Source organism: Theobroma cacao, chromosome 9 (assembly GCF_053813885.1).
Source record: "Theobroma cacao isolate CCN51 chromosome 9, ASM5381388v1, whole genome shotgun sequence".
Classification (NCBI taxonomy): Eukaryota; Viridiplantae; Streptophyta; class Magnoliopsida; order Malvales; family Malvaceae; genus Theobroma; species Theobroma cacao.
This window is the reverse complement of record NC_142647.1, coordinates 41,302,131-41,374,219: the sequence shown is the minus strand read 5'-3', so window position 1 is coordinate 41,374,219 and position 72,089 is coordinate 41,302,131. Positions and strand designations below refer to the sequence as shown.

General features: G+C 31.6%; 5 protein-coding genes, 1 non-coding gene and 1 pseudogene across 7 annotated transcripts; 2 read left to right on the top strand and 5 right to left on the bottom strand.

Moving 5' to 3' along the window:
- Window positions 1-3,383: 3,383 nt before the first annotated feature.
- LOC18589867 (NAD(P)-binding Rossmann-fold superfamily protein) lies at window positions 3,384-9,419 on the top strand. 2 transcript variants are annotated; one of them, XM_088809847.1, is made up of 6 exons: window positions 3,384-3,603; window positions 4,742-4,911; window positions 5,841-6,032; window positions 7,186-7,348; window positions 8,502-8,688; window positions 9,061-9,419. In XM_088809847.1, exons 1-6 carry the CDS (start codon window positions 3,483-3,485, stop codon window positions 9,092-9,094), a joined length of 867 nt encoding a protein of 288 aa, XP_088665973.1. In that variant the 5' UTR covers window positions 3,384-3,482; the 3' UTR covers window positions 9,095-9,419. The 2 variants fall into 2 exon arrangements, with proteins under 2 accessions (XP_088665973.1, XP_007015091.3); XM_007015029.3 differs by having other exon boundaries at window positions 3,393-3,603; window positions 9,024-9,419.
- A 1,831-nt stretch (window positions 9,420-11,250) lies between these two features.
- Window positions 11,251-12,498, top strand: LOC18589866 (protein ATAF2-like). Its single transcript, XM_018126885.2, has 3 exons — window positions 11,251-11,566; window positions 11,641-11,921; window positions 12,010-12,498. The coding sequence occupies exons 1-3, from the start codon at window positions 11,251-11,253 to the stop codon at window positions 12,496-12,498; spliced, it is 1,086 nt and encodes a 361-aa protein (XP_017982374.2).
- A 13,342-nt stretch (window positions 12,499-25,840) lies between these two features.
- Window positions 25,841-26,487, bottom strand: LOC18589865 (agamous-like MADS-box protein AGL62). Its single transcript, XM_007015027.3, has one exon. The coding sequence runs from the start codon at window positions 26,485-26,487 to the stop codon at window positions 25,843-25,845; it is 645 nt and encodes a 214-aa protein (XP_007015089.3). The 3' UTR covers window positions 25,841-25,842.
- Window positions 26,488-42,193: 15,706 nt separating this feature from the next.
- TRNAV-CAC (transfer RNA valine (anticodon CAC)) lies at window positions 42,194-42,267 on the bottom strand. The gene has a single exon. It is a non-coding gene; the product is annotated as a tRNA-Val (tRNA).
- Window positions 42,268-42,988: 721 nt separating this feature from the next.
- Window positions 42,989-47,588, bottom strand: LOC18589862 (myosin-like protein). Its single transcript, XM_018126709.2, has 5 exons — window positions 46,992-47,588; window positions 45,956-46,255; window positions 45,566-45,745; window positions 44,402-44,620; window positions 42,989-43,773 (listed from the first exon to the last, which is right to left on the bottom strand). Exons 1-5 carry the CDS (start codon window positions 47,451-47,453, stop codon window positions 43,363-43,365), a joined length of 1,572 nt encoding a protein of 523 aa, XP_017982198.2. The 5' UTR covers window positions 47,454-47,588; the 3' UTR covers window positions 42,989-43,362.
- A 17,439-nt stretch (window positions 47,589-65,027) lies between these two features.
- On the bottom strand, window positions 65,028-67,349 carry LOC148760975 (uncharacterized). Its single transcript, XM_088810129.1, has 2 exons — window positions 66,573-67,349; window positions 65,028-65,468 (listed from the first exon to the last, which is right to left on the bottom strand). The coding sequence occupies exons 1-2, from the start codon at window positions 67,221-67,223 to the stop codon at window positions 65,310-65,312; spliced, it is 810 nt and encodes a 269-aa protein (XP_088666255.1). The 5' UTR covers window positions 67,224-67,349; the 3' UTR covers window positions 65,028-65,309.
- Window positions 67,350-71,409: 4,060 nt separating this feature from the next.
- Window positions 71,410-72,089, bottom strand: part of LOC108663941 (uncharacterized) — a 7,428-nt pseudogene continuing 6,748 nt past the window's right edge.

The following is a 72,089-nucleotide window of genomic DNA, read 5'->3' as shown; positions in this document are numbered from 1 at the left end:
TATCAATTTTTTTATTACAAATGTAATGCCAAATGATATAATATTTGCAACCAACTTTTTGTTGTAATTCTCATGTTTACTTAATTTTGACTTAAATATAACATGTTTGGTTGGGGGATGGTTAGCATGGTTGGTTGGGAGAATGAAATAGCCATTCTTCCTTATTTTTAATCATTCTTTTTAACACTTTATTTGGTTGGAAGGAATGACCATTGGCCAAAGAGATGAGGAAATAGCTAATGTCAAGGTCTGAGGGAATAGCTAATGCCAAGGTCTCTGATATTGGCTATTCCAAGAGGCAAGGAACAGAGTAAAAATATTAATGGACAAAAATGTCTTTCACTAATTTGAAGAATTATCATACTATATAATTTATATTTTATTTATTTTTTACAATTTCTTTCTCTCTTTACCAACTACCTCTCTCCTTCTCTCACTAAATTAAAATAAATTTAAAGTAAAAAGGTTTAAGTTTTAATTATACATTACAAAAGTTGATATTTTAAACTTTAAAATTAATTTAAAATTTTAATTATAAAATTTTTTATATTTTAATATTTAAAAATACAGAATAAAATAATAAAATTAATGTTTTAATTATAAATATTTTAATTTAAAAATTAAACATTACAATAAATAATATTTTTGTCATTTATAACTTATTTTTTAATTATTCCTAAAACTATTCCTACCAACCAAATATTAGAATAATTCATAATAGTAATTTTTGTTCTATTCTATTCTAATGAATGAAATTATATAATACTTATTCATTTTTTATTTTATTCTTACGGAATGATTATTCCATTCCTATTTTATTCCTTCCTACAAATCAAACACACTCTTAGTGTTATTAATTATTTAAAACTTTTTATGTATTTTTTGACTCAATCATTATATGTGTACAATTAGATTCACTTAAATAAAATTCAAAACTAATAATGAGGAAGCAGCTTGAATATTGGTGATTTTTTCAAAGTAGGGCTTATTTAATTTTTATATATCTGAACGGTTTGGTTTTTGGTGTATTTGAAAAGAGCAGAAGAGAATTGAACATTAAATCTTAATTAATGCTCTCAAGGAAGGATAATAACAATTAGGTCAAGTAGCCTAAGTCGCTTCTGGCCAAACGAATTTGCAACACTTGCACACAACACTCTATGTTGACTTTAATTCTGATCTTTTTTATATATTGAAAACGGAAGATTTGCATTTAACTCTTTGAATAAGGAAAAACATATACTCACCATTGAATCAAGTATTGAGATGTTTTAATTTTGAAATTAAACACAATTTTGTTGTCAATATCAAATGTTGAGATGTTCCATTTAAACTTATAGCTAAATGGAGTGGTGTTGCGTAATTTATACCCACCATTAAAGTCAATTTTTGGTATTAATAACAATAAATGTTGGTTGTGACAATTTTAAGTTATTGTTAAGTTCACTAATAATTGATCATGTACCAAATCAAAAGTTATTATCAAAATATGCCCACCCATAGTCAACCACTAATTAATCAACATATTTGTGATGATTGTGTCTAAAGAAATATAATTAACATTTGATGGTAATCACTTTTCTGATTACTTTAGCCTAATGGCCAGACCTACTCACCTTTACCTTTTGTCTCTTTTGAGGGTGGTGAAGACTTAATCCTATTCTTCACCTGCCTAATAATTACCCCTCAACTCAACAAATCTCATCAAAATTTTCATACATAGCTATTGGTGGCACAACTTTCTTTTGTTAAGTACCAAATTAATTATTCATAACAATGAGGTGAATCACCCAATCTCCATATGGCAAATTATAGTTTTTGTTTTCTTGTATTCATAACAATGCTCCATATGGCATATTGTAGTTCCATCTTGGGGAGGTAGTTTTCCCACAAATCAAAGTATAATAATTAGTCTTATAGGCCTTGGAAAGAATTGTTTTACATTTTTAGGAGGGACAGAAGGTATTTTGCAAGGAACAAGGGTAATTTCACTCAAACTTAGCTAATGCCAATGGATTTTTTTTTTCTTATCTTTATAGATGCCAATCAAAGGAAAGGGAATAAGACTTTAGAATAAGGCTATGAATACATATAAGACATAACGCTTCTATCCGTAGGATTTCAGTATTTTTAACTATCAATTGAAGGTATTTTAGTTTTTTTACAAGATAAAATTTACAATTTAACTCTTTATAAGAATGGAAATTATTCACATATTACTAATTGAGAAAACAAAAATCATAATGCATCATGTGAGAAAAGTTAAAATTACAATGTGTGTAAACGAAGTTTACCCGTAAAAATATTATATATAGATATCAAAATCAAATCAAAAAGCAATTTAGAGAAGGTATTGTGTTATCGACCAATTGTTTAATAGTTGATCAAATAGTTGAATCATATGTTTATTTTTTATTGAAATATGTTTATATAATATGTAATTATATATTTAAATTAAAATATTTTAAAGATGGCTTGATGGTTATAAAGGCCGATGTCTTCCTTGTTATCAAAATTTAAATCCTATTAATGAAATTTCAATAACTTTAATTAAATATAAGTTTTTTTTAAGATGAATGAAATCGTCTCAAAACCGGTTTAAACATATGAAAAGTACCGATTTAATCCAAAACAAAAACCATAAGTTTGACCAAATTTGATCCGATCTTTTGCTTATTCGGTCCAATATAAAAACTGGACAGACCATGATAGGTTAGTATAATAAGTTTGATCATCGGCCCAGTCCGATTTTAGTAACTATATTCTTACATTTTCTTTTCTATTTTTTGGTGAAAATGGAACTCAATATTAACATTGGCAACATTTCCTTCTTCATTTGGTCCGTACATGCTGTTTTGGGTATTTACGAATTTATTTTATTAAAAAAAATATGTTATTGTTTCAAAATGACGTAATCTGTAAAATTATGTATGGTGTTAAATTTTCGATCATATAAGATCACTTAATAGAAGCCTTTCTCTTCCTTTCATTTATTTTTTGTATAATTTTGCTTATTGTGTTTTCTAGAATTTGTCAATTTCGTTCAATAAAATAATTATTAGCTAAAAAACTGTTCTATGATATTGAGATTTCTTTTATATATGCATATCTATAGAAAAAATATATAATTTGAATATCATAATACGTTTTACTTAATATTTAATATAAATTATTATATTATATACTAATAGGCATGTGATGGAGTTTAAAAACTCAATGCTTAACGTATATAAGATAAATTTTTCATATTTAATTGTTTGAAGCTCTTAAATAAAGAAACAAAAAAAAAAAAAGGCCTTGAAGAAAATTGTGGCCATTGGGATTGGCCTATTGCAGTAATAAACGGGCTAAGCAACGAGGTTCCTTGTTAAATATAGCGCAAACGTAACTGTCAAAGAAAGCAAACACAGAAAAAAAGAAAAAAAGAAGCTGAAATTCCCAGCCACAAAGAGTGCAAAACCAAACAAAAAAAGATAAGAAATATGAGCATCGGGGTAGGAAAAACCGTGTGTGTAACTGGAGCCTCTGGTTACATTGCGTCATGCCTTGTTAAGCTTCTTCTCCTCCGTGGTTACACTGTCAAAGCCTCTGTTCGTGACCCAAGTCAGTTTTTGTTTTTTTTTTTTTCATTCTTTTTTTCTTGTTTCCATGATCCTTGCATCGTCATCGTCTGTTCGTGTCTTTCTGGGGTTTGCATCTATTTTTGTTCTTTTTTCCATTTTATTTTGTTAGTAACTGATTTGCTTTGTTCTATTTAGTTTGCTATGTTTTTATCGTCTTTCTTGGTTTTTTCTTTTTTTTTTTTTTTTGTGATTTGGACTTGTGCATGCAAAACAAGAAAATACCCATTTTTTCTATGCTCTGATTGCATCTTTTAATGAGGGTAGGATTGTTGGAGACAGTACATTAGATACTCAGGTTTCTACTAGATTTGAGGTGATTGAAATTTCATGTTATTTCTTATCATGAACATACGAGTCTAATATTTTCATTTTTAATACATTTCTCTGGTGCTGAAAGTTTTAGAATTTTCTCCATTAGAAAGATGGAAATGTGAGATGCTGGAAAGGCATAAAGTGAAAGGAAGAATTGTTCTTTTTTTTTTTTTTTTTTTGGCTAGGTAGTATGTTGGAAAGAATATTGAAAATGTTCTTTTCATCCATTGCTTGATAGAATTGGAAGGCTAAAGAAAGAGAATGAAAATTACATTATTTTACCATCATATATACCATTTTCAAACAGAGATATAATGACAATTTCTGAAAGAAAGTAGCATTGTAAATTTGTAACATTTACATAATGCACCTCCCCTTCTTTTTTTTTTTTTTTTTCCTAATTTGAGGGATTGATTTTATTAGTGTCGATAGAAAATTGTAATCACCACTATTTTCTTTCCTCTCACTTTTCTATCCTAACAACTATGATGAAAGATCATTTCTCTTTCCTTTTTCTTCCACCTAGCCCTTTCCATCTTCCAACTATTCTCCCCTACCAAGCAAAGCCTAATAAAAAAAATTTATATTTCAAACTAAGTTTAGAATTTAGAGAGATTATAATGCCATTAATTTGCAACTATTCAGCCATTTACTATTTAGAAGGAGATAAGCTCTTGTTTTTGGCATTGCAGTGTTATAGTAGGTGCATAATGATGGAGTAATTTTCTCTATTTTGTCCTTATAAGTGTTACCTAGCTGTTTCCCAAACTATTTCATAATTGTATTTAGTTATTGTTTCTCAATAGATGAGCCAAGAAAGACACAACACTTACTTGCACTTGAAGGTGCTGAGGACAGGCTGAAGTTGTTTAAAGCAACCCTATTGGAAGAAGGTTCCTATGATGCTGTTGTTGAAGGTTGTGAAGGCGTTTTTCACACAGCTTCTCCCTTTTATCATGATGTCACAGATCCACAGGTTGGTCTTGATTTCTTCATCTAGATAACCCCTGTGTTTTGGATGTATATAATATTTTATATTCAAAAACTACACAGTGATGGTCATAATTTTTGTTAAGTATTGTTTCATAAAAAAAGAAAAACAAAAATCCTCAAATTGCATGCTATTTTTGTATAACATCATCCATTTACTAAGCTGTTCATTATACACATTCTAGGTTTTTTAGTTTCAAATGTTAACAAAATGAAGTTGGATAATGCTAAGAGATTTATCAATCATATATGAGCTCTTATCAGTTCTTCAGTTTTATTCTTGAGGCTCACATTTGTGGGGAATGAACACCACTACCTAGCAGTCAATTTCTTTTCTTTGAACAGTTCAGATCCTTTTTGTTTTGGATATTTTAAGTGTTTTTATACCATTTTGATAATGATAATGACAAATTCTATTATTGATGAGGTTTTTGTATGTTAAGTAGCGAAACAAATTCATTAGAAGAGCATTTGACAGATTAAAGTTCTTATAAAATTGTTTTTTTTTATTAGTAGTCAGGATCTGAATCATAGATACTTAGTGAAAAAGAAGAACCATAGTTGGTGCTTTTGCATTGCTTATAACTAGAGAAGTATGCTAACATGTTTCTCATTCAGTCATTAGCCTTTGGATAGTAGATGAGTAATTGGAGGGAAACATTCTCCATACTTCTAAAGGTTAAGAGGTATTTGATATAAGATTTATGATGTACAATCATACATACTAGCCGAACCATGGTGGTCAGTGATGAGTGGTCACCTCCTCCAAGTATTTCAGTTTGTAATGTTGTAATATGAGTGTAGTCATTTGTTTTTTGAACACTAGTCTAGCCACCTGTTTTTTCTTATTTTGAGCTGTAACTTTGATATCTCTACATGATTAATAAGGTTTTAATTCTTCCTTTCTCATTTCAGGCAGAATTACTTGATCCTGCTGTGAAGGGCACCCTAAATGTTCTGAACTCATGTGCTAAGACCTCCTCCGTCAAACGAGTGGTCTTAACATCTTCTATGGCTGCGGTCGCATACAATGGAAAACCTCGAACTCCAGATGTTGTGGTTGATGAAACTTGGTTTACTGATCCAGATTACTGTAAGGGCTTAAAGGTGTGTATGTTTGCTATCATATCTGATGGCCTATCAGTGTTGTGTTTTATATGGAACTTCAACCTGTTATACAATAATTATCGAAAACTAAACAACAAAAAAGAAGATTGTATGTGGAGATTCAATTAAATGAAAGTATTTTAGCGCAAATATCATTGTTCATTATTGTGAAATTGTTAGGCCTACAAACACCCATAGTTTAGTTGTTTGAACAAATAAGGATAAGATCATCGCAAATGCAGATAACGCTCACAGTTTATTTTTATTGTTATGGTCATAGTTACAGTTGGATGGAGGGAACAATGTTACCAACCAATATCTTGATGCTTTAAAGTCCTGAGACGAAATTTATTCTCAGTTGTTTTCTGACTATTTTATCAGTGCTTGATGATAGTTCCAGTTTGTATCAAATGTGAACTTGAGCTAGCTGATCGACTCTGAAGCCTATCAATGCTTGTTTTGTTAACGCAGAATGGGTGCCAATCCCATAATTTCTATAAATTTCTAGTCATAGATGTTTGAATTTGAAATGATAAATTGGTCCAGCCTGCCAATCTAATCCTCTGAGTTATCATTCTGGTCTCCGAGCATCTGGAGATTAGGATATAAATTGCAAGAGACATATTCTCTCATAGGAACTGCTGTAGTTTTGAGGAATTGTAGCTTGGCTGGATTGTGAGTGGAAACTTTGACCCTTTTTCACTTAGTACAGACCACTTCTCTGTTAGAAGTTGGTTCTGTTTATCACCATATTCCATATTTTAGGATTCAGCCTGCAGACATTGCTCTAACAAGTTGTGAAAATTCTTCTGAACATATTTTATCATTTTGTGCAGCATGATGGGAGAAAGGCTTACTTATGTTCCCACTTTTATGTGCACATGCTATATAGGCTCTCTATGCATTTTCTTTACTCATTAAGTTTTTTGCTTCAATGCATCATCTTGCAAGCTAAGTTTAAGATTTCATCTTGCTAGTTGTTGTCATGCTATAATTTGCTTTCAATTTCTATGCTTGTGCACTATGCAATTTGTTCATGCTACAACCCTGATATTTAGTGCATCACTATGGATTTTTTCAGTTTATATTATATGTATAAGGGGATATTTATGCTGAAGTATACTCTTTTTAATTAATTAAATTTTTTATTCAGCTTTGGTATGTAGTCTCAAAAACCATGGCTGAGGATGCTGCCTGGAAATTTGCAAAAGAGAAGGGCATTGACATGGTTGCCATAAATCCTGCAATGGTGATCGGTCCTCTTTTACAGCCAACACTTAACACAAGTGCTGCAGCAGTTTTAAGCTTAATCAAAGGTAAATTTTGCCAGCGTACCATGTGCATTCTCAATTTAAACATTGCCATTTGCATCATATTTGGTGGTAAATAGTCTCTACCCCAGTGATTGAGAAAGTATAAAAATTACAATGACAGCTCTCTTTGATGATCTTCGGAAGATACACGTGTCAGCCTGTCTCTTTATAGGAATAATTGCTACCTTCCGTACCATTGCTGCTTCTTTTTGCTGGTCTTTCCTGTTGCCTTCTCTGTAAATGCCTTGATTTACTGAGGGGAAATGAAAAAGTCAAAAATAAGGAAATCCTAGTGCTACTGCTATATACAAATCAAGATATCTTTTAAGCATCTGCCTTTGTTGTTTCTCTGGAAAATACTTAATTAAAGGGCCCTTTTTAACTCCTCATGCCTGAAATTCCTGTATAAGTAAGGCCGTAGTATCCCAGAAACAAAAATGAGAATATCTTTCATCCAGTAACTTTTGTTATTATAATCATTTTAACTTCTAATCTTTTAATATGGTTATTGCTTGTTTCAACATAATTGCTACTCTTGCATGCCTTCTGAAAAGAATAGACAATGCTAGAGTGATTTTCCTTTTCTTTGTAGTTTATTTTTTGAAAATACTTGGAGGATTTAAGGCAATTAAGATTGACATATTTGTGAGAACAGGGAAGTTCATAGTTAGAGATTCTAGCTGGACGGTATTTAAATGCAATCAAAACAGATCTTAGAGATTATAGCTAGCTGGAGTGTCACATGAATAGAACATTGAAGGTATTCATTTCTGGTTTTTGTACAACACATTAATAAGTTTTCAGCAGCTTGTGGCCCATTATTGAGTGAAAGATGGCTCTGCCTCAATCTACTTGCTAATTTTATATGTTGCTTTATATATGTGATAAAGAAAAAGGGAAATTTTGGGGGGGTAGAAGCTGGTTTCTCATTTCTATAAGAGAACAATCAAGCTTTGGAGTCCTTGAGTGAAAGGCAACATGTGGGGAGCAATCATTTTCTTCTCGGTGACATCTGTGAAAGGCAACTCATCGCATTACTGGTTTGCAAAAATTTTAGTTGTGGACAAACGATGCATTAATTTTTAAGGATTTTGTTCAGCTAAATTACACCTGTTAGAATTATTTTTCTCTATTTCATCCTCTGGTTTTTCTGCAGGAGCACAGACTTTTCCCAATGCAACATTTGGTTGGGTTAATGTTAAAGATGTTGCAAATGCGCATATCCAGGCATTTGAGATTCCGTCAGCTAGTGGAAGATATTGTTTAGTCGAGAGAGTTGCACATTACTCAGAAATTGTGAAGGTCTTACAAGAGCTGTATCCTTCTTTCCAACTCCCGGAAAAGTAAGTTTTTGACTTGTAAATTTTAAAGCATACTACATCACTACCATCGGATGACTAGTTTGCTTTGTGCTTTTCTGTCTATATGGAGTCAATTTGTTACTTCCCTTTGTTTTAAGCCAAAAGGTTATCATGTTACACCATCTTTTATTATATGCTTCTGCATGCATTTCTTTGCCTATATCACTACCATTGTTACAGTATAGTTTAAGGGGTGTGACTTTAAAACCCGATTGTACTTTAACTAATCAAATCCAGTCATAGGAAGAAAATATGTCACAGGTCATTGTTGCATGCTGTATATACTTAAAGAGTGTCCTTTTCATAAATATTGGCAGATGTGCAGATGACAAGCCTTACGTGCCAACATATCAGGTGTCAAAGGAAAAAGCAAAATGTTTGGGTATAGACTTTATTCCTTTGGATGTGAGCCTAAAGGAAACAGTTGAAAGCTTGAAGGAAAAGGGCTTTGTCAATTTTTAAAGTCCTCCAGGTGATGAATAAAAGGTGGCGTTAGCAAGCTGTCGCTTGGCTGTTTCTGGTTTTGGAACTTATGGCCTCTTATTTTCTATTTGTCATTTTACTTGAGAGTGGAGATGTTTTGACTCAAATTCATTCCCCATCTCAAAATATGTTTTTGGTTCAGTGTTAATGCATATATCTTTGCTCCAAAAAACACAGCCAAAAGTTGGAATCTCTTTCCAAATTAAAATAATAAATGTCAATTTTCTTCATTACTTTATTAATAATGTTATAATCCAATCCAAGTTTAACTTAATTAGCTGTTGTTAATCTTTTTAGAAGGATTTTAAAAGCGTCCAGGTCTAACCTCCAATTCTCGCGCTTTCTTTTATGTGCCAAAAAGTTCTCGTAATGAACAGAAATCAAGAAAAGCTTTTTTTTTTTTTTTAAAAAAAAGGAAAGAACATATATAAATACGGATATAAAATTCTAATAACTTAGTGATATTTGCATTGGCAGAATTGTAATTTAATAAACCATATGGATTTCTTTTCCGAGGTCAAGTAGGCCTTTACCATTCTAAAAACTATGAAATCATTTTTGTTTTTTTTTTTGTACAACAAAAACGATGACCAATAAGAGAATGATGAAACAACTTAAATATTTCAAATGTGAAAATTATTGTACTTAAATATATATAAAATTAACATATTCATATATTTTACTAAAGTATGTATTTTCAATTTTTTTCAAAAAAGATACAAAATGAGTATTCTAGAGTACTTTTTTTAACTCATTAAATAGTGTATTGGTGCTATATAACAGACACTTGTTATTCATATTTGGTGCACACTTGTTATTTATAATTGGTAAACACTTGTTATTTATGTATGAAAAGGGATAATGACACATATTTGAACCACAAAACATTTAAAAAGTATAAAAGGAGTACAAGGTGTCGCCACTGAATAAACAATCCTTTCTTGTTCACACAATTTTTTTTTAACGAATTTTTTTTTAAGTTTTATAACTATGAAGATAAATTAATTTTATTGACACACATATATAATATAATAACAAAAAAACTTATAAAAACTATTGTGCTATATCCACCATAAAACCCCAATCTTGAAAAGGATTTTATATGTATCAATTATGACCAAAAAAAGTAAACACTTACGTATTTATATTGTAATCTTGAAAAGAATTTTATATGTATCAATTATGACTAGAAAAAGTAAATACCTACGTATTTATGCGATCCTTCCACAAAACACATCACAACTCCTTCTAGAGTCCATATCGCAAAATTAGAGAATCTTGTTGAAAGCCTTATTCAAGCTTCACAGCTTCATCCTAAATTTCTGCTTCAATGTCTATAAGACTGCCTTCCTATCAACTATTATTTCGGAGGTGGATGATAAACTATTATTTCGGAGGTGGATGATATTAATTAAGTGAAATAGTGAAATTCATTTTATTTTTTGGAAAGTAATTTCATTCATTTTATTCATAATATATCAAATATGTTTGAAATCGGAAGAGAAGAGGATTATATAGCTCAATAAAATGGGAAAGAAGAAAATTATATATATATATATATATATATATATATATATATATATATATATATAACTAATTTGAATTATGCTTTTTTTTAAAGAATTATCTAAATAAGTTAAGTTGATAATAACAATAAATTTTAAATTTTAAAAAATAAAATTCTTAAATTAACTATAAAGATATTTAAAGAAAAAGATAGATTGAGATATATATTTTGTGGGAAGTGATAGGCTTTTAAGATAAGGGAAAAAAAATCTCAATTAAGATTATGATTTAAGATTTTAAATTTAATAAAAAATAAAAAGTTTTGATTTTAAATCTTTTTAGTACGATAATGATATGATTTGATATGCTTTGAAAATCTTTTAAAACAAACAAAGATATTTCATTTTGAAATAATTAAACAAACTCTTATTTGTTAATCATTTATATGTTTGATTCTACTTAGAATTCTCCATCCAATTAACTTCTCATTGAAAGAAATTTTCCAACCTCTTGTCTTTTGAAGAAGAGTCCTCATTTATTAGCAGAGTACTGACTATGGAAACTGATGAGAAACCCAAGCCGACACTTCAATCTCTAGTTAGAAAACAACTGCGGCCCCTCAATGAATCCTCCAGTGATGCTTCTACAGTCGAGGTGCTAAAGAAAGAGGACTCAATCAAAGACAGTGAGGAGAATGGTGATGGCGGTGGTGATGAATACCTTGATTCATTTCCTCCAGGGTATCGATTCTGTCCTCTTGATGAAGAGCTTGTTCTTCATTACTTGAAGAAAAAAGTCAAGAATGAGCGCTTGCCTCACAACAGGATCGTGGAAGTTAACTTGTACCACCATAATCCTGAGACCCTTGCAGGTATTGTGAAATTAAATTTTTTTATTCATTTTTTTATTCTCTGGTCTTAATGAGGAATTTTGTTGGTTTAATAGAAAAATATAAGCAATATGGAGAAAAGGAATGGTACTTTTTCACTCCTAGAGACAAGAAATATCGAAACGGAACACGGCCTAATCGTGCTGCTGGTGATGGATATTGGAAGGCTACGGGTGCTGACAGGCAAGTCATATATAAAGGTCATACCGTTGGATTTAGAAAGGCATTGGTCTTTTACAAAGGAAAACCTCCAAAAGGTGACAAGACTAATTGGATCATGCATGAATATAGAGTCAATGATCCACCTCCATGCAAAAGGGTTTACAATGAAATGAGGGTAAATTTTTAAAAAAATTTTAATGGTAATTTGGGTTTTACTTATTTGATAGCTTACTGATTAATAAGCTTTATTTTATTTATTGCAGCTGGATGATTGGGTTTTATGTAGGATTTACAAAAAAGTTGATAAATCAATTAGTAGAACACGATCCAAAGAAGAAAATCAATCTCCATTGATTGACAATGAAGATACAAACGAGTTAATGAACATGGATTTTGATTATAATGGCGGTGTTGATTCGATGGATTATTCCAGTTTTTTGCATCAATCTCTCTCTGATGGATCTTACAACAATCTTCAGCCTGTAAGCGATCAGTTTCCAACATTGACACTCAGTTATGGGGCTCACTCAAAGATTGTTGATTCGCAATCTCTTAGGTCTCTTTCAATGAAATACCCCATCGACAAAGGAGGTCAAGATGACATTTGGAGTGTTGTCAATCTTGATTTTGCTTCACAGTTAGAGCTTTATGGTGTTAGTTGTGTTGAACCATTGATAAATTTAGATAATAATTTTTCAGTTGATGCTTCAAATTATTCTTCAGCCAATTCAAAAACCGATGGCACAGGTTGATTGATGTTTATATTTCACATTACAAAAATTGTTAGCTTAGGATTTAGTGAATTAGCTAACATAGAAGCTCCATTTTAGGTGTAGGCGAGGCAAGTTTGAAGGCTTCTGGTGAGTTTGAACGTATTTGGTATTATATATTATTGTTTCAGGTAACGTAATTTTAATGCATTTATGTTCTTTATCTTTATTTGAATAGTAATATTCATTTTTGTCAAGCTTTTCTTTTACATATTATATCATATTTATCATTATTGTTACATTATAGTTTTTAAAAGTATGTTGAAATTAACTATTATAAGGTCGATTATTAAATATGTTGTGCTCACAAATTAATTATACACATATAACCTTTTTTTATTTCTTATGACTTTTTAAATTTTTTTATTATTATTTAAATTTTTTAATATCTGCTTATTCTTATCCACATTTGATTTACGTAATATTTTGTAAAAGAAATTTCTAATTTTTCTTTTACTTTTTCATTATCTGAAATATTTAAATTTAGTGTATTTTTTTAGTGCATATAATTTTATCCAGCTTACCCTACCCTCATTCCCACATCGTAATTTATACTCTTTATCTCATTTTATTTGCCCCTTATTTATTTTTATGGTCAAATGAATTCAATTTTGATCCTTTTTTTTCAAAACATTATATAAAATTGCTTATTTACTTTTGTGGTTAAATAAATTCAATTTTGATGTTATTTTTCAAAACATTATATAAAATTAAAATCTCAAAAAGTATGTTTAAAAATTTGAAATTCAAAACTTACAAATTTTATTTTAAAAAATTTTATAAATTTATAATTTTATTAAAATAATGGTCAAAGTTGAATTTGTTTAACTAAAAAATGTTACTGGAAGTTTTAAAAATAATATGCGAAGAATTTAATTAATATATGCACGAAAGAATAGGAAGAAGTTTTGAGTTTTTGTCTTTCAATAAAATTATGTTTTCAAAAGGTTAATAGAAAAGTTCTATATCATATTGAATATAATATAAAACTTTTGAATTCTTGTCTTTCAAGAAAATTATGGTTTCCAAATGTCAAAGTTTAGTAAGAAATTTATGAAAAAGTTCTATATTATATTGTATATAACATAAAACTTTATATATGAGGATTTTATTTCCTTGAGAATATAACTGAAAGAAATTCTTATTGGTCTGCTCAAACTTCAATTTAAACAAAAATAGAATGTTTTGATTAACTTCATTTATTCAAAAAATTACAAATATAAATTAAAATGTTTAATTAAATATAAATTGTTCGTGAAAATAATAAGAGAAATTAATTACATTATCTAAATATTAATTTAATTTAATTTTAGGTGTAGACCTAGATCCAATTAGGAGTTTATTCTGAACGTATTTGGTCTTATATATTATTGTTTCATGTAACTTAATTTGAATCCATCTATGTGTATGCTTATCTTTATTTGAATATAAATATTCACCTTTGCTATGCTTTTCTTTTACATATTATTTCCGACTGGAGACACCCTTCTTAATAAATAAAATAAAATAAAATAAATACATTAAACCAAAATTAAAAAAAAAAAAGCTGGAAGCACGCTTGGCCTCCATTGTCAACAAAATACAGAGCATTGAATGCTCCTCAGGCAGTTGAGATTTGGAGTTATTTCCGGTGGATTTGTTTTTGACTTGAAGGTAACCCAGAATTCAGCTGAGAAGAGCATGATTGCCTTGGACAATTGGGTTCTATAAGAACCTTAAAACTCTGGTTCAAAGGGGATCTTGGAAGGACAAGAAACAACTCAAAAAACCCAATCTTTTCAAAACCAAAAAACCAGAGAAAATAAGTAACAAAATAAAGAGAAATCCCTAGTTTTCTAGCAAACCTCTACCTAGCCACAAGAGAAAAATAAAAAAAAAATAAAAAAATAAGAAAAAAAATAAAAAAATATGCCATTGAAAAATGAGTGAAGCAAGGTTTTTTTTAATTTGGTTTTTTTTTTTTGGAGGGTAAACATTGATTTTAGGGAGGGATTTTTGGCTTGGGTGGCCGGCAAATCAAAGGAGGGAGAGGTCTTTTTTTTGGGACAACCGGCGACAAAAAAGGGGAGGCTCGATTTTGGGTTGTGCGTCGTCGGTTTAAAGGAGAAAGAGAGAGAGAGTTGTGCGACGTCGGTCGAAGGGAAAGAGGGAGGAAGATTTGGGCGTCGGATAGGGAGAGTTTTTGGGCTTGGGTGCGTCGTCGGTAGGAGAGGAAAAAGGGGGTTACCGCCGGTTGGTTAGAAAGGCAAAGGAGGGAGGTTTTGAGTGAGGAAACAGAGCTGGTGAAAGAGCAGAGAAAAAGAGTTAGAGAAAAAAAGGTTAGCGGCAGAAGGGAAAGCGAAAGAAGAGAAAAAAGAAAATAAAAAATCAGCTTCGGAGGGCCTCTAAACGACGTCGTTCTTGAGTACCTGGGAGAGGCTGCTACCGGAGCTCCAAATTGGAGTGTTTTGGGAAGCACGGTGGGATGAGGACACGGGCTTGGGTGCTTCCAAACAAATCAATTATTTTGGGTTACTGTCCAAGCCCAAACAAGGGAAAATCCTTTCCCTTATTGTTTACATGGATATATTGACTGGCCCAATATTGAGTTGAGAAATATTGAAAGTTGAAAATAATTATAAATAGGATGATTTTTGCTAAATAGAGTATACATAAATAAAAAGTAAATCTATAAACAAAATATCTTGTGAGGATATATTTAGTTAAGGTAGGAATATATATAATAAATAAATAAACAAATACATGATTATAAATATAAAAATTATAAAAAAATGAAATGATTATTTTGAGTGATCCGACGATAGAATTCTATCTAAAAGGGACAAAAAGTTATTTTTTTCAGGTGAATTTCTTAAGAGCGGAGTTCGAGATGAATTTTCACCGAAACGTCAGGATAAATCCGAACTCTAAACTCTAATATGCATTAACTCAGATAATCATTTTGTTAATATTAGAAAAATAAATTTACATAATATTACATTTAGACTTAAACTAATATAGTTAGTTAATTAGTTTAAACAAACATCACTAACTAAAAAAAATTTAATCATTAAAATTAATTAATTGTTCATTTGATAAATTATATAGTTAAGTAAAAGATATTAATCCATAATGTTAATTAAAAGATATAGATTTAGATAGAAAGCAAAAAATGTATATAATAAAAAAATAATAATTAAAAAATAATAAAAAAGATAATAATAATGAATATATAAATAAGGTAATCGATCGTCCTAAACCATTAAACATATAGTTGCATGAATTACGAATCAACTAAATTAATTAATGCATTCATGTAGATATCATCATTTTATCCTATCATAGTATGCTACGTTTATTTTATTAATGGGCCGAGAATTTCGATGATGGGATTTCCTCGAAGAGCTCGTACAGACGAGTTCTTTTAGGGATATCCCTAGGTGAGGAAAACTTCGAGACTTCACCAAAGCGTTGGGATGGTTTACAAATGATTTTTTAATAAAAGATTATTGCTCTCATTATTTAAAATTGAATAAATCATGACATCATTTTACGACTGCATCATGTGCATCTATGAAATCGAATAAAAGATTCGATCTGCTAATATAATAAAAAATTAGCTAATAAACAAGGATTAAGGAAATATAGGAATAAAATCAATGGTAGGCTACAATAAGATAACATAGGATTAAATGATATCGTTCGTGGAACGGGCGCAACAGAGATGTTGATCCTTCTCCGTGCGTAACCACACTCACGAACCCATCTTTAAAAATCATAGATCAGTTCTCGTTCTTTTAACGGATCTAAAATTAATTTAGGATTTCGTCGATTAGAACTAAGTTACTAGGTGACCAATCGCACTTAGAAAAGATGATTGGTGGTGACTCCTAACTTGTTTTTTCACTATGTCTAGGGGTCAAGTTCTCGGACCCGCACGTTACGACACCTACCTCCTTTTTATTTTGAACAAATACATAAAAAAAAAAACAAATAAATTTTAATGTATGTAGCAAAGTTTTATAGTTGTTGCATTATTTTGTTGCATAACATATATAGCCATTCTTACATATAAATATTTTTAGTTTTGAAATAAATTATTAATTTTATTCTCAATTAACCAAATAAGTATGTTGACATTAATTATTATGTCATATAATTACTATTTATGTTGATAAAAAAAATACAATTAAAGAAAGGTCTTATTAAATATGTTATGCTCACATATCAGTTATAAACATAAATCTTTCTTTTATTTTCTATCACTCTTTTAATTTTTTGATAATTGCGTGTAACTTTGATTCCATATTTGATGTATGCAATATTTTGTAAAAGAAATTAATAATTTTTTTTAACAATTACATTATTTGAAATATTTAAATTTAATGCAAATTTTTACTGTATATAATTTTATGCAAAAGTTCACCTTACCCTAACCTTATTCCCTCTCCTCCAAAACTAAACTTATAATTTATACTCTCCCTATCTCATTTTATTTGTCCCTTATTGACTTTTATGGTCAAATAAATTCAATTTTGACTATTATTTTTAAAAATATTATATAAATTTAAAATCTCAAAACATATTTTAAAAGTTTGAAATTAAAAATTTAGAAATCTTATATAAAAAAATTTTATGAATTTATAATTTTATTAAAAATAATATTCAAAGTTGAATTTGTTTGACCAAAAATGTTATTGGGAGGTTTTGAAAATAATACCTGAAGAATTTGATTAATATATGCACTAAAGGAAAAGGAGAAATTTTTATGATGCGCTGATGTTTTGAGTTTTTGTCTTTCAATAAAATTATATTTTCAAAATGTCAGAATTTAGTAAGAAATTTATGAAAAATTTTTACTTGAGGATTTTAATATTGTATATAATATAAAACTTTGTACTTGAGGATTTTAATTCATCGAGAATATAACTTAAAAAAATTCTTATTGGTCAGCTCAAACTTCAATTTAAAAAGAATGGAATGTTTTAAATAACTTCACTTATTCAAAAAATTGAATATATAAATTAAAATGTTTAATTTAATTTAAATTGTTCTTGAAAATAATAAGAGGAATTAATTAAACATTATGTACATATTAATGTAATTTAATTTTAATTGTAGGCCTATATTCAATTAGGAGTTTATTATGAACGTATTTGGCATTATATATTATTCTTTCTTATAACTTAATTTGAATCCATCTATATGCCTTTGCTTATTTTTATTTGAAGATCAATATTCAATTTTACCAAGCTTTTTCTTTTGCATATTATTCTCTCTTATTCCCTCTCCTCCAAGGCTAAACTTTTATCTTGATCATAATTTATACTCTCTATCTCATTTTATTTTTTTTAAGGAAAAAACTTTTATTATATTCTTATAAGTTATAATACGAGGTATGCAAAGTCCCAATACATCATGAAATAACAAATCTTTAACATTCCTAGGAGGGCTAGTGTAGGTTACAAATTTCTCCTCAATTGAAAAACCATCATTAACCATGAAATCTGTAGCTCCATTCCCTTCCCTATAAACATGTCCTAGGACTACTGACCAGTGACGTTGTAGAAGATGATGAATAGCTGGGAGCAAATCTGAATTAGAGTAGGGATATGACAACGTAGACTTGATGGCTTGGACAACTATTTTATTGTCAATTTGCAAATCAACCTTTCTAAATCCCAAGTCCCGCGCTAGCAACAAGCCTTTATAGACACCCCATAATTCTGCCCTGTATGCCGTACATTTTCAAGTTTGAGGGAGAAGCCACCTTTCCAATTACCATGAGCATCTCGAATTATCCCTCTAGTAATTGCCTTATCTAATGAAGTCCGGAATGCACCGTCAGCATTAAGAGCGTTCCAGTTCGGATTGGGAATCTGCCATCCAATTAATCGCTCTTCACTAGCCAAAGAAACTGAACTATTATTCAGTACGTTAGCTGAACAGGCTGCATGCATGTCTATTGCCAACTATGCATTAGATTCAGATAACCTTCTATTGGAACCCACCTTTCTTCAAAGATGAAAGAGTTCCTCCAGTTCCGTATAAACCAACAAGTAACTCCAAATAAAATATTCCATGGTATATTATTTATCAGAATTTTGGTAGTATTCAAATTTAAAGGTAGCCAATCTAACAAAGGAGATTCGAAGAATGTACCTTGAAGATTCTGTGGTAGGCGTCTGGCCCAGAGTGAAGTAACTGAGGAACAATCTCGTAACACATGCAATGTTGACTCTGCATCCAATCGAGAGAATGAGCAAACAGGACCATGGGCAATATGTCTTCGAACCCGTTCTTTGTTTGTAAGTAGCTTTTCATGTAGGCAAAGAAAGAGAAACGTACGGATTCTTTCTGGACCATTCCATTTCCTAGCTATATTCCATAAACTAATACTATTATGATCGATCACATCTGCCAATCCCTCTTGGGGAGACATATGTCGAAGATACCGTAAATAAACCTGAAGAGGAAGGTATTCAGAAGGGCTTATCCGGTTCTAAAATGGATGTAAGAAGGAGGGTTTCGGTAAAAAGATTGAATTCTTCTATTGGTAGCAAATTAACCAGACGATTAAAATCCCCTTCACCATTCGAGAGGATGAATTCTCTAACCCTACTAGTGTCTTCCACCATTTTCCCTATCGTCCTTGCAGCGGAAGGTAAAGAGTAATCACAAAGCCATTTGTCAAACCAAAATCTCGTCGTAATTCCATCACCAATGGCCCTCCGAATATTGGTTTTAAATTTAATCCAAAGCTTACTGATAGATACCCAAAAAGCTGATGTCCCTGCTTTATGTATATTATCCGGGATTAAGGTCATTCCCAAATTGTATTTGTGCCTTACAACTTTCACCCATAAAGCATCAGTCTTAGAGACTAAGTTCCAACAAGCTTTTAGTAAAAATGTGTTTTTCATCTTTCTCATGCAACGTATACCCAATCCTTCCTCATTTTTGGGGCGACAAATGTCTTGCCATTTCATCGAATGAATTTTATGGGTAGTAGTATCACCACCCCAAAGAAAGTTGTGGCATAACTTCTCGATTTTTTTGCAGGTTCTTTCAGGAAGAGCAACTGTTTGCATGGCATAATACGGAACTGTTGAGAGCACCAACTTAACCAATGTGAGTCTACCCGCAAACGAGAGGGCAGAAGTTTTCCATGAACTCAGTCTACTACAAATCTTTTCTTCCAAGTATTTAAACAAGGAATATTCTTTTCGTCCATGTAGAAGTGGGACACCCAATTATTTTCCCAGATTATCTGAGTAAGTGAAACCTGAATAATCTGAGATGGCGTTAATAATCTCCAACTTGACATTTTTCGAACAGTAGAATGAAGACTTCTCCACACTTACCTTCTCACCAGAACATATGCAGAAATCATCTAATACGCCTTCAATTGAATCCATCTATGAAACTAAAGCTTCTGCAAATAAAATCAGATAATCTGCAAAGAATAAATGAGTTAAGGGAGGTACACTTCTACTCAATCGAATGGGCTTCCGTTGTTCTTGTGATATTGGTGCCCGGATACCATGAGCTAGCAGTTCCATACGAAGTAAAAAAAGATATGGAGACAATGGATCTCCTTGTCTAACCCCCCAGATGGAGAGAATTTATCAGAAAGTGAACCATTCCATAAAATATGTGAAGAACAACTTCTCCAACTCCGAATGATAATATCAATAATACACTCATGGATTTTAGCATCCAGCAATTGGAAGTAAGCTAATAGGGCGAAATTGGGAAACTCACTAAGCAGATTGAACTTTAGGGATTAAAGTAATAATGGATTTGCATTGCATCTCCCACCTCCACTCCATTGAACACTTATTGGATATATCAAATTAAATCATTTCCCACATTATTCCACTCAGACTGAAAAAATAAACTTTTATGATTAAATGAATTCAATTTTGACTATTATTTTTTAAAACACTAGACTATGGCCCGTGCGTTGCACACGGGCCTCTTTTTATCTGTTTTTTTCTTTCTCTTTTTACCTCTTTTTTTCTTTTCTTTTTCTCTTTTTTCTTATGCCCTCCACGTGGCTAGAGGAGAAAGCCTCTTTGGGGCTTCATTTTAAGTATGTTATAGATTATATAAAAATAAAATCTCAAAAAATTTGTTTAAATGTTTGAAGTTCAAAATTTACAAATCTTATTTTAAAAAATTTTATACATTTACATTTTATTAAAAATAATAGTCAAAGTTGAATTTATTTGACCAAAAAAATGTTCTAGGGAGGTTTTGAAAATAGTATATGAAGAATTTGAACAATTTATGCACGCAAGAATAGGGAGAAATTCTAATGATGCACTGATATTTTGAGTTTTTGTCTTTTAATAAAATTATGTTTTTAAAATGTCAAAATTTAGTAAAAAATTTATGGAAAAGTTTTATATAATATTGTATATAATATAAAATTTTGTATTTGAGGATTTTAATTCATCAAGAGTACAACTTACAAAAATTCTTATTGATCAGCTCAAACTTCAATTTAAACCAAAGATGAATGTTTTGAATAACTTCACTTATTTAAAAATTGTATATATAAATTAAAATGTTTAAGTTAATTTAAATTTTTTGTGAAAATAATAAGAGAAACTAATTAAACATTATGTACATACTAATTTAATTTTAGGTTTAGGCCTACATTCAATTAGAGTTTATTCTAAATGTATGTGGCATTATAGTATTGCTTCATGTAACTTAATTTGAATCCATCTATGTCTATGTTCATCTTTATTTGAAGATTAATATTCACTTTTGCCAAGCTTTTCATTTACATATTATGTCCTACATCTTTTACATTTTAAACAAATACATAACAAACAAATAAATTTTAATGTATGTAGCAAAGTTTTATACTTGTTTCATTATATTGTTGCATCATGCTTGTTGTATTATAATGTAGCCATTCTTACATTTGAATATTTTTAGTTTTGAAATAAATTAGTAATTGTTTTCTTAATTAATCAAATAAGTATTTTGACATTAATTATTATGTCATGTAATTACTATCTATGTTGATAAACAAAATACAATGTTAAAGAAAGGTTAATTATTAAATATGTTGTGCTCACATATTAGTTATATATACACATAAACCTTTCTTTTATTTCCTATCACTCTTTTAATTTTTTAATAATTGCGTTTAACTTTGATTCCACATCTGATGTATGCAATATTTGGTAAAAAAAATTCATAATTTATTTTTAACAATTGAATTATCTGAAATATTTAAATTTAATGTAGTTTTTTACTGTATATAATTTTATCCAAAAGTTCCCCTTACCGTACCCTCATTCCCTTTCCTCCAAGATTAAACTTTTAACTTCGAACATAATTTATACTCTCTCTATCTCATTTTATTTGTCCCTTATTAACTTTTATGGTCAAATAAATTCAATTTTGATCATTATTTTTCAAAACATTATATAAAATTAAAATTTTAAAAAATATGTTTAAAAGTTTAAAATTCAAAATTTACAAATCTAATTTTAAAATTTTTTATAAATTTATAATTTTATTAAAAATAATGGTCAAAGTTGAATTTGTTTGACTTTAAAAATGTTACTGAAAGGTTTTGAAAATAATATTCGAAGAATTTGATCAATATATGCATAAAAGAATAAGGAGAAATTTTAATAATACGTTGATCTTTTGAGTTCTTGTCTTTCAATAAATTATGTTTTCAAAATGTCAGAGTTTAATAAGAAATTTATGAAAAAGTTTTTTATAATATTGTATATAATATAAGACTTTGTATATGAGGATTTTAATTCACCGAGAATATAACTTAAAAAAATTCTTATTGGTTAGCTCAAACTTCAGTTTAAACAAAAATGAAAAATGTTTAATTTAATTTAAATTGTTCATAAAAATAATAAGAGAAATTAATTAAATATTATGTATATATATATATATTAATTTAATTTAATGTTAGCTGTAGACCAAGATTCAATTAGGAGTTAATTCTGAATGTATTTGGCATTATATATTATTGTTTCATTTAACTTAATTTGAATCTGTCTATGTCTATGCTTATATTTATTTGAAGATTAATATTCACTTTTGTCAAGCTTTTCTTCCACATATTATGTCCTACATCCTTTACATTTTGAACAAATACATAAATAAACGAATAAATTTTAATGTATGTAGCAAAGTTTTATACTTGTTGCATTATATTGTTGCATCATACTTGTTGCATTATAATGTAGCCATTCTTACATTTAAATAGTTTTAGTTTTTTAATAAATTATTAATTACCTTCTCAATTAACCAAATAATTATGTTGACATTAATTATTATGTAATATAATTACTATATATATTGATTAAAAAAAGATTCAACTAAAGAAAGGTTAATTATTAAATATGTTGTGCTCACATGTCAATTACATACATAAATCTTTCGTTTATTTTCTATCACCTTTTCAATTTTTAATAATTACATGTAACTTTGATTCCACATTTGATGTGTGCAATATTTTGTGAAAAAAAAAGATTATATTTTTAACAATTGTATTATTTGAATTATTTAAATTTAGTGCACTCTAGTTTTTACCCTACCCTCATTCCCTCTCCAAGACAAAACTTTTAACTTGATCATAATTTATTCTCTCTATCTCATTTTATTTATCTCTTATTGACTTTTAATGTCAAATAAATTTAATTTTACCATTATTTTTTAAAACATTATATAAAATTAAAATCTCAAAAAATATGTTTAAAAGTTTGAAATTCAAAATTTACAAATCTTACTTTAAAAAATTTTATAAATTTATACTTTTATTAAAAATAATGGTTAAAGTTGAATTTGTTTGAAAAATAAATGTTACTGTGAGGTTTAGAAAATAATACCTAAAGAATTTTTTATCAATATATGCACTAAAGAATATGGAGGAATTCTAAAACGATGCATTAATGATTTGGGTCGTTCAATAAAACTATGTTTTCAAATTGTCAGAGTAAGAAATTTATGGAAAATTTTTATATAATATTGTGTATAATATAAAACATTGGTAGTGTTTGGTATCAAGGTTGTACATCCACATTCTCTGTAATATATTTAATTAAATTGTATTACAGTATTTGTTTTAAAACAACTCAACATAATGTAAGATTGTAATGCAATTACATTACAACTAATTAATGTAATGTAATTACATTTAAAAACCAATACAATCTTAAATTACAACTTATTATGCAATGTTATCAAACTTAATTTGACATTTTTATCCTTTTTTGATTATTAAAATTCTAAAATTTAATTTTTATCACTTTAAAAAATTTTTAAAAAATTAGAATATTTTAAATATTTTAAATATAAAAATAATGTTTTTATTCTTAGAAATTCTGAAAAAATTTAAAAAAATCAAAAGTAATTTTTTATTTTTAAAAATTCTACAACAATAAAAAATGGAAATAATTTTTATTTGGAAGAAATTATAAAAGATTAGAAAATTCATAGAATAAAGAATATATTTAGAATTTTTGAAAAAATAGAAAATATTATTATTTATGCTGATAATTTTTTAAAGAAAATCTCTATAATTTTTAATAAAATATTTAGAGTTTCCTTTCTGTAATTTTTAACATACTTTTAAAAAAAATATTTCTGTTTTCCTTTCAATTGTTTTTTAAAAATCTCTTTTGGTTTGTTATATTTTTGGTTTTCTCTGAGAAGAATTATTTCCATTTTTAATTTTTTAGGAATATTTCAAAATAATAATAACAACAATATAGTTTAAAATTTTCAAAATTATTAACAAATAAAAAGTTATTTTCTAATTAATATTAACATGGATTTGCTTGATCATTGGTTATTTGTTTGAAAATTTATTTAAGAGATGATATCATATAAAAATTTACATTAAAAAAACATACAAGTGTATTAAAGTTACATTTTAATATATTAAGGTAATTTTAAAAATTAACATTACGTTCAGAATAAAACACTTGAAAACTAAAAACTGCAATATTAACTTCTCAACATTTTAATCACATTTTCTTTAATATAACAAACGCAACCTTTGTGTCTAAGGATTTTAATTCATCGAGAATATAACTTAAAAAAATTCTTATTGATCAGTTCAAATTTCAATTTAAACAAAAGGAATAACTTAGTTATTCAAAAAATTAGGTATTTAAATTAAAATATTTAATTAATTTAAAATTATTCATAAAAATAATAAGAGAAATTAATTAAATATTATGTACATATTATATCATTTGGGGACAGTGGATTCTAACCTCCTCAAACATGCACCAATGCTCGAGTATATACTATTTTATTATATAATAATTTACAAAGTTTTGCATCATTATTGGCTATCATTACCATTACAACAATAGAACTCAAGCTTGATTTAACGGAGGGAGGTTCAAATCTTTGCTCACCTCTTATACCTTCTATATGTGCAAAAAAGCATATATATATATATATATATATATATTATCTTTACATAATTTTGCAAGATTACTTTTCTTAATTAGAATAATAATTTACATTTTTGATAACATACTTTTTTAAAAAATTTTTATTTTCGTCATTAACATTTATAAGTATTATTATCATAATTACTCAACTGTTAAAAGATAATAAATCTCTCACTTGACGTTTTATGTCACCATCCACATTAATTGTTATATCACATGACAAAAAAAATTAAAAATAATAAATTTCTTTTTAAATTCTTTTTTTTTCAATGTCACTTGACAAAGCAACTAACATGAATATTAATGTGAAATTTCAAGTGGAAGGTTTGTTATCTTTTAATGGTTAAGTCACAAAAACAATAATAGTTATAAATATTGATAACCCAAATGTTATTTTTAAAATTGGACTATTAAAAAAATTTTAAAAAGTTAAGAAACCAAAAAGGGTTTTTTTTTGCCTATGTGGATGGTGAAGAATGATTGAAAAACTAGACTATAATTAAGAAATATTAGTATAATGTAGTTGTCTCGATAAGGATGAAAATAATATCATCTCGAATTATGAAAGTTTTGTTTCACATAAAAAAAATTTACTGAATTAACTTGTTAATTTACATCTAAAATTCTGTATAATAACATTATAAAGAAATATTTCTCATTATATGTTTGATAAAGGTTTTTTTAATTTGTCATTTTATTTCAAGTAACAATATATATAAATATCTTTCAAATATATGTTGCCCCTGCTCACTACAATTTCTGGATTCGTCCCTGCAAGCAAACCCATCAATTATATCATTTAAAAGCTTAACTTGACATTGATAAAACAATAACAGAGTAGTCGACAGCAATTAACTAGTGAGTAACTGCCTTATGAAAGGATAAAGGAAACTCAGAATAGGCCTTGACCCAAATTATACATTTGAGTAACACTCGAAGCAGCCTTCATTTCATTGGCTTCATTGTTAACACCTCCGCCAATACCATTTGCTGTCAAAAATTGCCAGCAGTTGGTGGACTCAACCAACACCTTGTTGGCTTGTTTTTTGACATTCCTGTTTAGCTCCTCAAGGGCAATTCTCAACTGTTTTAGCTCATTCAATCCAAGTACGTCGGTCGGGGCTTGCCACCAGCATTGCCGCCGCCCGGCTTCCCTTATCTCCTCAAGTGCTTCTCCCTTCCTTTTCTGGACTTCTAACATCTCTAGCTGTCGAGTTAATTGTACATTAAGCTCCTGGATATTAGCATTTCGATGAGCTTCAACAAGGCTATGCGTATTAGAGACATGAAGAGAAGGGTTTCGAGTGAGGAACCGATCAATGGTGGACTCGACCTGAGGGTGGCCAAAAGAGAAGACCTTGCCTGCGGGGGAGAAGACTATGATCGCAACATCGACCCCGCAAAGTGTGCAAAGTTCACTAGCCTTCTTAAAGAGTCCGGTACGACGTTTAGAGAAAGTTACTTGAAGATTGTTCTTCTTTGCTATCTTCTTCATCGCGATCTTTTGGCGACCCTGGTTTTGATTCTTCTGCACCATGGTGAAAAACAAGTGTCAAAGCAATCAGAGATATGTACCAACACACTGCAGGTCACTTGGATATGAAGTTGTTTAGGCTTGGGAGGAAGTATGGGGTACATATATAGAGCTGCTCCATTTTATATTACTATTCAAGTTAATTTTTGTCCTATGCTAGCTGTTTTAATTTTCTACATTTGTTTCTCCTATTAATCCATGATTTGGAGGTTATCAAAATGGATTATAGCTAGTCTTGAAGTGGAATTACAATTACAGTTTATTATATATTGGTTGGCATAACATAAAGAAGAAAACCGTTTTACTCTTTTTACCTTAAAATTGAGCAGATTCATGGGTTTTTACTTGCTAACTGTTCCTAATAATTATATCACAATCAACCTTTTGCTTATTTCTCCTAAACCCGTCTTTAAAGATTTCATTGATTGAGGAAAGCATGGATATTTCTAGATTTTATTCCCTCATATATTTTATATTTACCATCCAACTAAATTATTGTCCTATTTAATCCCGGATTTTGGAGGTTATCAGAATCCTAGCCTTCATGTTAGAATTACTATGGAACTAATTAACTTTTGGTTGGCATTATGAGAAACCCATTTGTCAATTTCTTATGAGCTTTTAGTTTTTAACAGTTTCCAATTATCATACCATAATTAGCATTTAGTATATATCCTTCAAAACCCTTTAATAAACTTATTCATTGCAAACAATATGGTTGATGATGCTAAGAGGCTAATCCAGAATAGAAGGCAAGAGCTCCAGCAAACTGGCTATGCTTAAAACATTAATGGACAAGCACTTCCACTGCATGGATTATGGGTTTGGATAACTTGGATATTGAATTGGATTGGCCAAATCAAACTAAATACTGTCTAATTTATGAGAGGAGGAGCCCCTTGTTCCCGATAGCATTTTCCTTTCGATCAAAGCCTCGATATAGGCCCGCTTTCGTTGCAGATTGGCTTGGCAAAAAGTGTCCTATACAATCAACCAGACAAAAATTGAGACTTGTTACATAGTGAAGTTTCTGATGGCAGACGCTGAAGGATGAAATTGGACTTGGAGTTTGTGAATCAACAATTGACAACACTTGTCACTTCTTTCAATTGTGAGCATTCTGCTAAAATTTTGGAATGAGTTTTAAGAAAATGTTAACTTTTTTTTTTTTGGAAAGCATCATTTCATTGATAGTTTGAGCAAACTGTACAAAAGAGAGTATGGGAGAAAAAAACCTTGTCAAATATACAATTCCCCAGCTCCAGTAACTGTACAAAAACGAGGTACCCAGAGCAGCAGTGCTCATAAAATTCCCAAGACAACTTAAATAGAAGTGGGAAACAAGAACATGGGACAAAATACGTAAAACCAGGCACCTATAACAGTACTAAGCAGATACTCAATCGCATGCAATTAGTTGTCATCATCCAAGGGGTAGGGAAGATTAACCTGCTTACTGTTGCTCGAGCCGACCCCATCATGGGTGCCACTGTTAATCTAGAGAAGGGCCAAAGGTCTAAGCACACCTTCCTTTTGAAGAAAAACTCAAAGGGGAGAAGACAGGAAGTGCAGAAAAATAAAAAAGAAGGTAAGAAGTGTAGATGAATTTGCTTGTTCTTTTTTTTCTTAATTTTTGGAGCAGAGAAAGCCTCTGTTTTTATAGAATACAGGAATTATTTGTATGGAAAGCTTTCAACGCTACAGAGGTAATTTGTGCTAAATTGGGGTAATTTGTGCTAAATTGGGGTAATTGTCTGTACATGATTTTGTGCTAATTTATAGGCTATTATTTTGGGTTTGTCTGTACATGATTTTCTGCTGATTTATAGGCTATCTGTAGAGATGATTTGGGGCTTATTTTCAGCACATATGAGCTGTGCAGGCAGTGCTGTTACTCTGTTCTTCAGATGAATGATCTGCTTCTACACTTCCTTTTAAACTGGGCATGGGAAGATCCCATAGGCCAAGTTTGAGACGAAAACCTTCAAATATATTACGGGGCAAAGCTTTTGTGAAGATGTCAGCTACTTGGTGGGTGGAGGGAACAAATTGAGTGACAAGTGAGCCCAAAGCTACCTTTTCACGAATAAAGTGATAGTCAATTTCAATGTGTTTTGTCCGAGCGTGAAAAATAGGATTGATGATGAGATGAAGGGCGGATAAATTATCACAAAGAACACGTGGTGGTTTGTCCATGTAGAGGCCAAGGTCACGAAGAACATAAGAGATCCATGTAAGCTCAGCCGCAGTGGAAGCTAATGCACGGTACTCTGCTTCTATACTGGATCTCGCAACAGTGGACTGCTTCTTTGAGCTCCAAGAGATACAATTGCCACCAAGAAAAGTGCAATAACTAGTGGTGGACCGTCGAGTAAGTGGACATCCCGCCCAATCTGCATCAGAAAAAGCATAAAGTACTAAAGGATTGTGAGATAACAGCTTAGTGCCAAATGAGATGGTTCCTTTAACATAACGCAAGATTCTTTTCACAAGTTGAAAATGATATTTCGTAAGAGAATGCATAAATTGAGATATATAGTTAACACTAAAGGTAATATCAGGTCTAGTGAAAGTTAAATACTTTAAACCACCAACAATGCTCCGATAAAAATGCAAATCTTCAAAAGGGTCACTAGAGCAAGGATAAAGTTTAGCAGGCATGGGAGTGGATATAGATTTACAGTTTGACATTTGAGCTTTTTCAAGAAGATCATATGCATATTTAGTTTGATTAAGAAGAAGACCTTGGGAAAAATGATGAACTTCAATGCCTAAGAAATAATGAATGTGACCAAGGTCTTTCATGGAAAATTCATTATGTAAATCTTGAATGAGAGTGTTTAAAGAATCATGATCACTACCAGTTAATAAGATGTCATCAACATAAACTAGTAAATAAATGGTGCTATTAGAATGATGTCTAATAAAAAGAGAAGAATCAATTGTACTATAAGAAAAACCAATGGAAAGAAGAAAAAGACTAAAATGATCAAACCAGACACGTGTTGCTTGACGAAGACCATACAAAGCTTTCTTTAATTTACAGACATGATCTCTCTTACCGTGATCTTGGAAACCAGGTGGTTGTTCGATGTAGACAGGTTCAATCAATTTACCATGAAGAAAAGCATTCTTGACATCTAATTGTTTGATTTCCCAACTATTAGCTAATGCAATGGTAAGAACAATCCGTATAGTGACAAGTTTGATGATAGGAGAGTAGGTTTCAGAGAAATCTAATCCCTATACTTGTGAATATCCTTTTGCAACCAATCGAGCTTTGAGTCTTTCAAGTGAGCCATTTGATTTTAACTTCGTCTTGTAAACCCATTTATTGCCAATGACATGCATATTAAAAGTTCTTGGAACCAACTCCCAAGTATCATTTTCTTTTAATGTAGTGATTTCTTCTTGCATGGCTTGAAACCATCCAAGATGTTGAAGTGCAGACTTAATGGTTTTTGGTTCAGAGGGAATATGAGCTAGAAAGGTAGAGGCATATTTGGGATTTGGTTTAACAATTCCATTCTTTGATGTAATTGTCATGGGATGAAGGGTTGGTTGAGTGGAGGATGTAGAAGGAGAAAGAGGTAAGGAATTTTGTTCTGGACAAGTTGTTGGACAACTTTCACTATCTGGCAAAGGTGATTTTGGTGGAGAATCTATGAGTTGAATGGATAGATGTAGAGGTGTTTCTAATTGGGGGAGTTGAGTTGTGGGCAATGGTGTTATGGAAGAAGGTGTAATGGTGTTTTCAACACTTGAAGAGCTTGTTGCACTTGTTGGAGTAGATGGAAAAGGACCATTATTCTGTTCTAATTCACTAATAGTTGGTAGAATCCTTAAAGCTGATTGACTAGATGTGTCACTCATCGAATCTGAAGTCCCTGCATACCATTCACTAAATGAAGTAATTTCAAAGTTAGAACAATGTGTAGAAGTTAAAATATTTTGTTGATGAAAAGGAAATGTTTCTTCATCAAACACTACATGTCGAGAAATATATGTGCCTTTTGTAGGTGGATAATAACATCTATAACCTTTGTATATCTCACTATATCCTAGAAAAACACAAGGCAAGGATCTAGGGTCAAATTTAGTCTTACTGTAAGCCCTTAAGTAAGGAAAGCAACGACAACCAAATGTTCTTAAAGATGAGTAGTCAGGTTGTCGATTATGTAGGAGTTCATAAAGGCTATTCCAATGCAATATCCTGGAAGGTTGTCGATTGATCAACCACACAGCAGTACTAAATGCTTCGTTCCATAGATATTTGGGAACTCCACTATGGAACATCATCGTTAGCCCAAGTTCAGTGATATTCCTATGCTTTCTTTCTGCAATGCCATTCTACTCATAAATAGTAGGACAAGACATTCGATGTTTAATGCCATATTTAGATAAATAAGCATGAAATCTAGTATCACTAAACTCACCTCCACCATCGGATTGAAAAACTTTAAGTTTTTTTGTAAATTGATTTTCAATGTATTTATGAAAATCAATAAAGCACTGTAAGAAATCAGATTTATTTTTCAAAGGAAAATGCCAAGTAAACCTTGTATATTCATCAATAAAAATAACATAGTAATTAAATTTCTGATGTGATAAAATTGGTGCCTTTCCCCATAAATCACAATGATTAGCAGAGAGAGGTTCCTTACAGACTTCAGTTCTCAGTAGAAATGGTAACCTACATGCCTTGGCCATTTGACAGCTAGTGTAGGTGTGCTCCATATCAATGCACTTATCCTTACTAGAAATTAAATTTTGTTTTCTCAAAGTGTCAATTACACGCATGTGAGGGTGTCCTAGCCTTGCATGCCAAACTTTAGCTGTTGCAAATTGAAATCTATTGGAAAACATTGCTTCTTGCTTTGAGCTTTTGCTTGGGTGCAGGGCATAAAGTCCTCCTTTCCTATTTCCTGTTGCTACAACTTGCTTTGTCTCCTTGTCCTTTATCACAAATCCATTAGATGAGAATTTACAAGTATAAGGATAATCAGTAGTTAATTGGCTAATAAAAAGTAAGTTTTTCTTGATCTCAGGCATAATAAGAATGTTATCAATGTCTAAGCTAGTATGTTTAGTTTTGATTGATGCATAACCAATATGTGTGATATCTAAAGTATGTCCATTTCCTACCATAATTTTATCAGGTCCTTTATATGCAACAATATGATCTAGCTTACCAACATCTGCTGTCATATGTGAGGAAGCACCAGTGTCTGGATGCCAAGCTTCATCTTGAATATTTGCAATGGTTAAGGCGGCTAGAGCTTGTGATGGAATTTCAGCTTGATAAAGTTGATTGAAGCGCTGCCAACAATTAAGTGCAGAATGTCTTGGCTTGCCACAAATTTGACAAATGACTTGAGTTTCTTGTCCTTGCTTGATAGGTGAATTGGCTGTAGAAGGTGAAGCTAGTTTAGCACCTAAAATACCATCTTTGGCTATAGTGTGATTAGCTTGAGGAAATCTACGTCTTTGAGATGAAAAACCTTGTTGAGATTGCCTAGGCTTGGGATTAAAATTCCTTCCATTTGATCGTTGTTGGAATCATTGGCCAACAAAAGCCATATTTTGATTAAAAGATCCAAAACCATCAGATGAGTTTACTGCTTTCATTGTTTCATGCCCCTGAAGTAAAGGAACAATTTCTCGAAATGATGGAATTGGAGGTTTCATCATGGTTGTAACAAAGGACTCATATCCAAGGCCAAGACCTCTAAGTAGTTGAAATACCTTGGTACGATCATTAACAAGTTTCCTAATGGCTACTAGATCATCACATATCCCCTTGAATATCTTGATATAATCAAATATTTGGAGATTGTCTTTCTTGTGAGTTTACAATTTTTGCAATAAATAAAATTCTCTTTCTTGTGACTCTTGTGCAAAGGCTTCTACTAAAGCATTCCATACATCAAAAGAGGTTTCGAGCCCAATAACCAGACCTAAGACTTCTTCAAATAATGTCCCAGTAATCCATCCTTGAAGAAGAGCATTAGACTTCTTCCAATGCGAATATTCAGAATTATTCGCTAGAACATGATTTTTGCCATTAAGAAAGTCCAACATATCTTGTCTTTCAATCAATCCCATGATTTGGGTTTTCCAAAGGAGAAATTTGGTTTGATTGAGACGTATAGAGACAAAATTGCCTACATTGAGAGTTGAAGGATATGGGTATTTTGATGCTATAAATAAGAGATAGGTGCAAGACAAGAATTTTTTTTTAAAAATGTATAAGAGATATTAGTGAGAAAATAAGAAATAAGCAAAAAGATAAGAATGAGAGATAAGTGGGAGAAATAAATGGGAGAAATGAATAGAAATATTTTTTTTAAGGAAAAAAAAGATTTTTTTTAAATATATATATAAGAGATATTAGTGTGAGAAAATAAGAAAGAAATAGGAAAATAAGCAAGGGAGATAAGTGGGAGAAATAAAATGTAAATAAACATGATTTTAAGGAGAAATGTAAATGAAGAAAAAAAAAAGAGAACCACAATCAATAATAAAAAAATCAAAATATAGATCTATAAAAAAAAAAGAAACAAAAGTGAAAGAGGCAGTGGGTAGTTGAGGGGATTTAGTTTGGATTTTCTTTTGAGGGAGAGAGGGAAAGTTTTAGGGAAAGAATCTTTGAGGGTTGGTTGAAAGGAGAGAGAAGACTAAAGCCACTGGAGTATGAGAGAAATAGAGAAAAGAGAAGGTTTCAGCGTCGGTGAGAGGAGTTTAGGGGAAAACAGAGGAGTTGTGATAGAGGAAGGGTGTGAGCTATTAATTTGTGCTTAATAGCTCTGATACCATGAAGAAAAACTCAAAGGGGAGAAGATAGGAAGTGTAGAAAAATAAAAAAGAAGGTAAGAAGTGTAGATGAATTTGCTTGTTCTTTTTCTCTTAATTTCTGGAGTAGAGAAAACCTCTACTTTTATAGAATATAGGAATTGTTTGTATGGAAAGCTTTCAACATTACAGAGGTAATTTGTGCTAAATTGGGGCAATTGTCTGTACATGATTTTGTGCTAATTTATAGGCTATTATTTTGGGCTTGTCTGAACATGATTTTTTGCTCATTTATAGGCTATCTGTAGAGATGATTTGGGGTTGATTTTCAGCACATATGAGCTGTAATGGTAGTGATGTTACTCTGTTCTTCATATGAATGATCTGATGAATAATCTGCTTCTACACCTTTGCCAACAAATCGGCCAAATCATTGGAAGAGCCAGGAATGTGCGTAATACACCATCTATTAGATTTGTTGAGGATGGAACCAGGTTTGAATAACCAAAGCTCGCAGTCTCCATTTCAAATCATTTGGATCAGTTAACCATTTCATAACACTGCAGTTATCGCATTCTAGAATAAGCATGCAAGAGAAGCACCATCTAGACACTGCATAAATAATGGTAGCCTCTTTGACCGCGAGAAGTTCAGCAGTGGTAGAGTCTGTAACACTAATAGTTTTAGAGGACATAACAAGAATATCACCGGTTTTATTCTGTAAGACACCACTTATGCCAGAGTCCCTATGACAGCTTCTTAAGGATCCATCCGTATTGAACTTGCGACACCCAGCTCTTGGTCTTGAGCATGGAACAAAAATTTTACTTTTGTTGATCAAGGTAGGGATCAAGCATTCATTTGAGGATCTAGCGAGATTAGTAATGGGAACAACGAGGTTGGGCCATTTTGCATGCATCCACCAAACCACCCTAATTTTAGATAGCTCAAAAATCTGCTCTCCGTCCCAAATCTTGCCATTGAAAATGACATCATTGCTACAAGTCCAAACGGCCCAAATAATTACATATCACACCATTTTCCATACCAACCCGTTACTAAGTAAAAAGGCAATGTCAAACCAAGATAGAAAACATATCAAAGGGTTAGCATGAACCACCACTGAATATTCCATAAATAGCACCATTGTTGCCACAATAACCAAGATTTAAGACAGGTAAAAAAGAGATGACTCATCGTTTCAAGACTATTGCAACATAACAAGCAAGTGGTAGCCTCTAAGGTGATGATACCCTGACTTACCAGAGCCTCTTTAACCACCAATCTACCTCTTAAAATCTGCCAATAAAAGATCTCAATCTTGAGAGGAGCAAGTCTTGATCACACTAGTTTCTAGTGAGTGGCTGAAAAGGTGTTAAAGAAGACTTACGGACAAAATGAGTGGGAGGAGTAGTTACCACTTGGGTGCCCCCTTCCATATCAATTTGTCTTGGAAGTCCTTGCCGATAACACAGTCATGAATAAGCTGATCAAAACTATCCCATTGTTCCCTTTCCCAGTTGAAGACCTCTCGACAAAATTCAATGTTCCAAGGCTATCACTTCCATTCCACTTGCCAAAATCACTGACATAGCTCGACTTTTTCATTATCAATGCATAGATCATTGGGAAGGCACTCCATAAATTAAAGCCACCAACCCAATCATCATTCCAAAAACAAATTTGGTTACCACAGCCTAAGGATAGATCCATACTGTTAGTTAGAGTATAGTTGTAATCACAATTCCAATGAAGGGGCATGGTGATGTTTTTCCAAATACAAGAAGCTTTAAAAGGATTACCTAAGCTAAGCATGATCGATCTGTGATCTTGACCAAATTTTTCCACAACTCGCCTCCATTAACTTTTTGGTTCATTCTTGCACCTCCAAAGCCATTTGTTAAGAAGTTCTATGTTTTTTAGTCTAATGTCTATAAGACCAAGTCCACCAAGATCCCTTAAAGTACAAATGGTATCCCAACTAACGTGGTGAAGCTTACGTGTTAAGTTGATACCTCCCCAAAGAAACCTTTTGAAGATTTTTTTATGTTCGTCTAAATCTTAACTAACATTTGGGACAATGACATATAAAAATAAGAAGACTACTTAAGACAAATTCCAACATAGTGAGGTGACCCTTCATAGAAAGAGTTTTGGCCTTCTAAGAAAACAGGCGAGATTCCAATTTTTTGATAACCAGTTGCCAAATGCTAGTGGAGCCTGAATCAGCACTTAGTGGCAATCTAAGGTGCGTCGTAGGTAGTTTCCTAACTTTGCATTATATCATTTCAAACCATGAGATAACAAAGACTAATTAATGCCTACTCCATAAAAACATCTCTTATTGAAGTTGATCTTAAGGCCCAAAACCATCTCTAAATAAGAAACAAAAGGCCACATCTCCACATTGAATCACGAGTTTTCCTCATTAGCCAAAGCCACAAAGATACTGACCATCTCATTATCGGGGGATTCAAATATCATCCCGGCTTTCTTATCGACTTTAAGAGATTCCTCTGCTTTTTTGAGATTAGCTGCATTATGACGAGTGATGTCATTATTCGTAATAGGCTCCGTGATCACCTCCAAATGATGTTCAGGGTCCCTAGGTTGAGCAGTTCAGCCCCCTTTTCTCTATATGCCTTTAAAAGTAAGTACATAAGATCAGGTTATTCTAGTAAGAGTCTCTAAGGCCCTCAATTCTTTAATAAAAGGCTCCACCAATCATTTCGACTCAAATCACTTGGTTCCATGGAAATGTCAACCAAGTGAGTAACTCAAAAGTATCATTTTTGGCTCTCTTATTAAGACTCACAATAAACCTATCGGTAACATACTCAATGTTGACCTCCAAACTTTCCTCTTCTCTGGTGTATGAGTGCTGAGATTAAAATTCTCCCAAGTTTTCCAAATGATCAAGGTAAAGAATGGGGTGTTCCTTTAATTACACAATGGGTTTTTTCTCCTAATCTAATAATTTCTCACTTGTTTGCATAAGTTCAATGGACCCATCCTAAAATGGACTCCCTTGGCTTATTTTTGCCCGACCTTGAGTGGTAGTCAATGGTGAGCTTGTTTCTAATGTGAGCTCAACAGTATATGGTCCTCTTTAGTATGCAAGTATTGGAGATTAAAAAAGTGGCCTTGCTTCTAGAAAAGGCCTATTGCTAATCAACGATAGGCTTTTAAAGGGCTTATCGGGATAGGTTGTTTTTCAATCCTAGGTTTAGTAAGGGCTCTGGGCACGTTCAACATTGTCTTGCAATTTCTTTGAAATTGAAAATTTGAAAATTCTCACTCAATGAGATCGTAAAGCGTCACTGTATTGTCACCGCCCTATTACCTCCTTGCACATCAAAATATCCAAAGTAGAATGGTTAGAAAAAGGTTCAGCCTTACCTACATGTTGATCTTGGTCCTGGTTGGCCATGGAGAGCCTAAGCACACTCAGTTACCATTTATCACTAATTTTTTCGAGGCTGGCACTGTTTTCTCATATTTAAGCATGACAAGCACCTTAGCAAAATCCAACTTTTGCTATGTGGATGTAGCTAAGCTAACCTTGATTACCTTACCCCAAAGACAACCAATCTTCAAGAATGTAGCCTCGCAGCATAAGTGTGGAGGAATGTTTTCAATGGTAATCTAGACTGGTCGTAGTCCTCTATCCAAGGAAATGTAATGGTAACAGGAGTATTATAATCTTTGGAAAGAATTTTCATTTACCAAAAATAAACTGTCTTCTACTTTTTTTTTCCAGCTTTGGAGAACTGAACAAGTTACATTGGAAATCAATCATCAAAAAAATTAAATTTAACATTATAATAATTCTTAGAAAAATAAAGTAACAACTACTTTTAAACAAACACAAAGAAAAAAAGAATATAACTCAATAACTTCTTTCGGAGAATATAACTCAATGACATCCTTTGAAAAATTGAACAAGTTACGTAGGAAATCAGTCATCAACAAAATCAAATTAACATCCTTTGGCAAATTAAACAAATTACATAAGAAATCAATCGTCAACAAAATCTGACGTAGAACGTCTAACAGATAATTTCTTAAAGCAAGTTGAGTGTCAAAAACTAAAACAAAAGCCTAAAAGTTATTAATGGACATATTCATAATTTTAATATTTTCTTTATGTAAGTTAAAAGTCTCACATAGGAATTATAGGTATAATAGAGTTTCTCTTTTATGTAAGTTACTTGTTCTAGGACTTTAGGATAATCATATTCTAATTAGAAATAGAATATTTATTTTATTTAAATAGCTTGTTAATTACTCTAGTTGCATTACATAACCAAAAATAAAGTTTTATTAGGTTTTGAGCCTATAATGCTATAAATAAGACCTTTAAGTTTAGTTTTTTGAATCATGAAATAATATTATAAATTTCTTCTCTCAACTTGAGTTTAAGTTTTTGCATTTGAAACTTGGTTATCAACCTTAAAAGCTTAGTCAGGTGCTAGCTTTTGTTTTCACGTTAACTCGCTGCGTTAGTTGGTATCAAAGCTAAAAAAAAACTCCCCAATCATATGACAAGTGACCTAGTTATGGTAGGCAATGGTTCTTATGGTGAAGATCAAGGAATTGAGACTTTGCAATCTACAGTGTAAGATCAAATGGTGGCATTGAGAGCTTTGGAGCAACGAATGGATCTCAGATTTCAACGTTTGGAAAGATGCTTTAAAGAAATTGCATATTGATTTGATGCTCTAAGTGTAGATGCCAACAGAAACCGGAATGGCGAAAAGCCAAATGTCGGAGACGATCTAGCTCATGGATAGCCTATCGGCAGATTTGTTCCCACAAACAGACGTAGATAACAAGTCTATATAGAAGATTTAGTAGAGGAAGATAATTATGTTGTAAAAAGATATGCTGGATATGAAAGACATGATTATGGTGATAGAGATACTTGCGATTTCAAATTAAAGGTAGATATTCCTTGCTTTAATGGGAGTCTAAATATTACAGATTTTCTGATTAGATTGCGAAAATAGATAGATTTTTCAAATATATGAAAATTTTAGAAGTAAAAAGGATTAAACTTGTCGTTTGTAGATTGAAAGGTGGGGCTTCTGCATGGTGGGAAAAATTACAATCCAAAAGAAATCGTGAGGGGAAAGCACTAGTTATAACTTAGTATAAGATGAAGCAACTGCTACAGAAAGATTTTCTCTTTCCTGATTATAAGCAAATATTATTCTAGCAGTACTAGAGGTGCCGTCAAGGTCAGAAAACTGTACATAAGTATATTGCAGAATTTATAAGACTGACAAAAAAGAATGAATTAAAAGAGATTGACGGGCAACAGGTTAATAGGTATCTGAAGGGGTTGAAGCCAATTATTAGAGACAAAATATGGGTACATGTATTGTGAACTTTATCTAAAGCACAAAATATTGCTTTAAGGTTGAATTGATGCTATAGGAAAAAAATAGACTTGATTATTCTCACAAGAATTACAATAGGAATAATGATAGAACATTCAATGATAAGAATAAATTAGTTCATGATAGTTCTATATGCAATGATCAATACAAGTAAAAGAAGGCAACGGGAAAGTAGAAATTGACAAATGCGAATGAGGGGCAGAAAGCTGCAAATCCTTATGCTAAACCAATCCTAGGAAAATGTTTCAAATGTAATTAACCTAGTCATAGATCCAATGATTGTCTTTTCAGAAAAGTAGTCCATGTGGTGAAGCGAGAAAAAAACGATGATGAGATTTGTTGTGGTCCAAATGGAGATAATGACGAGTATGAGGATGATGATGATGGCCAGAACTATGTGGTGAGAAGAATGATGTTGCCTCTAAAATAGGAGGATAATACTAACGACATCAATTATTTCGAACCAGGTGCACTATCACTAATTGTTTATTTGATGTGATTATTGATAGTGGTAGTTGCGAGAATATTATTGGTAAGGAGGTTGTGGAAAGTTTAGGATTTAAAGTAGAGAAACACCTTAATCCATACACCATTAGCTGAATTAAAGCAGCAGAGAAGATTCATGTAACAGAACGGTGTAAGGTACGTTTTTCCATTAGTTAATGCAAGGATGAGGTATATTTTGATATTATGGATATAGATGCTTGTCACTTGTATTTGGTAAACCTTGGCAATTTGATGTTGCAGCGTAACATGATGGAAGAGAAAACACCTATAAATTGGAAAAGGATGGTATAAAGTTTACTTTATTGCCCATGAAAGGAAATGCCAAAACCAAAGCTTCTAAAGTGGAGGGACGGACTTTCTTTACCCTTATTCATCCAGGGAATAAGATAGAGATTACTTTCAAGAAGTCAAAAAAGGTGCATGCTTTGGTTGTGAAACAAGTGTTGTCAATTGAAGAGGGTTAGAAAATAGTAGAGCATCCAGAAGCAATCAAACCGTTATTGGAAAAACCCTTGTATCCAGATATACCCATTAACTTGAGGTCAAGTTTTTCTCAAGTGGAGGGGACTGACCTAGAACGTCTAACAGATAATTTCTTAAAGCAAGTTGAGTGTCAAAAACCAAATCAAAAACCCAAAAAATCATAAATGGGCATATTCATAATTTTAATATTTTCCTTATTTAAGTTAGAAATCTTACATAGAAATTATAGGTATAATAGAGTTTCTCTTTTATTTAATTTACTTGTACTAAGATTTTAAGATAATCATATTCTAATTAGGAATAAAATATTTATTTTATTTAAATATCTTTTTAATTACTCCAATTGTACTAGACAATCAAAAATAGAGTTTTATTAAGATTTAGGCCTATAATGCTATAAATAGGACCCTTAAGCTTAGTTTTTTGAATCATGGAATAATATTACATATTTCTTCTCTTAACTTGAGTTTAAGTTTCTACATTTAAAACTTGGTTATCAACCTTACAGGCTTAGTCAGATGCTAGCTTTTGTTTTCACGCTAACTCGCTGTGTCAAAATCAAATTAACATTTATACTAATGCTTAGAAAAATAAAGCAACAATTGGAGAATTTAACAAGTTACATAGGAAATCAATGATCAACAAAATAATAGAATGCTTAATTTATCTTGCTTTCTTTAGAGTCTTCAATCCAAATTTTACTGTCTTTGAATCCTTTCTCTTCTTTTTTTCAGATAAACAAGGAAGCATATGTCTTTTCAGATAGATAATGAAGAATATGTCTAGGCCCGTTAAGCTTGGTTTGTAGCAAGACCTCTAATGTGTGAGATTAGCGTGATAACTAACTACACCCAAACCGTTTGTTGTGATTGTATAAGTCTATAAGTCAAATTCTAATATAATATTAAGCATATTAAATTGATAAAATATTCTTTTATTTACTCAAATATGTGCTAAAATTGGGGTGGACTTATATTTATCAAAAACCTTTTATACTTGCACTGTTTCTAACTATGTTGTTGAACCTTCATATATATTACAAGAAACTGCTTCTATTTGCTTCATCCAGTTTTTCTCGAATGTATTCTTAATCAGACTAGAAAAAATAGATAAAAAATCAATTCTCTTCTGTCCATTTGTTCTTGTTGTTTGGCATTTCCTTGTCATATTTTAACTCCTTTTTGTTCTCTTTTTTAGGTCTAGACAAAATGTCAAATTTGATTAATGAATATTTGATGATTTACTAGCTTATACATAAATCCCTTTAATTGCTCAATCTAGAAGTTTTAAGCGGGTGGCAAATATAATACAAAAAACATTTTTTATAATTTTTTTGTTATTATTTTAAATACGAATGTTAATAAAATTAATTTATTTTGATAGTTATAAAATTGAAAAAAAAAACTCATTGTAACTGGAAATTGAATTGTGAAAATCAAGAAAGAAAAAAAATAATTGTGTTAACAAAAAGGACTTATTTATTGAGTGTAACCACCTTTTATACCTTTTATACTATTTTGTGCTTCACATATATGTCATTATCTCTTTTCATGCATAAATAATAAGTGTTTACGAATAACAAGTGTACACCAAATATGAATAACAAGTGTCTGTTATATAATAAGAAACAAATAAAATGGATTAGACAACAATGCACTAAGGAGTTTAAAAAAAATCCTAGAATACTCATTTTATATTTTTTTTGAATAAACTGGAAATATATATTTTATATAATATATAAATGTATTAATTTTATATGTATTTAAGTAAAACAATTTTTTAACAGTTTCCAATTATCATATCATAATTAGCCTTTAGTATGTATCCTTCAAAACCCTTTAACAAACTTATTCATTGCAAACAATATGGTGGATGATGCTAACAGGCTAATCCAGAATAGAAGACAAGAGCTCCAGCAAACCGGCTATGCTTAAAATGTTAATGGACAAGCATTTCCATTGCATGGAATATGAGTTGGGATAACTTGGATATTAATTGGAGCGGCCAAACCAACCCAAATACTGCCAAACTTATAAAACGAGGAGCCTTTAGTTTCCGACGGTGTTTTCTTTTGATCAAAGCCGCCATATAGGCCTGCTTTCGTCGCTAGTTGTCCATAATAATCAACCAGGCGAAAATTGAGACTTATTACATAGTGAAGTTTCTGATGGCAGATGCTGAAGGATGAGATTGGACTTGGCAAATTCATATTGACACTAATGCTTAGAAAAATAAAGCAAATTAACATTGACACTAATACAAAAATAAAGCAATGCATAAAAAAATAAAGCAAAAGGAAATGTTTGAGGGTAAAAAATAAATATATATATATATATATAAAATATGTCAGAGACTTATTACATAATGAAGTTTCTATGGCAATAAATAAAGCAAGACTTATAAAATAGGCTAAGCAAAAATATGACTTATAAAATATGCTAAGCGAGAGTATAACATTGATACTAATAAATAAAGAAAAAATATAAAATATTATGCTAAGCAAAAGTATAAAATAATATAAAATATGTTTAAACCCAGGTTTGAACCGGAGATCTCTAGTGTGTGAGACTAACGTGATAACCAACTACACCACCCAAACCATATATTACAAGAAAGTCAAAACCTTATAAACATCAAACACATTAAATTGAATAATTGTTTTTTTATTTTTTTGCACTTGTATTGTATCACTGATTTCCTGAAGCATATTTCAGGTGTCTCCGTGTAGCCTCTCTGCTAAAAATCTTTTGACTTATGAGCTGAGGCGGAGAGGAAACTGCTACCATCTGGCTCTGGAGCAAAGTTGAAGTCATCCAGTCATCATTAGCATGTTGAGGTTTTGGATTTCAGCATTGGCATGTGCACCATGATATTTGCAAGCGAGTAGATCTTCCAACGATTTGGAGAGAGCATCAAGTTCAAGGGTGTGAGTGACTATTTGAAAGAAATTTTAAAGCCACTCGCAATGCTTAAAAAAGTAAAGAAGGCTGCTACGGGCATCTTTCTAAAAAGAAAACAAGAGCAGCACGTAAAAGTAATAAAAAGTAGTAAGTAATGTGCTAGGTGGTGTGGTGACATGTAAGTCTTATAATACCGATGGAGTTGTACAGCATTTTTTAACTTAAAAGTGTTGGTTTATATATATATAGCATTACTCTTACCATTTACATCTTTTAAGACTGTATGAGCATAATGACCCAAGGAAAAGGACTAGAGGTAAACTGAAGAGAACTTGCCAAACCTCCTTGTAGCATTAGCTATTATTTTATTTGACCATATTTTGAGCTCAACACAGTGCAGCAAATTTAACTGGTGCAAAATTAACAAGATTGATCAGATGGATTACTTTTCAGAATAGCTTTACCATCTGGATACATCACTAGCCTGCTCAATATTGTGTTCTTGCTATCTTAATTTATCTAGTGTCCGATAGCTGTAACAGCGATGCAGCTTTTCAAAATTGTTGGTAGGCATCAGAATATGTTTGTTAGACTAGATTTACAGGTTTGTGTACAAGCACTTCCCCTCCTATAGATTCCACCTGAAGGCAAGTTAGAAGCAGTAAAATAATCAAAAGGTTCAAAACTACTCTGGTGATGTTACTGCTCATGAATTGTGTGGCTCACAAGGTAATGTACTGGTGAAACTGCGAACCAACAATTTGATAAGCCTTGTTGATCAGGTTTCAGGTCATCTAAAATGAACGTTTCATTTCCTCTTTATGAAGGCAAAACAATGGCAAGATTCCTTCACCATGCTGCTTCATCATTGCTGAGATATTGCCAATTTCTCTGAGGGGTGAGCGTCTGGGGAGAAGTCCAGCAGTGCATGTCTGCGTCTTTCTTCTTCCATCTCTTACGAGCTCCTTCTGATTGCAACCATCATCATTCGCACAACGGTGTTCCTTCAAGTGACACACAAGTATCCGCTTCTCTGTTTCATTTTGTGCTTCTTGGTTAATTGGTGACCTATTTCTGGCCCTCACTATTTTTCTCTCTCTTTCCTTCCGCAATCTCTCAATCTCTTCATTAAGCACAGATATTTGTTCTTGTAGCTCATTAGCCTTTGCTTCAGATGAGAGAGCTTTCTGTCTCCATTCTTTCACCTAATCAAAGCAACAAACATGAAGTTTAGGATCTTCAATCAATTTACTTTTGTGTACTACGAAAGAAAGATTTTCTTTTTCTTCTGCCCATCATAAACTTCGAAGTTACAAATAACCATATTCCACAAACCAGCCCTCTCCACCCCCACCCACAACCCCTGCCACTTGCAATTTTCTTCCCTAATAAGCTGTATACAACTAAAAGTTCAACTGGTTGCTATACTATATGATAAGTTGAAGCAAGGGACAAGGGCTTGTTGACATACTTGGCTAATCTAATTCTATTATTTCCTCATAAAGCAAAAAAGTTGCATCTAGCGTTAAAAAGACCTGTAAAAATGAAATTAACATAACATTCTATACTGAAATCCTGAGGTTGAAACTTTTGAGACATGGAAGGGGGTACAATAGTTCCCAGCACAGTGGTTGGAATTTTGCAGCTTAAAAACCAGAATACTTTAGAACACCTATCAATGGGATGTGGCTGTTTTTGTAATTTGCCCCAATTAAATGGCAAAAGAAGCAACAAGAAATGGTTGGCATACCATGATCCATCCAAGCAGCCATATATAAACAATGAGGGACAACATAGAATAACCAGACATTTAGTAGCTTAGGAAAATCTTACAGCAGATTGCAGGGATTGAATCTGATAGTCTGAATCAAGTGCTCGATCTTCCCAAAAATCTCGAGATGCCTGCAATTCTTCCATCTCATCCCTTACCTGCCCCAGCATTTCCTGCATCTGTGACCATTGTTCAGTCTCAGCACGAACTTCCTCTACAATCCCCTGCACTATGGCCTTGCAATGTCCTGAACACACTCTTGCCTCATGGGGCATTGACTCCTACAGATAAAAAGCGTCTGGCAATATTCAATTGGGAATCCAGACTTTCATCTGCTGTGAAATAAATTAATGTAGAAATGTACATGAAATCCAAATCCACATGAACTGTACAAGTTTTGTCCTTCATTTTTAAGGCTTAACTGCATCATATTATTATATTTTAAAAGTGTTGTTTTCTTTGCTTTAACATTCTAATTATTCAACCTACTGTTGAAACTTCAGAAGAAAATAAGCCTTCCTCTTTTCCACAGGTCATCTAGTAGCTTTCAACATTGCACGGTCAAGTTGAGTTCACAACTGATATAAATATTTAACAAACACTACTTTTTTATCTAGTTTGGGATTACTGGTAAAAATATATATATGCAACACAACCAAGACAAGAGTGTTCTCTGTGTAAGATAAGACAAAACTAACATGATCTGACATTCATAGACCCCACAATTGTTTGAACAGCAAAAATGATCTGACAATGAAAAGCAGAAACAGTCTAAGCATCATTCGCTAACATTTTTCAAGAGCTCAATAATGACAAATGTATGTACTTCTTGATATCTGCATGTCAGCCAACCAAATAATCAACAGTCTAAAACAAGGAGCATTGCCATGAATAGAATGATTTGATCATTTTTGAAGAAAGGTAAGCATTGAGGGAATGCCTCAGCCACCCTCCACATTCTAGTAAAAATGAGCTAGGATCAAAGCACACCCTGCAGGTTGATTCTGCTTATGTTTATCTGAGATGACACTGGGTCACCCAAATTCACCTTATAAACCATTGTGCTCATAGAGTGCCATTTGTATGAAAGTCGAATGTGTCTGCCAGATAAATTTAGAAGTCTCATACCCATTGGGAATAATCTTTTACTACCACATTTTTTGGTAAACAGTTTTTGAAGTATTCATAGAACTGAAGGCTAGACACTTATGATATAACAAATTTACCTTGTATGATTGCTGTATTGGTGACAAGGATAAATCAGAAAAATCGATCCTCTTTGAACTGGAGGCAGAACTGGTAGCAGAACTGTTAGCTGTGGAGAGCATTGAACCATATTCCTCCTTCATTCTCTCCAACAGAATCCCCTTTGACAATCCCTCCATCCTTCTTCTCAAAATTTCCACCTGCCAATTTGCTTCAAATTAAAATCCCTCGTCTAAGGCTCCTAATACAACCCAGAAAATGTGTCGAAAGAAAAGAATTGTTGTTAATTAACATAAACTACTTAGTAGCCCATCCCCCTTGATTTCTTTTCTCTTCTTGAATCGCTAAGCAGCAAACAGTAGTATGATATCCAAAACTATAACAGGAAAAGAGAAGTGTCATATTCTTACATTGCTGCTGCGATTTGAAACAAAGTTCTCATCTGCTTCGCTACTGACTTTGACTGACAAGCTTGCTTCTGCCATCTCTCGAATCTCCTTCACACATATTTCTTCATCAGAGATTCCTCCAAACTTCTCTAGCCTCCTTTGGAGAAAAGATGCTTGCTTATCAAAATTACTACATTTTTTAACGTCCAAGTCTTTTATTCCTGATCTCTTTTGCATCTTTTCTAATTTCTCCACCAAATCATTGATCTGCTCCTCCAATACCAAGCTCACATTTTTTCCTTCATAAATACTCTTTCTTCCCTGTGAACCAATTGCCAAATCAAGAAATAAAAGCAGGAATACAAGAAGTTAATGGCGATGAAGAAAAGCTAAACAGTTGCTCAAATAATGAAAAAGAACAAAACAAAGGAAGAATATTAATCAATGTCTCATGTGCATTTTTGTCTGCCGTTTGAAACACAAAAAGTTAAAGCAAGGTAACTAGCAAAAGACTGAGAATTGACACGCCTGCTCTTTCTGTGCATTTAGCCATTAAGCAAATGAAGACAAGCATCAACTGTTTAACAAAGTAATTTGAAAGAGGCTGAAAACCAGAAACACACAGTATCAAACAAAAATAAATAAATATGTCATCTGAAAAGAAATCAACAGATACATTCTTTTCAACAGCTTATGAAACAAATAGAGATTTAAAGTGGGAAAACATTAAAAATAAATAAATAAATAGAAGTTGAATAGTTGAAACCTTTTGATGATCCTGGCCTGCTATATGCCTATATCTAACATGCTCAGCTTATTTAAACACAATAACTGTATTTCAATTGACATTTTTCTTATTCCACATTCTATCAACAACAACCAAACAAAACCCTGAAATCAGAAATAGTACTAAACAAGTTTTTGTCTTTTGAAAATAAATATAGTCAACTTTCACTAGTTTTACATAATAAGAAATTTGAAGACCTCACTTCCCTTTCTTCTCTTACATTAATCTCAAGAAGCAAACACACAAGAGAGAGAGTGAAAATAAACTAACAGAAAGCAAAGTCTGGACAGCAGATTTCAAGGTCCTCTCCATCTGCACCCTTCTTCTCTCCATCTTCTTAACAGCAATCTCTCTTTCCATCCTCAACAAATTACATTCTGCTCTCAACATCTCAGCTTGGAACCTCCACTTCTCTTCTTCAACCAAAACTACAGCACTATTTTCTCTCTTCTCCTCCTCCACTCTCTCTCTCCTCCTCTCTGCATCACTCTCTCTTGGACTCACCAGCACCACTGGAACAACCCCTCTTGTAAAAGACCTTTCTTGATCAAACAAGCTCTCCAGCTTCCCTTTTCTCTCCTTTTGCGAACTGGGCAGTTTAGAAGGACTTGGCTTTGGAGCTTTCCTTCTAGGCCTGCGTGGCAAATGAAGGATTCTTGGCGTCGGTTGTGCTGGAGGGTATTGCCATTTTGCCCTTCTTGTTATAGTTGTTCCCATTGATATTCTCTCCATGCAAGCACCAAACTCTCTCTCACTTACTGCTTTCTAGCTTGGTTTTCTTTGGTTTTGAAAAAGCTGAGCCCTTTGTTTACTATAAGTGGTGCCTTCACTGCATTACTGAATACTGATATAACAGCTTACTTCTTCTTTTTTTTGGTATGTGGGGTGATTTTGAAAATTTAAGAGCTGTTGTACAATTGGGTATTCGGTTTTAGTTAGAGACAGTGAGAGTTCTGTTAATGTTTTTGAACACAAGCTGTACCAACTTTGTTTTTTGTCTGAAAAAAATCCAGAGGTTCTTTGTCCTTTTATGGAGGGTTTTGGCCTATGGGGGGATTTGGTTTTACATAGAGAAAATGACAGTGTCGACTTGGAAGCGCAACTGGGAAAAATTTTGGTCTTTTTAAACAGAAAAACTGTACCTTATATATATTTTTTTTGGACGATTTTTTAAATTTAAACAAAGGACAAGGAAGGGTTCATGGGGAAGTTTTGTTCGGAGAAATAAAATTTTGCAGGAAAATATTGTTGGGGTCTTTGAAAGAAATGGATTGGTGTAGGTGGGGTTAGTGATATAGTAAAGAATGCAGTAGACTTAGCAAAACCAACCAAAGGGTTTTGCCTTTTGAAATTGCAACGGTAAGTTGATGGGAGAGCTACCAAAACTGTCATATGTTTTTAATAGGATGGTTTTTAATTGAGTAGATTTTTATGGGTTTTGATTAGGTTAAGTTAATAATGATGAGGAAGACCTGGGACAAACAAAACCCATACCATTCCAAAACAAAAAAAATGGGGCATAAAGAGAGAGAGAGAGAGAGAGCAGGCAAGGCAGGCGTGCAACCTCGTTAGGAGGAAGGAACAGGGATTTTTCAAATGAAAGCTGTGCTGTGTGCGTTTCTTTCCTCTTCTTCTTCTTCGTCTGGGTAATTTATTTTCCTTGGACCTTGTTCTTTTCTTTTTTTTTTTTATGGAAATCTGAGAAGGATGTGCAGTTATTGTATGTTCCCTGTGGTGAATTCACTATTCTGCCCTACTCTTTTGTATTTTTATATACTACAACTAAGCAAACCTCTTTGTGGGGAAATACATAATACACTTAAATGGCTATTTATTAATGATGCTCACTACACTACTTGTACTATTTTTATTTTTATTTTTTGGGTAAAATCAATCCAAGATTATTATTATTATTATTATTGCCGAAACTATGTATCCATACTACTTAATCCGTCTCTTTCTTTTCTTTAAATTATATTAATATGGTTGCTTGTTAGGATTTAGGTTCAACTTGTTTGAAAATTCTCAAATCTTTCTTGATTTGAATTTGATGTTCAAATCTTGATTAATTAATTAAGTAGCAACCCACTAGTATAATTATTTTGGTCCCATGTTTATAGGCCAAGTCGAACTGCTTTATAGCCATAAGCAAATAGGACCATCATGAATTCATAATGCATCAAACTTAGTTTAAACTGTCCATTTTTACTACTTATAATAATAACATATAAATTATATCGTTTTAATAATACGAATTTAACTTTACGTTAATTTATTAGTTTATTTATTTGATTTATTCTATTTCATGTGATTGTGATTATAATTTTTATTCATTAATATAATCTTATAAAAAAGATTTGACAATGTTTCATCTGTTATATATATATATATATATAAGGGTAAAGTGCTGATATTGAGAGCAGAAATGGAATTGGAAAATGAACATGATCAGTATATATAAATTATTAGAGAAATTGTACTTGGTACAAATGTACAATAATGTGAAAAGGGGGCCAGGTCACACATAACAAGGCAGGGAGTGATTTTCTGTGACTGACTCACTGTCTATTTTTCACTTGGACACAGTCCCCACTCCTCAGTATGATTAACAAATAAAGAAAGGTCCGTGCCGTTAAAGTTATTTTGATTATAATTACTTTGAAATTATACATAGTTTAATTGATTTTACTCAAATAATATACATTAAAATCATTTTTAAATTTTGGCCAACACTGAACCGTTTCTTCTCTTGCCTTTGCCCGGTGATTCTCTCTCGACCTTCACGTTGGCTTTTTGTGTGAGTTAATTTTCATCAACATTTAAAGGTGAGCGGAAACAGAACACAAAGAAGCTTTGTTGGAAATATGTTAATTGTGCCTTAATTTGCTACACGAGAGAGACAGAGTAAGGCATGCACCATGTTTGAATCAAAAACACCAGCAACAAAGGGACCACTTACTTACTTCATTTGGAACTGCTTAATCGGCTGTTTCATAACTTAAACTTACTCCATCTTTTACTTTAATCTTGTAATTGTGAAAGTAAACAAATGTATTCCATACCCCCCTCCCCCTAAAAATTTGAGTTCTCCCACCAACCCTTTCTTTTTCTCATTCTTTCACTGATGAAAAAAGTGTAATATTTCATATTAAAATCTTTATATTTTCAAATGAAATTTACAAAATTTGATCTCTTTTCAGTTTTGGCACATACATGTACACAAGGACAGAGCCAACCACTTTTATTGAGAAGTTAAGAATTAAAAAAGCTAAAGGTTAAAATTTTTGAAAAGATCATTAAGAAAAAAAATAATATATAATACATACGAGATTTTAAAATTTTTAAAAGGTCACAGTCCCTCATAATTACATAAGATTCTGTTTCAACATATATATATATATAGATGTGTGTATGTATGTACAAGAAAAAAAAGACAGAAAAAATTGAAGAACGAAAACTAGGAAAATGAAAAAGAAAAAGATCCAAGTTCAGAAAATAAAAATCATAAGCGAAAATTTTTAAGGACCCACTAAACTAAGCAAAAATAGAGATAATGATTTATATTCCAGAACAGGTGTCATCATCATACCTTATTTAGAGACAATTTCAATATATATATAGATTGAAAGGCATATATAAATTTCATTAATCCAATTACAAAGGATGCTGCGACAAGTCTTATCCTAGTGCAAGGACAAATTACAGCAAGACATAACTCTCAGGCTAACAATAATCAGAAAACATTAGTGAAGCAAAAAACAAAGACCCAAACCTCACATTGGCCTATACAAAAAACAATACCATTCCAAATCTAAAATCAAAGCAAACTGACCCCAAAAATTGCTAAGCTCCTGAACCAAAAAATCAGCCATGACAAAAAAAAATGAAAAAACAGAAACTATACAGACCAACAAGAGCCTCATAAAATAAAGCAACAAGAAATCAACCCAGGATATATAATATAATATATAAAATATTAATATTTAAGAATAATGAGATTTCAACTTTAAATCTTATCTTTTTAAAAAGATAACGATCATTGAACAGAATCCTTTAAACAGAATCTTCATAGTTACAAATATGGTGAATCATTTTACTCTATTACTCATTTTTAGTTCACTCATTTGTTTATAACAAAAAAAAATTTAAATAAAAAAATTTGAGTACAATCTTCTCTTGTTTCGTAAAATGATTAAATGTAGCTTTTAAACAACAAGTACTTAAAAATTTTTTTAATTGGAATATCATCTAATTGAGATTGTTATTGAAAACCTTTCTTTATTGAGTCTTAAGTGTTGAAGATATAGCAAAAATTATTAATTAGTATACTCGAATATTTGACTTGTTAGTTAGTGCATGATCTCTTTACTTAAAAAATAAAATTCGAATTTCTTTCTCTTAAAAATCATTAATTAATCTTAACATTTAGGAGTTGTACACTTGAATGTACAACTCTTTAAATGTTACACTCCAAGTTGTAAGTGACAATTAAAGAATAATCTTGTTAATAACTGCAAAGTCACTTACAATAAGACGATCGAAGTAGGTCACTTCTGTAAATAATTATAAATGAATTATGAAGGGCATTTTCCCAAATTACGAACTCCATCCACGTTGCCACGCATCTTAAGGATGCGGCCGGTCTCACAATCTCACCATTTTACCGTTGTGGGCCCCACAATGCCCTCCAAGCAAATTTTTACCTGGGGGCACGCAAGCCGCATTTCCTATATTCCAAACCTTATTTTAATAAACCACAATGTTTTCTTACCGTGTACAATTTCAAAGGGAACTTAATGCCTTTGAGAAAATTTATAATTAAATATAAATTAGTATAATATAATGTAAAGCATAGTTTTTACTTGAATTCTTCATTTTAGAACATCCCCAACCTATATCTTCTTTCCTTTTTCTTTATTTCTTAATTATTTTTCCTTTTTTCAAAATTTTTTTTGCATTAAAATTGAACATGGAAAGTCTTATTTCTTAGAAAAAAAATAATCACATAAAAAGGAAAAACGATAAACAAAGACTCCAAGTGAATGTTTATTAAATAATAATAACTATACAATATGGTTTAGAAGTAAAGGACAAACTTGTCGTTTATTGTAGGAGTCGAAGCTATTGTCTTTTCTCCATTCTCGAATTATTCTTCCGAATCAAGTTGTTCAGTTGTATTCGAAATAAAAGATATTAAAAGAGTGGTTTGACCAATTCAAAATGTAATGTTTTGATTAGTTTAAAAGTTTGCAGGATCAAATGACTCAAATCTAACTCATTTCCAATTTAATGTCTCCTCACATTTTTCTTTTTCTTTTTTCTTTTTTGAAAAAGATATAGTACTTGTAAGTCCGCCACCACTTTCACCATGTTGAGATTAATAATTCCCAAATACTATTACATGATATGGGATTAAAAATGGTGGAATATAATAGAATAAAAACATAATAATTATTATATAATTTACTTCATAAAAATGAAATACTTAACTATTTCGCAGGAATAAAATAAATGAGGAATAGTTATTATATAGTTTGGTTTATGAGAATGAAATAAATCAAAAATTGCTATTATGACTTATTTTAATATTTGACTAACAAGAATAGTTTTTGGAATAACTATAGATAGAATAAATAATAAATAATAAAAATACTCTTTATTATAATTTATGATTATTTTATTTTTTATTTTAATTTTTATTTTTAAAATATTAAAATATTAAAAATTTATAATTAAAATTTTAAATATGAATTTTTTTATAATTTATAATTAAAATTTTAATTTAATTTTAGAAAATAAAATATTAATTTTTAGCTTTTCTTTCTTTTCATTCTAGTATTTTCATTTTTTTTTATCTTTTCTTTCTTCTCACTGGTTAGCCACTAGAAATGTGGTCGACATAATGGAGCTTCGATCTGGCACTCTTTGTGATCGGATATGGTAGGGAATACCAATCAACGCTTCCCATAGTCGGCATCGATCTCACTGTTGCCGAACATCGTCACCCTTTGCCGCCTTCTGTTGAGGGACTTTAAAGAGAGAATGAGAAAGGTAGAAGATGGGTAAAGAGAGATAAAAACTGTGGAAAATGAAAAAAAAAATCTGTTATATATGATGGTAATTTTTAAATTTATTTAAGGGCAATTGTGTCTAATAAAATTTTTAACTTATTCCTCCACCTTTGGAATAACTATTATTGAGGTCTTCTTAGTAATGACTATTTAGGTTTTTGCAAGAATGGTCATTTCAAGAAATGATCATTCCTGTAAAACAAATAAATTATTAAAAAGAGCTTAAAAATTATTAAACAAAGTATAAGTGTTCATTAATCGGGTTAAACTCAATTGACGCTTTTAAAATTTTGTCAAAAACTTGAACTAATCCACTCAATTAAATTCCTTTAATAATATTAACAATTTTCTACTAATATTTAATATTTTAAATATATTTTAGAATTAAATAAAACAAAAATTTTATATTAATGTAATAATATCTCAAGTCGAGTCAAACCTTAAAAATTTTGATAAGTCTTGGCTCGAGTCGAGCCAGGCACATGACCTATCAAGCTGCCTGATCCATAGACAAGTTTATTTCAAAATAATTTTGATCTTTTTTAATGTCATTGTTTCTAAATACTTTTTTTTTTGTATAATTATCTAAGTATACCTTAACTTTTAACTATCTACTGAATACCTCAATAGTTGGTGAAGACATAATACATTGTACTACTTTAATCTTGAAAGAGGCTGTGGACACTTGGGACGTGCTAGCAAAGCTCGAATACTTCTATCAAGGATGTAAAAACTTCTTGTTAAAAGAATTTGTAATGCAAAAGGGGAAGAGGCAAAAGGCGAGGCCAAGCTAAGTCTCAAAGTTAGCTTCATTAATTTAAGGGTAAGTTTGTGTTATTTACATGATTTTACTTACATTGAATGTTAAAAGTCTCAACAAAAGGGAAGAAAAGAGAATGATCAGAAACTTGATTGCCAAAGCCAAGTCGAATTTAGTGTTCTTTTAAGAAATTGTAGATAATTGATTTTGGTTACTACTAATTCTCTTTAAGAGTTATTTCACAACGTAGCTATACATAGAATAATGAGAACAACTAGAACAAGTGAATCACTACTTCACGCAGAATAACTAATATAAGTAAAACAAGTACTTCGTTTAGAATAATCACTTTACACGGATGACAGTGAAAGAAACTCGAAAAAAGTGGTAAGATTCATGGGTTACTTTCATCTTAAGATGTTCCAAAAAGTTTGGCTTGGTGGCTCAGAGGTAAAGGCAGTTAAAAAGTCTTCCTTTTAACCTTTTCTTGAAGTATAAGTTTTTCCCTTTCTTACTTTGTTCTCGTATACCTATCACATACACCTTCTTCTCTTATACTTATACATGCACAGCTTCTTCTCTTGTACCTATTCATATACAACTTCTTCTTTTGTGTCTTTTCACGTATACCTCTTCTTTATTACCTTCTATTCGAGAACAAGTTTTATTACATCTAATTACTTCAACGATCACATAATGGGTTTCTAATTGTTACTCGACATTAACTCTTAGTACAAGTTACCCATCATTAAAGCTCTTCTTAATAATGTCATTTATTATGTGTATTAAAGCTTTTTTTATAACCATCACTTTTGTCACTATATACAAAGCCTTCACAATTCATTCGAGAATTTCTCTTCCTTCCAAAATTAACACATTTTTCTATAGAGCTTCTCTTTTAAATTCTCTTCTACTTCTTAATTCTCTTCTTATTTTCTTCCATTTGCCATGACACTTAATACTTCAAGAACTACTCCGATCTTCCTCTTTGTCGCCTTCGACGCATCCTTTTACTTGTTTGTAACACATCTTCTTTCTATCACAAGAATCCCTTTTACATTTTGGTGACTTCACTAAGGAGGAGTGATTGCATTAAGTAAAACTCTTACTACCACAACTTTGCATTACTAGAAGAGATGGAGAGTTCCACTGGCAACCAAGATGAGTTTGTTCCCACCTACATTCAAAAGTTGATGAAAATGATCCAAGCTTCTTAAGAAATGATGCAGACATTAGAAAACATCAATAAACAAATGTTGAAGACCATATCTCAACTTGCATCTTCTTCTGCCACCACTTCTCAAGCTCAACTCGTACACCTTAATGGTGTTGAGAACGCACTTGATGGATCCACTTCCTTAGTTGTAAACACAAATGGGAATTGAGGAAATGGAGAAAATATAGCTAATGTTGTAAGTATTAGAAACACTAATCCAATCAACTCCACTACTGTAGTTACACTAACAATTATTTTTACTGCACTAATGCCACTTGTTCCTACTCAAGGCTTTGTGACAATGAAAAAGCTCCAAAAGTTACTAGATCAAAAGAATAAGAGCTTCAACTTTTTTGAATTTAATCTTAAGTTTCCATATCTAACAAGTGTAGCCGTTAAGCCATATCTAAAGGATTACACTAGTCTTAATTTCAAGCAATTCAATCGTAAGGCTGGTGATGCACGAGAGCATGTTATAAAGTTTGTGGAAACATTCGAAGTAGCGAGATTGGATGATAACTTGAAGTTGAAGGAGTTTTCCAAATCTTTCACTGAAAAAGCTTAAATATGGTATGTTAATCTTACCTTTAGTTCTGTTGAATCTTGGAATCAAATGTGTAGGATGTTTGGGAAGAAGTTCTTCTCCACTAAAAAGAAGATTACTCTTATTGATTTGGGAAAAGAATATCAAAAGTTTAGAGAAAACCTCATGGAGTACATCTAACGCTTTAAAGAAAGGGTGTTAGACATACAAGAGTCTCATAATGAGAAAGAATTGGCAAAGGTTTGCATTCAAAGGATGTTCGATGAGAATAGCTTCCACTTGAAGAACTTATCTCATCCAACCTTTGCTATCTTGGTGGAAGCTGCATAAAGAACCAATAATACCGTTTTTAGACAAATGAGAGATACTCGCTTTGATAGAAGGAATACCTTAACAATGAATGCTTTCAAGGAAAAGGTAGAGAACGAAGAGGTTATTTACAATCAAATTTATGTCCTAGCAAGGATAATTTAAGGAGAAGGCCATATGATGAAGACAATTTTTTTTCACCGTTTTCAGTTTCGCTGGATGGAGTGAAAGCACTTCTTCATGAATAAATTACGGATGGACAGGTGAACTTGCCTTATATTACACGACTGTCAACAACGAAAGAGAATTCCAACCCAAGATATTGTGACTTTCACCGAACAATTGGTCATTCACTTCTTGAACGTAAAGACTTGTGTAGAATATTCTAAAATAAAATGCAAGCAAGAAAGTTATTAATTGGGAACAATAAGGTCAAAAACAACCCACTTCCTCCTCATGTATGATACTTCTATGACTTCTACTCTTCATTACTTTATATATTGAAATTTGGCAATTAGAAAGAAAAGAAATTCATATTCAACCGTTAGCTTTATCACTTATACTTTGGCTGTAATTATATTATACTATTGGTTGCAAACTTTATCGCTTATTCTTTAGCCATAGTTCATCACTTTTATTTCAACTGTAAGCTTTATCGCTCATACTTTGACTACAATGACATTATGCTATTGGTCACAAGCTTTATCGCTCATTCTTTAACCATAAGTCATCATTCATATTTCAACCATTAGCTTTATCTTTCATGATTTGGCTATAATGATGTTATGCTATTGGTTGCAAACTTTATCACTCATTTCTTGGCCCTAGCTTAGTACTTACCAATTGGCCGCAACTTTGACACTTACTTATTTAAAGTGTTGAACTAATCTCCTTCGCATCAGGTTAAAAGTTAACCTCATTGATGTAAAGTTGAGATTCTTTTTTGGCCATATATAGTAATATGAATTGTGAGCATGTAACATTTATATGAATGACATTACTTTGATGAGTCTACAAAGCTAATAAAGGAGTAATCAATTATAGAGTTATGTAAAGAAAAGTCGTTATTTTGATTTAATTATTCTTGAGAAGAGTTGCTATCAGAGAAAGCATCTAATTATCTTCGCAATTCTTCTTCAAAATTCTTCAATAAAACAATCTTTGCAACAATCTCTCTCAACGTATTTAATTATTCTTGAGAAGAACAGCTGTTGGAGGAAATATCTAATCATCTTTGCAACTCTAGTTCTTCAATAGAACAATCTTTGTTGCAATCCCTCTTAACTTCAAACTTAGCTTTGCTATCATCATGTATGAATTGTAACATCAGTTCTCATTTTCAGGGAAGTATTTGCTCATGGAATATTACCAATCACAAGTCAGCCTTTGAATTGTTCTATTATATATGTGTTACACAAGAGCTAGAAGCATTACTAGCAAACAGAGGTCTGAATATGAAAAGTCATATAAGTACAACTCTTAAGTTTAGCCAAGAGTACATAGAGCCTCTTTAAAAGAAATAATGAAACACAAGAGGAAAAGTAATCACGAGAAAAAGGCTCGTTCAGTTATCACACTCAAATTGATGCATTACTCTAAATAAAATATGAGGAACTTCACCAATTTTGTAAATATCATGCAAAAAACAAGATAAGTCCTCATATGTAATGTTATTATCTTTATTTCTTTATGCATATTATTACAAATTTGACATAGAATTACATATTTTTAAAATGTGCCAAAAAATTATTAGTCACTTTTTTATAGCATTTTTGTGCATTAACATTACAAAAAATGCATACAATAACAAAGAGTACATTTTTATATTGCTATGAAAATGTTATTAAAAGATTAAATAGTTGCATTTTTTGAGATTTTATTACATAAAGAAATATGTTATCTAAAGAAGCATCAAACTTTATTATTATTTTTTATCACCATTTTTAATATTTTTGTGTTATTATTTATTTATTAAAAAAGTAACATAAAAAATTAAAAAAATTACAAATAAAAATAAAACGTGCAATTATGTGCTGCGAGCTTCACTCAAAATAGTTGCTGCGAACTTCCATTCAACAAGCCTTGAGTTTCAAATGAAAGGAGCTTTCTTGTAAAGTTCTTTTTCTAAAAGCAAGACAAAACCTCAAGTTCCAAAAGCTTTCTTGTAAAAGCAAGTTAGATAAAATTCTTGTTCCGAGAAGAATATAGTTACTGTTCCAAAATATAGCTTTCTTTTAAAGGAATATAATTACTGTTCCAAGAATAATTCTTCTTTTATTGCTTATCAAAATAACTTTCTTTTAAAAGATAAATACTCTTTGCTTTGTTCTCTTTTTAATCTTTTATTTTGATGTGTTCTTCTTCGAAACCAAACAGTTTGTTTGTCTGCTTGAATATATATATATATATATATATATATATATATATATATATTTCAATAAAAAAATTCCATCTCATGCATGAAAAATTTCTTGTTTCACATTTCAATTTTGTTTTAAAATAAAATTCATGCAGTGGGCAACAAGTAAGAGAAATACAATTTTTTTTTAAAAGTAAGAAAAATATAAGTTTACTGTTTAAGGCATTACAACCTAAGGCATGATAGCCCAAAGTGTTCCAACACAAAGTTTCATAGTATAAGGTGTTACTACACGAAGTGCTACAGCACAATACGTTACAATGCAAAATTCAAAACACAACTTCTCTGGTAAACAATGCATAAGAACCTCTTAAATACGAATTCTTATGCAGGGGTAAAATGTAGATAGTTGATTTTGGTTACTACTTATTCTCTTTAAGAGTTGTTTTACAACGTAGTGCTATGCATAGAATAATGAGAACAACTAGAATAAGTGAAGCACTAATTCATGTGAAACAACTAGAACAAGTGAAGCACTACTTCATACAGAACAACTAATACAAGTCGAACAACTATTTCACACAGAATGACCACTTCACAGGAATGACAATGAAAGCAACTCGGAATAAGTGGAAGAGTTCATGGGTCACTTTTATCTTGAGATATTCCAAAAAGTTTGGCTTGGTGGCTCAAATGTGGAGGTAGTTAAAAAGTCTTCTTTTTAACCTTTTTCTAGAAGTATAAGTGTTTCTCCCTCTTACCTTGTTCTCGTATAACTGTGTACATACACCTTCTTCTCTTGTACTTGTTCACGTACAGCTTTTTCCTTTGTACTTGCTCACGTACAGCTTCTTTTCTTGTACTTGTTCACGTCTAGCTTCTTCTCTTGTGCCTTTTCACGTATACCTCTTCTCTGTTACTTTTTACTCAAAAACAAGTCTTATTACACCTAATTACTTCAACGGTCATATAATGGGATTTCTAAATTACACGATATTAACTTTTAGTAATGATTACCCAACATTAAAACTTTTTTTAATGATGTCATTCATTACGTGCATTAAAGTTTTTTCTTATAATCGTCACTTTTGGCATTATATATAAAGCCTTCACAATTCATTTAAGACTTTCTCTTCCTTCCAAAGTTAACAGATTCTCCTCCAGAACTTCTCTTTATAATTCTCTTCCACTCCCTAATTCTCTTTTTATTCTTTTCAACCTACCACAGCATTTAGTACTCTAAGAATTGCCACGATCATCCTCTTCGCCACCTCCGATACATCCTTTTACTTATTTGCAACACTTTTTCTTTCTATCACAAGAACCCTCTTTATAGAAAATAAACTGAAAAATTAGGTGGACAATAAAGTTGCATTAATACATAAGACAGTAAGTGGGACGAGGAGTTTGATTACATTATGGTAGAAACCATTCTTTAACATGGAGACTTGTATTGTAAAGCAACACTATATCTTAATTACAGTAAGTGGGACGAGGAGTTTGATTACATTATGGTAGAAACCATTCTTTAACATGGAGACTTGTATTGTAAAGCAACACTATATCTTAATTACAGCTTCAATGAGAAAAGGGAATAAAAAGTGTGCTTTCAGTAATATTTATGCACCTAATGATAAAGCTAGGAAGAAAGAGCTGCAAGATGAACTAGTATAGGTGATCAAAGGAATGGACATTCCGAAGTGTTTAGGGGAGATTTTAATGTGGTGAAGTATTTGAAAAAAAAGTGTGATGGACAATAATTGGTGGACTTTTGATTAGTTTGTGCAATTCATCAATGAATTAGGGCTGATGGGCTTACCATGGTAGAAAATACACATGGAGCACAATAAAGTCGAGGTTACTTTTAATAGACTTCACAAAGTTCTTATGCTACGGAGTTCATGGAAAAGAATCATGATTTGATTCAAAAGTGTCTTTTGAACTCACAATTTGATCATAACTTAATCGTTTTGGGCAAATGAGAGGCGGGTTTGATACCTTCAGATTTTTTAACCATTGGCTTGATGGGAAAAGTTTCCAAAAGTTGATCAAGACAAGATAGGAAGTATACAAGAGTAAGTGGGCCACAACAAGCAGGCATTTGGTAGAGACTAAGGTGCCTAAAACCAACCATAAAAAGTTGGCAATAAAAAACTTTTAACAATATCAGAGAAAGAGTGTCAAACGTAGAGGACGAGTTCCAAGAGAAAACCATCATCTTCCAAGGTGGGAATGCAAATGCAACATTAAGGTTAGAGGTTGTAAGAATGAAGACTGAAATTTAGTCTTTGTAAAGGAAAGATTTCTTGTTTCACAATTTAATTTTGTTTTAAAATAAAATTCCTATAGGGGGCAACAAATAAGAGAAATACAAAATTTTTTTAAAAGCAAGAAAAATACAAGTTTATTGTTTAAGGCATTGCTTCCCAAGGTGTTAAAGCCTAAGGCATTACAACCCAAAGTATTACAACAAAAAGTTTCATGGTATAAGGTGTTACTGCACAAAATGCTACAACACAATACATTACAATGCAAAATTCAAAACACAACTTCTCATTTAAACAATGCATAAGAACTTCTTAAATAAGAATTTTTATACAGGGGGCAAAATGTAGATAGTTGATTTTGGTTACTACTTATTCTCTTTAAGAGTTGTTTTACAACATATTGCTACATATGGAATAATGAGAACAACTAGAACAAGCGAAGCACTACTTCACATGAAACAACTAAAACAAGTAAAGCACTACTTCAAGCAGAACAATTAATACAAGTAAAACAACTACTTCGCATAGAATAACCACTTCATATGGATGACAATGAAAGCAACTCGGAGTAAGTGGTAGAGTTCATGGGTTACTTTCATCTTGGGATGTTCCGAAAAGTTTGGCTTAGCGACTCAAATGTGGAGGTAGTTAAAAGGTATTCTTGTTAACCTTTTTCTTGAAGTACAAGTGTTTTCCCCTTTTACCTTATTTTCATGTACCTACTCACATACATCTCCTTTTCTTATACTTGTTCACATACAGCTTCTTCTCTTGTACTTGTTCACGTACAGCTTCTTCTCTCATGTCTTTTCACGTATACCTCTTCTCTGTTACTTTCTACTCGAAAACAAATCTTATTATACCTAATTACTTCAACGGTTACATAATGGGATTCCTAAATTACTCGACATTAACTTTTAGTAATGGTTACCCAACATGAAAGCTCTTGTTAATGATGCCATTCATTACGTGTATTAAAGCCTTTTCTTGTAACCGTCACTTTTAGCACTATATGAAGAGCTTTCACAATTCATTTGAAACTTTCTCTTCCTTCCAGAGTTAACAAATTCTCCTCTAAAGCTTATCTTTCTAATTCTCTTCCACTCTCTAATTCTCTTCTTATTCTCTTCCACCTGCCACGACATTTAATACTTCACGAATTGCCCCGATCATCCTTTCTATTACATCCATCACATCCCTTTACTTGTTTGCAACACTTTCTCTCCTTATCACAAGAACCCCCTTTATAGAAACTAAACTGAAAAATTAAGTGGACAATCAAGTTGCATTAATACATAAAATAGTGGGTGCGTGAGAAAGTTTGATTAGATTATGGTAAAAATCATTCTTTAACATGGAGATTTGTATTGTAAAGCAATGCTATATCCTAATTACAGCTTCAATGAGAAAAGGGAATAAAAGCTGTGCTTTCGGTAATATTTATGCACCTAATGATATAGCTACGAAGAAAAGGTTGCAAGATGAACTAGTATATGTGATCAAAGGAATGGACATTTCGAAGTGTTTAAGGGAGATTTTAATGTGGTGAAGTATTTGGGAAAAAAAAGTGTGATGGACAATAATTGGACTTATGATTAGTTTGTGCAATTCATCAATGAATTAGGGCTGATGGGCTTACCATGGTAAAAAGTACACATGGAGCACAATAAAGTCGAGGTTACTTTTAATAGACTTGATAGAGTTCTTATGCTACGGAGTTCATGGAAAAGAATCATGATTTGATTCAAAAGTGTCTTTTGAACTCACAATTTGATCATAACTTAATCGTTTTGGGCAAATGAGAGGCTGATTAGGGTTTGATACCTTCAAATTTTTTAACCATTGGCTTGATGGGAAAAGTTTTCAAAAGTTGATCAAGACAAGATAAGAAGTAGACAAGAGTAGGTGGGCCATAACAAGCAGGCATTTGGTAGAGACTAAGGTGCCTAAAACGAACCATAAAAAGTTGGCAGGAAAAAACTTTTAGTAATATCAGAGAAAGAGTGTCAAACATAGAAGAGGAGTTCCAAGAGAAAATCATCATCTTCCAAGGTGGGAATGCAAATGCACCATTAAGGTTAGAGGTTGTAAGAATGAAGACTGAAATTTAGTCTTTGTAAAGGAAAGATTTTAACAACATAAGTCAAGAGTCAAATAGTTCTTTGGAGGGGATAAGTATACAAAATTTTTTCATGCGATGGCATCGATAAGAAGGCAAGGAAACTTTACTGAAAGAATTTCAATTCAAAGGAGAGTAATTGAAAATCCAATGGTACTTAAAGAAGGAGGTGGCCAAATACTTTGAAACCTTTTATAATCAAAAGTCAGAGACAAAGCTCGACGAGCTAAATTGCTCTCTTGTGACCTTTAAGGAGTAATAAATTGAGCAATTGGAAAAACGTTTCTCAGAAGTGAAGGTATGGGATGTGGTAGCATGTTGCGATGATAACAAGGCACAAAGGCCAAATAGTTTAAACATGAACTTTTTTTAAAAAAAACCAATGGGTAGATAGAAAGGTGATGTTATGGCTATTTTTATGAGTTTTCTTATTCCATCAGGATTTGATAAATCTTGCTTCCTTCATTTCGTTTATCCCAAAATGTGCTAATATAAGAGCTTTGAATGAATAAAGGTTAATTAGTTTCATGAGCAATGTTTATAAGATTGTATCTACTATCTAAGGTCCTAGCAAGTCGACTAAGGAAAGTAATTGGGAAAGCAATAAGACATAAACATTTTGCCTTCACTAAAGGCAAATAGATTGTGGGTTACACCCTAATTGTCAATGAAATTATTGATCATCTTCAACAGGATAACGAGGGTAAAATTTTTTTAAAAGTAGATTTTAAAATGACTTATGACAATATATATTGAGATTTTTTCGATTTTGTTAAGTTTAAGATGAGGTTTGGCAATAAATGATGAAGGCGGATGAGGGCATGTATCTCTTTGGCCTCGATTTCAGTACTTGTCAATAGCACACCTACTAAGCAATTCAAATTGAGAAAAGAGCTAAGACAAGGGTGCCCTTTGTTACCATTTCTGTTCATCCTAGTAGCGGAAGCCTTTAGGACTTTAATGAACAAAGTTGTGGACATTGGGTTGTGCAAGAGTATCAACATTGGAAATAACAAGTTTGTCATCTCTCTGGTTGCCTGAATTTCATCTCCTAAGGCTAGCTAGCAGGGAGGATTGTCAAACCACTTCTGCTGTCTCCTCCCTAACCCAATCCTTGGAATCTTTCGGGATCACATCTAAAGATGGGGCTTGTGAACTGACTTGGAAACAGGAAAACAAAGAAAGTGGTGATGTGGAGATTGCTGAGACTCACGTGGATTCTGAGGTATGCAAGAGTCGCAAACTCCAAGGCGCAGAGCTCCAATTGAGGTCACGTATGTAATGGAGTTGCTGTTAAATAAGTTACAAAGCATTATTATTATTATTATTATTATTATTGAATTGAAAAAAAATTAAAATTTTATTTTTAAAATAAAAATTATATATTAATTAATAAATTAAATATTCGAATGTATTATTATTATAATTTAGAGTGAACTGTGAATTTTACCATGTCCTCTCTTCTCTGGTTAGGCATTCAATGATGTTGGATTATTCTCATGGGCATGGGGCATGGGTCAGTCTTCCTTTTTCCTTTACTTGTAGCCATTTTTTCTGAACAATCATACCAAGGTACAATCAAACCATGTGAATATTATTCAATCAATTTTAGCCATTTTGATAGTGCGTACGTGCTCATATAGTACAGTAATGTGAGCACGATTTTAGAGAGCATATCCAAATTTGAATTTGATTTTTTTTTTACTTCAGCGGTTTCAACCTCTCTTATCTCAATTTTAATTATTTTAAATCTTATATAATTGATAATTGTATTAAGATTTTATTATTAAATTCAATTACGTGACTTTTTTATTGATGACGTAACATATCAATTTGAATTATTTTAATCACTTAGTACACATTATGCAAAAAAATATGTCTAATAAAATATACTAAAACTTATTTTTTAAAATCTAAAAATTCTTAATTATTATTTAATTAAAATAAAAATATAATTTCTTAAAGTGATTGATATGCTCCACATGGCCATGTTAAATATTGTAAAACTTGAGCACCGTTTTCAATGGTCTTAAATCTAGTTTTAATGAACGTATAGGACTAATTAGAATAAAAAGATTAAATTGGCATAGTTGAAAGACTAAAATCAAACTACCATTATAAGACTAATTGTGACTAATTACAAAATCAATATACTGACACATAATAAGAGTTAATAAAATATATAATATCAAATTCAAAACATGTAGTAGTAATAGTATGTATGGTTGTCATATAAACTCATGCAATCATAATTAGTGATGTACTTACTTTATTTTTGTGAATTTGAAAAGAAAAATATTAAAGCCTGAATCACCCAAGAATGCCCAATATTGGTGTTGTGAAAAGGAATACCACGACACCCTAACATCTCAAGGCCCACGTTGGCTTTCTTCGTATGGGCCTAATACGGAAATCATATTAACAACATTTTAATGACTGTCTCTGTCTGTAAGTATCATCCTTGCATTGTTCCCTAACATTTCATCATCTTAACTTCGTAATCTTTGATTATTTCATTTCAATCTTTCCCTTACATTATTTCATTCATTCATGTTACATAAATGTACATCAAAAACATTCCCTCTATTTTAACAAAAAACCAAACCAAAATAAAATACAATTTCAAAACGACAAAATCCAAATAAAACAATTAGGCCAGAATGAAATCGAAATAGCATAGGTGAAATTATCCCACCATTTAATCATAAATCCAATCCAGCACGCTAGCATAATGCATGAATGCATGAATTCACGAGCTGCACATAAAAGTAAAAGACTTCGAAGAAACTCATGAAACCACAATCTTATAAAGAAAAACAAAACTTCAGAACAAGCACTGAAAAAAGGTGAAGATACCGTCCTCTTACCAACATAAAAAGAACCTCATTTACGACACCCTAAGCATTAAAGTGTCCTCTTAATGATCTCTCTTTCATCTCTCCATCATACATCCACCCTCTCCACATCTTCAAGTACAAGGGGCTTCACTGGCTTTCCCAAAAGATCAGTGTACTCCTGGAATGGAGACCTTGTGAAGCGAGTCTCTTTCCAGAAATCAGGAGTCAAGAATCCGTATGTTTTCAGAAGACACTCAAAGGTAGCCTGCATTTCCATTTGCAATAATAAAACAATAATTAGATATCAACACTAACTGAATAACCATCTCTAAAATATCATACAAGCAAATAAACATCTATCAAGTATGAAAGCACGCTAATCTACCAATAATCGATAACAAATATTTTCCGGCATTGGTACGCAACAATATGCAATAATATCATAGGAATAGCACAAAAAAACAATCCACAAATTCAACACCAACTACATAGTTGCCCTGTCACCCAAAGAGTAGAAAATCTATAAGCATATGTTTAGGGGAGTTCTTAACAAACACATAACACAGTTTTCATCAAGCCTAAACACTAAGCAAACATAATAAAAGCATAAATCACAAAACCGTAAAGCATCCCAAGTTTATTAGTGTGGTTGGAAATATTAGCCTAGCATTGTTGTCAAGGATGGAATAATGGCTAAAAAAGAAAAAACCAAAACCATCATCACAGAACATCAATTCTGTCCATGTGGACAAGTAGTGTTATCCACATCCAAACCATACCTTCCCTTGGCGATAATTCATAAACTATATTATTTTTAAACTAAAAATATAAGAATGATATACCACTTAAAGAATTAAAATCATACTAATAACATCTTACCTGCTAACTTAATTTACTACCCTCCAAAATAACCTTTGATAAAACCCAAGAAAAAAGAATCATACAGGATCAATGAGAGGTAAATTGAAGCCAAGAGCAGCACAGTGAAACAATATTTATATGCTTTCATCAAACCAGCACAAAACCAATATCTTGATACTAAAATGTATACATAAAATCAAGAATAAGTAAAATCCAAAACATGCGAAGAACCACAATACATCAGTAACCACCTAATCTAAATCACAATTTCTATCCACTTGATTCCACTTCATACATGTTAATAGCTCAGATCAATAATATATTTCAAACAAATCAACTATGCTACAATAAATCACATCAAACAAGCAAATAGCAAACAATTCTAAAGTTCGGAAACTAAAATATTAACATACTTATTTAACAACCACTTTCCAAATCGATCTAAGCAAATCCGCAACCAATCTTAAATAACAAAACCCAACAAATAATTATAACGAACAGTCAATACCTTGACAAAGTTACCAAGAGTCTTAGTAGAACCCCTAGAGGAAGTAAAAACATCTTCAATACCAGCAAACTGAAGCACCTTCTTGGGCACCCTAGCAGCCACAATGCCCGCACCTCTAGGAGCCGGGACCATCCTAACAGTAACGGACCCACATTTCCCAGTAACCTTACACGGCACTGTATGAGGTTTCCCGATCTTATTCCCCCAATACCCTCTCCTCACAGGAATCACCGACAACTTCGCCAAAATTATTGCCCCTCTTATAGCCGTAGCCACTTCTTTGCTACACTTCACTCCCAATCCCACGTGTCCATTTCCATCGCCAACGACGACGAAGGCCTTGAAGCGCGTGCGCTGGCCGGCCCTTGTTTGTTTCTGGACAGGAGTGATCTTCATGACCTCGTCTTTCAGCGAGGGGCCAACGAGCTGGTCGATGATTTGGTACTCTTTGATGGGGAGAGAGTGGAGGTATATTTGTTCGAGAGATGTAATTTTTCCGGCTTTGACTAAACGACCGAGCTTTGTAACGGGTACCCATTTCTCTTCTTCCTCTTTGCGGCCGCGGCGTCTGCCTCTCGGGCCACGGTCCGATCTGCCGCCGCCGAATCCACGCCTGAAAGCGCCGCGTTCTCCTCCGCCTCTTTCTGCCATATTTTTTGGGCGTAAAAGAGAAAGGGGTTTTGGGTTAGAGATGAGAGGAGAAAATGAGAGCGGCGAGGGCTAGGGTTTTTATGTTTACGGGGAAGTTTAGGGTTTCTTTTGTGAGGAAGGGTAAAGGATTGGATGTTTCCAAATGGGCTTTTTAAGTTAAACCTATTGTCTCTCGGTAACAATTTAATTTGATTTATTTTTAATTTATTTATTACTTAAAAGTAAAATTTGAATTAAATAAGATTTCGTAAAAAAATTTTAAAAAATAATTTTTTTAAAAAAATAAAATTTTTTAAAAAATAAAATTTTTTAAAAAATAATTTAAAAAAAGCTCCAATTAGAGCTTTCTCTTCTTTTTTTTTTCTTAAAAAGAAAACATCAGCGTATTAGAAGAGTTATTTTTTCTCAAAAAAATTCTCTCTCAAAAAATACTCTCTCCCTCTCTTCTTATTGTTCTCTCCCTTTCTGCAAATTAAAGTTTTTTTTATTCTTACAAAAATCTAAAAGAATGAAATCCAAAATATCAGAATAGCATTAAAGTATTATTTCTTTTTTGTTATGTTTTTCATTTTTTTATCATTCTTTTTTTTTGTTTTTAAAACTCTCTTTATTATTTGATATTTCTCAATTTATTGTTTGATATGATAATTATGTGATATTTATTTATTTTTAACTTTTTTTGTGTATATAATATTTATTGATTATGATTAAAATAAGTCAAATAGATCAAGAGTTATTGAAATAAATTAGATAAAAATTGACTTTCAAACCATGGATGATATATTTTTTTCATTCTTTTTTGTCACGAAGTTAATATTGTTAGACTTGATCATATAGCTTAATTCAAATTTCTAATCTCTTTCAAATTATTTTATGTTTATTTTTTTTATTTCAGTTTTAAGTCAAGTTTTAATATTCCATAAAAAATTGCTACAGAATCAATATCTAGAAGATAAATTATTATGATTAAATTGTTTTCAATTATTTTCCATTGTAAAATATATAAAAAGATGAATTTTAGTATATCAATGATTTAGGTTGAATGTAATTAATATAAAGTTATTTATTAAATATTCTTTATGGTTTATATAAATTGTTTTACCAAACAGTTTATCTACAAAAAAGAACTTATAAAAAGTAAATTTACCAAACAGTTTTAACATAATTTTAAAAATTATTATTTTTATAAAAATTTTATAATAATTTTTAAATTAAAAAAAAATCAAGCCAAACATACTCTTAATAATAACCTTACTACTATCACAGGGCTCTTTGCATGGGAGCCCAAATTAACTTTGGACCTCATATCACTTCCATTTACCAATTACCAGGGATCCAAACTAAAACCCAAAACCCTTAAAAATCGACGTTAGCTGCCTTCTTTTACTTCGGCTTCATGGGCCAAGCTGCCCATGACTTAGCTTCTCAAAATAATATTTCTTTTAAATCAAAAGGTTTCTAAGAAAATATAAAATAATAAAAGGAGCAAAACATTTTATTTTGAAACTCCTCCCTTCTTTTTTTTTAAATTATACTAAAAAATTATAAAAGTAAATTAGATAATAATTTAAAGTATGATCTTCTATTGTATAATAAAAAATTATATGTATCAAAAAATAATTTAAAATAAGTAATTATATGAAATTATGACAAAAATATCATTTACTCATAGTTTTTTATTTATTTATATTAAATTAATACATTTTGTGGGATATTTAAAATTTTAAATTTAACACTGGAGTATTTGATTTAATAAATTACTATGAATTTGCTGCAAAGACTTACTAGCTTAGACATAAATCCCTTTAATTGCTCAATCTAGGAGTTTTAAGTGGGTGGCAAATATAATACAAAAAACATTTTTTTATAATTTTTTTGTTATAATATTAAATACGAATGTTAATAAAATTAATTTATTTTGATAGTTATAAAATTGGAAAAAAAAAACTCATTGTAACTGGAAATTGAATTGTGAAAATCAAGAAAGAAAAAAAAAATTGTGTCAACAAGAAGGACTTATTTATTTAGTGTAACCACCTTTTATACCTTTTATACTATTTTGTGCTTCAAATATATGTCATTATCTCTTTTCATGCATAAATAATAAGTGTTTACGGATAACAAGTGTACACCAAATATGAATAACAAGTGTCTGTTATATAATAAGAAACAAATAAAATGGATTAGACAACAATGCACTAAGGAGTTTAAAAAAAATTCTAGAATACTCATTTTATATATTTTTTTGAATAAACTGGAAATATATATTTTATATAATATATAAATGTATTAATTTTATATGTATTTAAGTAAAACAATTTTTTAACAGTTTCCAATTATCATATCATAATTAGTATCCTTCAAAACCCTTTAACAAACTTATTCATTGCAAACAATATGGTGGATGATGCTAACAGGCTAATCCAGAATAGAAGACAAGAGCTCCAGCAAACCGGCTATGCTTAAAATGTTAATGGACAAGTATTTCCATTGCATGGAATATGAGTTGGGATAACTTGGATATTAAATTGGAGCGGCCAAACCAACCCAAATACTGCCAAACTTATAAAACGAGGAGCCTTTAGTTTCCGACGGTGTTTTCTTTTGATCAAAGCCGCCATATAGGCCTGCTTTCGTCGCTAGTTGTCCATAATAATCAACCAGGCGAAAATTGAGACTTATTACGTAGTGAAGTTTCTGATGGCAGATGCTGAAGGATGAGATTGGACTTGGCAAATTCATATTGACACTAATGCTTAGAAAAATAAAGCAAATTAACATTGACACTAATACAAAAATAAAGCAATGCATAAAAAAATAAAGCAAAAGGAAATGTTTGAGGGTAAAAAATAAATATATATATATATATATAAAATATGTCAGAGACTTATTACATAATGAAGTTTCTATGGCAATAAATAAAGCAAGACATATAAAATATGCTAAGCAAAAATATGACTTATAAAATATGCTAAGCAAGAGTATAACATTGATACTAATAAACAAAGAAAAAATATAAAATATTATGCTAAGCAAAAGTATAAAATAATATAAAAATATGTTTAAGCCCAGGAGAACTCTATTGTGTGAGACTAGCGTGATAACCAACTACACCACCCAAACCATATATTATAAGTAAGTCAAATCTTTTTTTTTTTTTTTTTTTTTGCACTTGTGTTGTATCACTGATTTCCTGAAGCATATTCCAGGTGTCTCCGTTTAGCCTCTCTGCTAAAAATCTTTTGACTTTTGAGCTGAGGCGGAGAGGAAACTGCTACTATCTGGTTCTGGAGCAAAGTTGAAGTCATCCGGTCATCATTAGCATGTTGAGGTTTTGGCTTTCAGCATTGGCATGGGCACCATGATATTTGCAAGCAAGTAGATCTTCCAACGATTTGAAGAGAGCATCAAGTTCAATGGTGTGAGTGACTATTTGAAAGAAATCCAAAGCCACTCGCAATGTTTAACAAAGGAAAGAAGGCTGCTACGGGCATCTTTCTAAAAAGAAAACAAAAGCAGCACGTAAAAGTAATAAAAAGTAGTAAGTAATGTGCTAGGTGGTGTGGTGACATGTAAGTCTTATAAAACCGATGGAGTTGTACAGCATTTTTTAACTTAGAAGCGTTGGTTTATATGTATAGCCTTACTCTTACCATTTACATCTTTTAAGACTGTATGAGCATAATGACCCAAGGAAAAGGACTAGAGGTAAACTAGAGAGCACTTGTCAAACCTCCTTGTAGCATTAGCTATTATTTTATTTGACCATATTCTGAGCTCAACACAGTGCAGCAAATTTAGCTGCTGAAAAATTAACAAGATTGATCAGATGGATTGCTTTTCATAATAGCTTTACCATCTGGATACATCACTAGCCTGCTCAATATTGTGTTCTTGCTATCTTAATATATCTAGTGTCCGATAGCTGTAACAGCGATGCAGCTTTTCAAAATTGTTGGCAGGCATCAGAATATGTTTGTTAGACTAGATTTATAAGTTTGTGTACGAGCACTTCCCCTCATATAGATTCCACCTGAAGGCAAGTTAGAAGCAGTAAAATAGTCAAAAGGTTCAAAACTACTCTGGTGATGTTACTGCTCATGAATTGTGTGGCTCACAAGGTAATGTACTGGTGAAACTGTGAACCAATCATTTGATAAGCCTTGTTGATCAGGTTTCAGGTCATCTAAAATGAACGTTTCATTTCCTCTTTATGAAGGCAAAACAATGGCAAGATTCCTTCACCATGCTGCTTCATCAGTGCTGAGATATTGCCAATTTCTCTGAGGGGTGAGCGTCTGGGGAGAAGTCCAGCAGTGCATGTCTGCGTCTTTCTTCTTCCATCTCTTGCGAGCTCCTTCTGATTGCAACCATCATCATTCGCACAACGGTTTTCCTTCAAGTGACACACAAGTATCCGCTTCTCTGTTTCATTTTGTGCTTCTTGGTTAATTGGTGACCTATTTCTGGCCCTCACTATTTTTCTCTCTCTTTCCTTCCGCAATCTCTCAATCTCTTCATTAAGCACAGATATTTGTTCTTGTAGCTCATTAGCCTTTGCTTCAGATGAGAGAGCTTTCTGTCTCCATTCTTTCACCTAATCAAAGCAACAAACATGAAGTTTAGGATCTTCAATCAATTTACTTTTGTGTACTACGAAAGAAAGATTTTCTTTTTCTTCTGCCCATCATAAACTTCGAAGTTACAAATAACCATATTCCACAAACCAGCCTTCTCCACCCCCACCCCCACCCCCAGCCACTTGCAATTTTCTTCCCTAATAAGCTGTGTACAACTAAAAGTTCAACTGGTTGCTATACTATATGATAAGTTGAAGCAAGGGACAAGGGCTTCTTGACATACTTG

What these genes read in the sequence shown, in the direction of transcription:
- LOC18589867 (XM_007015029.3), top strand. Translation starts at nt 3,483, where the DNA reads ATGAGCATCGGGGTAGGAAAAACCGTGTGTGTAACTGGAGCCTCTGGT. An exon ending in ATTACTGTAAGGGCTTAAAG is followed by an intron (nt 6,033 to 7,185) that starts GTGTGTATGTTT and finishes TTTTTTATTCAG; the next exon opens with CTTTGGTATGTAGTCTCAAA. An exon ending in AGTTTTAAGCTTAATCAAAG is followed by an intron (nt 7,349 to 8,501) that starts GTAAATTTTGCC and finishes GTTTTTCTGCAG; the next exon opens with GAGCACAGACTTTTCCCAAT.
- LOC18589866 (XM_018126885.2), top strand. Translation starts at nt 11,251, where the DNA reads ATGGAAACTGATGAGAAACCCAAGCCGACACTTCAATCTCTAGTTAGA. An exon ending in TAATCCTGAGACCCTTGCAG is followed by an intron (nt 11,567 to 11,640) that starts GTATTGTGAAAT and finishes TTGGTTTAATAG; the next exon opens with AAAAATATAAGCAATATGGA. An exon ending in GGGTTTACAATGAAATGAGG is followed by an intron (nt 11,922 to 12,009) that starts GTAAATTTTTAA and finishes TATTTATTGCAG; the next exon opens with CTGGATGATTGGGTTTTATG.
- LOC18589865 (XM_007015027.3), bottom strand. Translation starts at nt 26,487, where the DNA reads ATGGTGCAGAAGAATCAAAACCAGGGTCGCCAAAAGATCGCGATGAAG.
- LOC18589862 (XM_018126709.2), bottom strand. Translation starts at nt 47,453, where the DNA reads ATGGAGAGAATATCAATGGGAACAACTATAACAAGAAGGGCAAAATGG. An exon ending in CTGTCCAGACTTTGCTTTCT is followed by an intron (nt 46,256 to 46,991) that starts GTTAGTTTATTT and finishes ATTGGTTCACAG; the next exon opens with GGAAGAAAGAGTATTTATGA. An exon ending in CAATACAGCAATCATACAAG is followed by an intron (nt 44,621 to 45,565) that starts GTAAATTTGTTA and finishes TTTTATCTGTAG; the next exon opens with GAGTCAATGCCCCATGAGGC.
- LOC148760975 (XM_088810129.1), bottom strand. Translation starts at nt 67,223, where the DNA reads ATGGCAGAAAGAGGCGGAGGAGAACGCGGCGCTTTCAGGCGTGGATTC. An exon ending in CTCTTGGTAACTTTGTCAAG is followed by an intron (nt 65,469 to 66,572) that starts GTATTGACTGTT and finishes ATGGAAATGCAG; the next exon opens with GCTACCTTTGAGTGTCTTCT.